General features: G+C 42.1%; 4 protein-coding genes across 4 annotated transcripts; 1 reads left to right on the top strand and 3 right to left on the bottom strand.

Moving 5' to 3' along the window:
• Nucleotides 1-6703: 6703 nt before the first annotated feature.
• Nucleotides 6704-18600, bottom strand: LOC139466987 (uncharacterized). The gene is made up of 6 exons (XM_071248697.1): nt 18282-18600; nt 16726-16780; nt 12642-12720; nt 10932-11099; nt 10070-10127; nt 6704-6804 (listed from the first exon to the last, which is right to left on the bottom strand). Exons 1-6 carry the CDS (start codon nt 18598-18600, stop codon nt 6704-6706), a joined length of 780 nt encoding a protein of 259 aa, XP_071104798.1.
• A 19517-nt stretch (nt 18601-38117) lies between these two features.
• LOC139466986 (uncharacterized) lies at nt 38118-45080 on the bottom strand. The gene is made up of 5 exons (XM_071248696.1): nt 44762-45080; nt 43210-43264; nt 40782-40860; nt 39010-39177; nt 38118-38210 (listed from the first exon to the last, which is right to left on the bottom strand). The coding sequence occupies exons 1-5, from the start codon at nt 45078-45080 to the stop codon at nt 38118-38120; spliced, it is 714 nt and encodes a 237-aa protein (XP_071104797.1).
• LOC139466984 (myosin, essential light chain, adductor muscle-like) lies at nt 45079-54396 on the top strand. Its single transcript, XM_071248695.1, has 3 exons — nt 45079-45084; nt 45425-45628; nt 53878-54396. The coding sequence occupies exons 1-3, from the start codon at nt 45079-45081 to the stop codon at nt 54394-54396; spliced, it is 729 nt and encodes a 242-aa protein (XP_071104796.1).
• A 7591-nt stretch (nt 54397-61987) lies between these two features.
• LOC139467151 (myosin, essential light chain, adductor muscle-like) lies at nt 61988-64326 on the bottom strand. Its single transcript, XM_071248874.1, has 2 exons — nt 64292-64326; nt 61988-62506 (listed from the first exon to the last, which is right to left on the bottom strand). The coding sequence occupies exons 1-2, from the start codon at nt 64292-64294 to the stop codon at nt 61988-61990; spliced, it is 522 nt and encodes a 173-aa protein (XP_071104975.1). The 5' UTR covers nt 64295-64326.
• Between the last annotated feature and the right edge of the window lie 3090 nt (nt 64327-67416).

The raw sequence follows: 67416 nt of genomic DNA, 5'->3' as shown, positions 1-67416 counted from the left end.
TTACTGTACATGGATATACCAAGGGCAGATTTACTGTACATGGATATACTATATGCAGATTTACTGTACACGGATATACTTTAGGCAGATTTACTGTACAGGGATATACCATAGGCAGATTTACTGTACATGGATTTACCATGGGCAGATTTACTGTACAGGGAATTATTGTCCGTGGATTTACTGTACGCGGATTTACGCGACGTTTGCACATCGGATTGCATGTGTATTCCTTCAACGTATCCATGAAAACTAAATGGAGGTGTTGTGTGAAAATGTGTTGCATCGTGATGGGGCTGTAATGTATAAAATTCTGATCTTGCTCTTTGACTCGCGTATTTGTCCACATTCACCTTATAGATGCATACGAATAACAAGGAATCTTTGTTCGCGACATGTATAGTAGGAATTCCACCAATCAACCTTTCAAAGTATATTGTATGTAATAAAGAACGACAAAGTTCCTCTAGGCGGTCTCACACTACCTGAAGGAAACGAAGAATATATTAAAAATGCTTATTGGTGAAGTACTACATCAAACACAGCACAGCGTTGATATGCACAAGAAACCATGACAAGTTTGTTTCAGAGGAGAACGCCAAATTTACAGAGAGAGGAACGCCACTTTTACTGTGAGAGGAACGCTGCATTGTCACAGAAAGAGGAACGCCACAATTAGAGATAGGAAAGCCACTTTGTCACCGAGAGGAACGCCCAATTGTCACAGAGAGGAACGCCACATTGTCACTGAGAGGAACGCCACATTGACACTGAGAGGAACGCCACAGTTGCAGAGAGGAACGCCACATTGTCACAGAGAGGAACGCCACATTGTCACTGAGAGAAGCGCCACATTGTCACAGAGAGGAATGCGACAATGTCACTGAGAGGAACGCCACATTTACACAGAGATGAACGCCACATTGTCACAGAGAGGAACGCCACATATACAGAGAGATGAACGCCACATTGTCACAGAGAGGAACAACACATTGACAGATTGAGAAACGACACATTTACAGAGAGAGGAACGACACATTGTCACAGAGAGGAACGCCACATTGTCACAGAGAGGAACGCCACATTTACACAGAGAGGAACGCCACATTTACACAGAGAGGAACGCCACATTTACACAGAGAGGAACGCCACATTGTCACAGATGAACGACTCATTTTTAATATAATATGGTACGGATCCGGCCTGAACTTGTTCAGGTGCGATGTAACGGAAATGTGGAAAAGCCGTCCAAGGCGACTGAAGGAGGGACACCAAAGTACGCTAGTAACCTAGAATAACACCAATAATTTCATTCCATACATCCTGTAAAATTATCGCATAAATACAACTCCATCCTATGAAATAAAACAATTATGGAAAAGAATGCATAATAATATTAAAGCTGCACATAATAATAACCATGATCAACAATACATTAACTGTCAGATTTGGCAAGGTAGTGGCACGTGAGTGTGAACTGATCAGTTGCAGCCAGTGATCAGACAACCGTGACCAGAGCGGTTGTGGAAACATTTCTGGACCCATCAATATTTCAGTCTAATGTCAACCAGTGTACCAAGGAAAGTGGTCGTCAATGAGAACAGTCGTGAATCAAACACTTTTGAATATTGAAAGACTCCTTCGTGAACCAACAAAAGGAGCGTGATGTCTGGTTTTGTTAAATCTACTTAACGGGTGTAGTTTAGATTGATTTTATGGTCTTTACATTAGATCTCAGAGATGAAACATTCAAAGATGCGTTACAGATTCACTGGATATGTTTACAAGCGAGCACAATGTTGCACTCCGGGACAAGGGCGTGTGAGGAGGTTCAGGTACAGGTTCCCAGCGTGGAGCTCTTGGTTGGTGTGACGTATGTGAGTGAGTATTACTTGGTTGATGTGACGTGTGTGAGTGAGTATTACTTGGTTGATGTGACGTGTGTGAGTGAGTATTACTTGGTTGATGTGACGTGTGTGAGTGAGTATTACTTGGTTGATGTGACGTATGTCAGTGAGTATTACTTGGTTGATGTGACGTGTGTGAGTGAGTATTACTTGGTTGATGTGACGTGTGTGAGTGAGTATTACTTGGTTGATGTGACGTATGTGAGTGAGTATTACTTGGTTGATGTGACGTGTGTGAGTGAGTATTACTTGGTTGATGTGACGTGTGTGAGTGAGTATTACTTGGTTGCTGTGACGTGTGTGAGTGAGTATTACTTGGTTGATGTGACGTGTGTGAGTGCGTATTACTTGGTTGATGTGACGTATGTGAGTGAGTATTACTTGGTTGCTGTGACGTGTGTGAGTGAGTATTACTTGGTTGATGTGACGTGTGTGAGTGAGTATTACTTGGTTGATGTGACGTATGTGAGTGAGTATTACTTGGTTGATGTGACGTGTGTGAGTGCGTATTACTTGGTTGATGTGACGTGTGTGAGTGAGTATTACTTGGTTGATGTGACGTATGTGAGTGAGTATTACTTGGTTGATGTGACGTATGTGAGTGAGTATTACTTGGTTGATGTGACGTGTGTGAGTGAGTATTACTTGGTTGATGTGACGTATGTGAGTGAGTATTACTTGGTTGATGTGACGTATGTGAGTGAGTATTACTTGGCTGATGTGACGTATGTGTGTGAGTATTACTTGGTTGATGTGACGTGTGTGAGTGAGTATTACTTGGTTGATTTGACGTGTGTGAGTGAGTATTACGCTCAGTTTTAGTCAGCAGTATTCTCGAAATATTATCCCCAATATTATGATTGACGTAACATCTGTCTATAACAGTCAGCTCTGTGACTGATTTCTACAAATCACGAAACAGTTCAGGACACACAGAGCTAGTGTCAGTTTTGTTTTGTGACACACAGTGATTGTATTCAGAAGAGGCAGCTATCATATAGCCGGTATATTGTTGAGTGAAGAGTTACACAGCAAACACACTCCTACAGGTCTCTCTCATATACCCGGTATATTGCTGAGTGATGATATAAACAATAAACACACTCCTACAGGCTGCTATCATATAGCCTGTATATTGCTGAGTGAGGATATAAACAACAAACACACTCCTACAGGCCGCTATCATATAGCCTGTATATTGCTGAGTGAGGATATAAACAACAGACACACGCCTACAGGCCGCTATCATATAGCCGGTATTTTGCTGAGTGATGATATAAACAATAAACACACTCCTACAGGCTGCTATCATATAGCCTGTATATTGCTAAATGAGGAGATTAACAATAAACACACTCCTACAGGCTGCTATCATATAGCCTGTATATTGCTGAGTGAGGAGATAAACAATAAACACACTCTTACAGGCTGCTATCATATAGCCTGTATATTGCTGAGTTAGGAGATAAACAATAAACACACTCCTACAGGCTGCTATCATATAGCCGGTATATTGCTGAGTGAGGAGATAAACAACAAACACACTCCTACAGGCCGCCATCATATAGCCTGTATATTGCTGAGTGAGGAGATAAACAACAAACACACTCCTATAGGCCGCTATTATAATGCCGAGTGAGGAGTTAAAACACAAACACACTCCTACAGGCCGCTATCATATTGCTGAGTGAGGAGTTAAAACACAAACACACTCCTACAGGCCGCTATCATATTGCTGAGTGAGGAGTTAAAACACAAACACACTCCTACAGGCCGCTATCATATAGCCGGTATATTGTCTGAGTTGGGAGGTACACAACAAACACACTCCTACAGGCAGCTATCATATAGCCTGTATATTGTTGAGTGAGGAGATAAACAACAAACACACTCCTACAGGCCGCTATTATAGAGCCGGTATATTGCTGAGTGAGGAGATAAACAACAAACACATTCCTACAGGCCGCTATCATATTGCTGAGTGAGGAGTTAAAACACAAACACACTCCTACAGGCCACTGTCATATAGCCGGTATGTTGCTGAATGAGGTAATAAACAACAAACACATCCCTACAGGCCGCTATCACATAGCCTGTATATTGCTGAGTGAGGAGATAAACAACAAATACACTCCTACAGGCCGCTATCATATAGCCAGTGTATTGCTGAGTGAGGAGATAAACAACAAACACATTCCTACAGGCCGCCATCATATTGCTGAGTGAGGAGTTAAAACACAAACACACTCCTACAGGCTACTGTGATATAGCCGGTATATTGCTGAGTGAGGAGATATAAACAACAAACACACTCCTACAGGCCGCTATCATATAGCCGATATATTGCTGAGTGAGGAGATAAACAACAAACACACTCCTACAGGCCGCTATCATATAGCCGATATATTGCTGAGTGAGGAGATAAACAACAAACACACTCCTACAGGCCGCTATCATATAGCCAGTATATTGCTGAGTGAGGAGATAAACAACAAATACACTCCTACAGGCCGCTATCATATAGCCAGTATATTGTTGAGTGAGGAGATAAACAACAAACACACTCCTACAGGCCGCTATCATATAGCCGGTATATTGCTGAGTGAGGAGATATAAACAACAAACACACTCCTACAGGCCGCTATCATATAGCCGGTATATAGCCGAGTGAGGAGTTAGTCAGTAAACACACTCCTACAGGCCGCTATCATATAGCCGATATATTGCTGAGTGAGGAGATAAACAACAAACACACTCCTACAGGCCGCTATCATATAGCCAGTATATTGCTGAGTGAGGAGATAAACAACAAATACACTCCTACAGGCCGCCATCATATAGCTGGTATATTGTTGAGTGAGGAGATAAACAACAAACACACTCTTACAGGCCGCTATCATATTGCTGAGTGAGGAGTTAAAACAGAAACACACTCCAACAGGCCGCTATCATATTGCCGGTATATTGCTGAGTAAGGAGATAAACAACAAACACACTCCTACAGGCCGCTATCATATAGCCGGTATATTGCTGAGTGAGGAGATAAACAACAAACACACTCCTACAGGCCGCCATCACATAGCCGGTATATTGCAGAGTGAGGAGATAAACAACAAACACACTCCTACAGGCCGCTATCATATAGCCGGTATATTGCAGAGTGAGGAGATAAACAACAAACACGCTCCTAGTTATATCCTACAGGCCGCTCTCATATAGCCGGTATATTGCTGAGTGAGGAGATAAACAACAAACACACACGCAAAAAAGGAACAAACAACCGTGATGCTGCTGGACATTTTGTATTTAATACAACAAACAACATAAAGGCAGAAAACAACATCTAAACAGAAACTATTTCCTGCTGCAATACCGAATATACATTAAAAGAAAACTGTTTTAACTGATACAAGGTCCACCTGTCGTTCTGAAGTCTGATGAGAATTGCTTCGCAATTAACTAAAAGAGATTCCCTAAAACGTGTGTCTGACGTGGAATGGAAACGAATCATAAACTGCTGTGTAACGACGTTTCGATCGATCCTCGAGCGTTTGGTCAAAACTGAATGTTTCACAAAAACAACACTATCAATGTAAGGGTAGCATGCACTCAACAACACATCACTACCAAGACTACATTCATAATACAGACATTAAGAAGGCATGTTTAAAATAATATGAAGACTATCGGTTTCAATTCATACCCTGTTTGACATGCATACACTGTTTTTGGCTTCCATGTGATTACACCCCTTGCATACTGAATAAACAGTACATAAGTGTAGCAGCCAATTCCGACCACTTGATCGCCGGGTCAACTGGTGTGATTGCCTGTATGTGGACACTGTCTCCGTCCCATCATGGCAGTAAACATTCTAGACATTCAGGGTTTGAATAAAACTGAAACTGAACAACTGACAGCATGTTCGGATCTGTAAGGCAAACTACACCAAATATATATCTCATGCTATGAACAATTGTTTAATACGCAGAAATACAGGTACTTTATTCTATTCAACTTAACATGGACTTTTTAGAAAACCATTACCAACAGAGTAAAGCTTAAATGTCAAGTGCATTCATTTGATTTAATTAAAGTTAACACGTATGTTAAATACACCGCGTGAAGACGGTGAAGCTTCATATTGATGTCACTCCAAAGCCTGCAGATCCTGATACTTGTGACAAGACCTAACTCTGAGAGGTTTAAGACAAAATATAATCAAACCTGATTAATCCGGAATAAGCGTCCATAAACTGGGGTTTCCCGACTAAAGAGGGTTTAGTGATAAGTTACCTAGCCCAAGCTAAAAATAGAATAAAGCAAGAGCTATTCCAATATAATTATTACAGAAAGAAATATTGGATAAAACGCATTGAGACATTAATAATAACTCGTTATGTGCATAAACACCACAACAGATATGCTATTATGCTATTTTGTCCAAAAAAAACCATATATTACGTACTACACTAACGCACTATATATATAGTAGAAATATATATAACTGGCAAGCACCCTTCTCTATCATGTCTCGAATTCCTAAGAAATTAATTGTCACAACAATCACCTTTGGTTGAGTGAAATCACGCCAGACAGAGTTTACTCGATGTTCAAGGCCTCTTGTATACAGGATACATTTCATGCTAGATCTTATCCGAGAACATCTAGATTACCTGTACAGTAAACGTTATTTGACCGAAGGATTTTTGAAACTTTTGATAGAAAGAGGTCTGTACATTTAAAAAGTTCTTGTGCAATCAGTGGACATAAGATATAAAAAACTGTGGGAGTGTTTACGTTCTCAGCATGGCAGTACGGACATAGTCTTTCTTCACGTGAAGTGTTCCAGTGTCCTCCACATTCAGAGGCTGGTCTGCTGTTGTTACAGCTGAATCTTGACAAAATTCGTTTATTATACAGGGAATAGTTCACCTGATAAGCAGCTCTCAACATTAAGAAAAGACCTGAACTGTGAGAAGTATTGACATTTAAATGGATTCAAAGGGATATATGTCAATTTTGGTAGACACGGTCAATCAATCTTTGTTTACCTAAACGAGTTTGCTTTCATCGTTCCCTTCAATTAACCATGCAAAACCAGGGGAAGAGTAACGTCCTAATGTTGGTGGCCCAATCATCCAGCAACTTGAACACATCATGTGCTTGTAGTGGTAGCCTGTAACTCCCCATATGCATGTGGTGGTAGCCTGTAACTCCCCATATGAACGTGAAGGTAGCCTGTGACTCCCCATATGCATGTTGTGGTAGCCTTTGTCTCCCCATATCCATGTGGTGGTAGCCTGTGACTCCCCATGTGTATGTGATGGTAGCCTGTGACTACCAACGTGCATGTGGTGATAGCCTGTGACTCCCATGTGCATGTGGGGGCACGGGTGGCCCAGTCGTCTAAGGCGCCGCGATTCGCTGTGCAGAGTTGCGTCCCTTGGGCACGCCAGAAACCTATGATTGTGGGTTCGAATCCCGGTTCGCCCCAATTATGTTTCTAGGTTTGTCAGCACCATACCCGTGCTCGTGGGTTTCACCGAAGTGGTAAACGTCTAAGACCTGCATCACTTCGGGCTTTCCTCCCACATTAAGCTGACACGCCGTGATATAACTGGAATAATGTTAAAAGCGGCGTTAAAACCCAACTCACTCACTCACCATGTGCATGTGGCGGTAGCCTGTGACTCCCATATGTATGCTGTGGTAGCCTGTGACCCCCATGTGTATGTTGTGGTAGCCTGTGACCCCCATGTGTATGTTGTGGTAGCCTGTGACTCCCCATGTGCATGTGAAGGTAGCCTGTGACTCCCCATATGTATGTAATGGTAGCCTGTGTCTCCCCATGTGCATGTTGTGGTAGCCTCTGACTCCCCATATGCATGTAAAGGTAGCCTGTGTCTCCCCAAATGCATGTTGTGGTAGCCAGTGACTCCCCATATGCATGGTGTGGTAGCCTGTGATTCCAGATGTGTATGGGGTGGTAGCCTGTGATTCCAGATGTGTATGGGGTGGTAGTCTGGGATTCACCATGTGTATGTTGTGGTAGCCTGTGACACCCCATTTGATTGTGGAGGCAGCCAGTGTCTCCGTATGTATATGTAGTGGTAGCCAGTGTCTCCCATTGTGTGTGTGTGTGTGGTAGCCTGCGACTCCCCATATGTATGTGATGGTAGCCTGTAATTCCCTATATGTATGTGTGGTAGCCTGTGACTCCCCATGTGCATGTGATGGTAGCCTGCGACTCATTATATGTATGTGTGGTAGCTTGTGACTCGCCATGTGCATGTGGTGGTAGCCTGTGACTTTCCATATGCATGTGGTGGTAGCCTGTGGCTCCCATTGTGCATGTGATGGTAGCCTGTGACTCCCAAGTGTATGTTGAGGTAGCCGTTGACTCCCCATGTGTATGTGGTGGTAGCCTGTGACTCCCATGTGTATGCTGTGGTGGCCTGTGACTCCCATGTGGATGTAGTGATAGCCAGTGTATCCCAATGTGTATGTGTGGTAGCCTGTGACTCCCCATGTGTATGTTGTGGTAGCCTGTGACTCCCCATGTGTTTGTTGTGGTAGCCTTTAATTCCCCATGTGCATGTGATGGTAGCCTGTGACTCTCATTTGTATGCCGTGGTAGCCTGTGACTACCCATGTGTATGTGGTGGTAGCCTGTGACTCCCCATGTGCATGTGGAGGTAGCGTGTGATGATTATAAAGCAACAACATGAGTAGCCAACAGTGTATCCCTGCATTATTATTACTAAATGGGAGACGCATGTGTATATTTCTATAGTTTGTTTCGGACTTCCCTCATTTGGACTTGAAAATAAATCTGAGCTGAATTGAACTTAACAGATTACAGTCGCAGTTTTCTCCAGTAAAATTGCCGATCGGACTCCTTGGAACTGAAATACTTCAATACTTTTTCTATTATGTCCGATGGTACTTAGAATATATCAAATCGCGATTGAAAGATATCACTTCCGTTTAGTACAAATATATGTCATATGCAAAGACCTCGACAGTTCAGTTTCCGACTTTAACGATTCTGCTACGACTGTACCAGAATGCATCTTACTACAGCAGACACTGAGTGATCCATCACTGGATGACTTGTACCAGATTGCATCGTACTACCATAACCCACATCTCCGAACTGCCCCTAAGGTCTTCCACCCTCCCCACAGGGCGACACATCCCTCCTCTTCCCACTTCCTCCTTCTCACTCTGCTTCCTCTTCCGCTCCCATCTTCCCATCACTCTTAGTCTTGTCCTCAACACAAATCCACCCTTACTCATGTCCCACCGTGCATCCACCCAAACTCCCACCCCCATACCAGCAATGTCCCTGACACGTCTCCATAACCTACCTCCCCAACCCCTCCACCCCTCACCAACCAACCACGTCCCTGACACGTCAGCGTTACCTACCCCCCCCCCTCCAACCCCTCCCCAACCATCCATGTCCCTGACACGTCGCCATTACCTACCCCCCCCCCCCGCCCCCCAACACCTCCACCCTTCCCAAAACAACCATGACATGTCTCCAATACCTACCCCGCATTCCATCCCACCCCTCCATCCCTCCCTAACCAACCATGTCCCTGAAACGTCTCCATTACCTACCCTGCCCCCAGCCCCCCACCCACCCCTCCCAATACCAACCATGTCCCTGACATGTGTCCATTACCTACCCCCCCCCCCCCCCCAACCCCTCCATCCCTTCCCATACCAACCATATCCCTGACACGTCTCCATTAGCTGCCCCCACGACCCCTCCATCCCTCCCCATACCAACCATATCCCTGACACGTCTCCATTACCTAACAACACACCCCCAACCCCTCCACCCCTCCCCATACCAACCATATCCCTGACACGTCTCCATTATCTACCCCCTCCATCCCTCCACCCCTCCCCAATCAACCATGTCCCTGACACGTATCCATTACTTACCCCATCAACCTATCATGTCCCCGACACGTATCCATAACCTACCACCATCACCCCCCTCCACCCCTCACCAACCAACCATGTCCTTGACACGTCTCCCCCCTCACTCATCCCAAACCCCAACCTTAGCACAAGCGACCTGATTCCCCCTATCTTCTCATTTACCTATATGACCCACCCTATTGTTATCATAGGAATTTACTTACGACCAGCCACACGTATTTCCATAGTTATTCTGAGTGCGTCTGTGGGAACGCTCAGCACCTGTAAAGAAGACACGTCAGCATGCTTAAGAGGGTCCGTACATTGTTGTATTAAAGGTCGATGTACAGTGATATAAACGCCCGCAGCTTGGACCCTAGGGATCACACGTGATTAAGTTACAGGTCGATATACAGTGATGTAAACGCCAGCAGCTTGGACCCTAGGGATCACACGTGATTAAGTTACAGGTCGATGTACAGTGATGTAAACCTCCGCAGCTTGGACCCTAGGGATCACACGTGATTAAGTTACAGGTCCATGTACAGTGATGTAAACCTCCGCAGCTTGGACCATAGGGATCACACGTGATTAAGTTACAGGTCGATGTACAGTGATGTAAACCTCCGCAGCTTGGACCCTAGGGATCACACGTGATTGAGTTACAAGGACATGTAAGTAATGTAAACCTCCGCAGTTTGGACCCTAGGGATCAGACGTGAATAAGTTACAGGTCGATGTACAGTGATGTAAACGCCAGCAGCTTGGACCATAGGGATCACACGTGATTAAGTTACAGGTCGATGTACAGTGATGTTAACGCCCGCAGCTTAGACCCTAGGGATCACACGTGATTAAGTTACAGGTCGATGTACAGTGATGTAAACCTCCGCAGCTTGGACCCTAGACTTGGACTCCACCACAGGCAGATACAAAGTGATGACATAGATATAGACAAGATATTATTTCTTTCTATTATACCGTACTTATGATTATCCCAAAAGTGCATTGTCTACTCACTCACACCAATCAAAGAAACAGATTAAAACTGTGAACATTTCAACATATAAAACATATGAAACTAACTTGACAATGTGGAATGAACCAACTGGACGTAGGAGATGCCGCGTCGTTCTTCGTCCATGTTTTTATCCACTTCAGGTTGGAATCCCGGAACCAGATGCCATTCGTGAGAGTAGGAAAGGAGGGGTTTATTCGAATCTCTTCAAAGTAAAGAAACTGACGTATCCCTGCCTGTTGACAAGAAAACAGTTTGATACGTTAAATGTGTCTTGGTTGCAGGCTAACCTATATTGCAGGCACACTCTGTAAGTAACTATTTCTCTTGTATAAGTGTCTGAATTTAATCTTATCTGTAGTAAAAGTGTTTGAATGTAACCATCTCTGTTGTAAAAGTGTCTGAATGTAATCATCTCTGTTGTAAAAGTGTCTGAATGTAACCATCTCTGTAGTAAAAGCGTCTGAATGTAATCATCTCTGTTGTAAAAGTGTCTGACTGTAACCATCTCTGCTGCAAAAGTGTCTGGATGTAATCTGAATGTAATCATCTCTGTTGTAATCATCTCTGTTGTAAAAGTGTTTGAATGTAACCATCTCTGTTTTAAAAGTGACTGGATGTAATCATCTCTGTTGTAAAAGTGTCTCAATTTAATCATATCTGTAGTTAAAGTGTTTGAATGTAACCATCTCTGTTGTAATCATATCTGTAGTTAAAGTGTTTGAATGTAACCATCTCTGTTGTAATCACATCTGTAGTTAAAGTGTTTGCATGTAACCATCTCTGTTGTAAAAGTGTCACAGTGAAATCATCTCTGTTGTAAAAGTGTTTGCATGTAACCATCCCTGTTGTAAAAGTGTCTGAATGTAACCATCTCTGTAGTAAAAGTGTCTGAATGTAACCATCTCTGTTGTGAAAGTGTCTCAATGAAATCATCTCTGTTGTAAAAGTATCTGAATGTAATCATCTCTGTTGTAAAAGTGTTTGAATGTAATCAAATCTGTAGTAAAAGTGTCTGAATGTAATCATCACTGTTGTAAAAGTGTCTGAATGTAATCATCTCTGTAGTAAAAGTGTCTGAATGTAATCATCACTGTTGTAAAAGTGTCTGAATGTAATCATCACTGTTGTAAAAGTGTCTGAATGTAATCATCACTGTTGTAAAAGTGTCTGAATGTAATCATCTCTGTTGTAAAAGTGTCTGAATGTAATCATCTCTGTAGTAAAAGTGTCTGAATGTAATTATTTGAACTATGATTACTGTGAATAATATTAAAAATCCCAACGTAGAATACAGGTATCGAATCACAGGTGGATGCCACATACATAACAGTATACCCATGCTGGCCGACAGGTGGGTGCCACATATATAACAGTATATTCCTGCTGGCCGACAGGTGGATGCCACATACATAACAGCATACCCATGCTGGCCAACAGGTTGGTGCCACATATATAACAGTATATCCCTGCTGGCTGACAGGTGGGTGCCACATATATAACAGTATAACCCTGGCTGTTACTCAGTGCGTGTGTCAGGCTTGCTTCAGAACCTTAACTGTTCTTCGGCGGTCCGCACAGTTTCCGTTTCAGTTTATATGTTTTACTGGTGTGAAATGTCCCAGGACTGAGCAACAAGCATATGAAGGTGACATGTAGATTTGTAATAAAATAGATTTGTGCTGCATATTTTGTTGTAGGCACTGTACTGCACATGTTCTGGTTAGATTTCCAATGAAGTTGTCGAGTGACAATACAGTGTCAGCGATAATAATCACCTCAATCCACGGGGCTGCATCATCCGACCTTGGCTTCCAGGGAGAAGCATGCCCGCCAACAACATTCTGTGCGGGATACCTGAAGCATTGCATACACCTGTCATACAGTGACCCTTACCATATACTAAAGGAGATTTTGTTTATTTATGAATGCTTTCTTTTTGATGTGTAAGGGATTTCCGGTTATGTAATTGGTCTTTTTACTGCTCATATGACCCGTTAATTTTTCACCGAACTTCAACAAGTAATGTTAACAACGTATAAACCACACAATTTGGGACCGGAACTACCTTTTTGGAAAATCCCCCTAGCGTTTATCGTCTGCTGTTCTTGATCGCAAACCAACATGGATCTCTACGCACATTTTGAAATAGAAAGGCCTGCTCGGGGACGTACTGATGAACAACATCCGGAACTGAGCAAAGTTTTGAATCTCCTTTTTAATCAAAGTTTACCCGCTCACGGTACGTCTTCCACTTCAACTTCAATGTCGCGACAACCTTCTGAGACTGTGTCAAGGCCCTCGCGATGAAGGAATTACATAGCTCGGCCAACCTGACAATGCACTCCCCATACCTACACCCCCCTTCAATAGCTCCGCGACATTGGGCATCAGGTGATCAGGTTCACCAATATAGGTCAACGTCACTGGCAAGGGTGTGGCAATAGTCGAACGTCAGTGAGAAGGATGTTTCAATAGAGCAACGTCACTTGGCTGTATGTGACAATAGCCCGACGTCACTAGGCACGATGTGCCAATAGCTCAGAGTCAATGGGAAGGGCGTGACAATAGTACAACGACAATTGGCAAGATGTGACAATAGCCCAACGTGACTGGGCATGATGTGTCAATAGCTCAACGTCAATGGGAAGGATGTGACAATAGTCCAACGACACTTGGCAGGATGTGACAATAGCCCAACGTGACTGGGCATGACGTGACAATATCCAAACATCACTGCACACGATGTGAAAATAACCCAAAATCACTGGGCAGGATTCGAAAATAACCGAACGTCAGGGGGCACCATGTGACAATAGCCAAACGACACTTGGCACGATGTGACAATAGCACAACGTCAGAAGGCAGGATGTGACAATAGCCCAAGGTCAGCGGGCAAGTTGTGACAATAGGCCAACATCACTGAGCACGTTGTGACAATAGTCCAACGTCACTGGGAAGGATGTGACTATAGTCCAAAGTCAGTGGGCAGGATGTGACAATAGCTCAACGTCACTTGACACGGTATGACAATAGCCCAACGTGACTTGAAACGGTGTGATAATAGCCCAAGTTCAGTGGGAACGATGTGACAATAGCTCAACGTCACTGGGCAGGATGTGACTATAGCCCAACGTCACTTGACACGGTGTGACAATAGCTCAACGTGACTTGGCACGGTGTGACAATAGCCCAACGTGACTTGGCACGGTGTGATAATAGCCCAAGTTCAGTGGGAACGATGTGACAATAGCTCAACGTCACTGGGCAGGATGTGAAAATAGTCTAACATCACTGGGCAGGATTCGAGAAAAGCCCAACGTCAATTGGAAGGATGTGACAATAGTCCAACGACACTTGGCAGGATGTGACAATATGTGGCACGGTGTGATAATAGCCCAACGTGACTTGGCACTATGTGACATTATCCCAACTGATTGGGCAGGATGTGGTTATTTCCCAACGTGCCTTGGCAGGATGTGATAATAGCCCAACGTCACGTGAGATGCCTTTGACAAGAGTCCTACGTAATCGTGTTGAAAAAGAAAACAGTGCAACGTTTCTGCGGACCATGACTAAAGATTCACGGCATTGTGCCGAAAGTGCCAACAGTCTCGCATGAGCATGTTTCCAGTGATGAGAAGCCCCCTCACTGTCGTTGTGCCATCGTGTCCGCTGTGACATTAACATTGTGTCGTTGATCCAGTCAAGTTTCACATCTCTCTCTTCAGGTCTCATATCATATATAATGACAGTGTGTTTATCAATACCGACAATATATACAAATCCAAGGGATCATCTACCGACCCAAAGGAAACTTTAAGATGATTACAGAATTCTTTTTCGACCTACCGACCTCCTTTTTCGCTCTCGAAATTAATGAAATAGAAACATTCCACACCCTCTGCAGATTGTTAAATTTATGCAAATGCCATTGTTAACGTAATGCAGACATCAGTGTCTATTAATGTGAATGTCGTCAAAGCGTCCCTTGAACTGCCGTATTGCGGCTTCTCTCTGACTGGGCGGCCTCTTGACACGGAGTATGGTGGACTCTCTCTACCTGGGCGCCATCCTGACACGAGGTATTTTGGACTCTCTCTAACTGGGCGCCATCTTGACACGAGGTATGGTGGACTCTCTCTGACTGGGCGGCCTCTTGACACGGAGTATGGTGGACTCTCTCTATCTGGGCGGCAGCTTGACACGATTTATGGTGGACTGTCTCTACTTGGGCGCCATCTTGACACGATTTATGGTGGACTCTCTCTACCTGGGCGCCATCTTGGCACGATTTATGGTCGACTTTCTTTACCTGTGCGCAATCTTGACACGAGGTATGGTGGACTTTCTCTACATGGGTGGTCTCTTGACACAGAGTATGGTGGACTAACTCTCTGACTGGACGGCTTCCTGACACGAGGTATGGTGGACTATCTACCTCTCTACCTGGGCGCCATATTGACACGATTTATGGTTGACTTTCTCTACCTGTGCGCAATCTTGACACGAGGTATGGTGGACTTTCTCTACATGGGTGGTCTCTTGACACAGAGTATGGTGGACTCACTCTACTTTGGTGCCATCTTGACACGATATATGGTGGACTTTCTCTACCTGTGCGCAATCTTGACACAAGGTATGGTGGACTCTCTCTAACTGGGCGGCCTCTTGACACGAGGTATGGTGGACTCTCTCTGACGGGGCGGCCTCTTGACACGAGGTTGGTGGACTCTCTCTACCTCTCTACCTGTGCGCAATCTTGACATGAGGTATGGTGGACTCTCGCTACATGGGTGGTCTCTTGACGCGGAGTATGGTGGACTCTCTCTGACTGGCTGTCCTCTTGACACGAGGTATGGTGGATTATCTCTACCTCTCTACCTGGGCGGCCTCTTGACACGGAGTATGGTGGACTCTCTCTACCTGGGCGGCCTCTTGAAAACGATTTATGATGGACTCTCGCTACATGGGCGGCCTCTTGACATGAGGTAATTGTGGACTCTCTCTACCAGGGCGGCCTCCTGACACGAGGTATAGTGGACTCCATCTATCTGGAAGCCATCTTGACATGGTGTATGGTGGACTCTCTCTCAACCAGGGCAGTCCCTTGAAACGGGGTGTGGTGGCCTCGCCCTATTTGTTCAAAGTAAAGATTTCTGCAAGCTTGGTTCCAAGACTCCTGATCAGAAACGCTCCAGGTTCATTTTCGCTTCTGTCGTTTTGAAGCCGCCCCAGTTGGTCTTCATAAGCTTGATGGGTTATATGCATTAATACGTTTGGGAGACACAGGTCTTCTGTCACCAATGCAATTCATGCATTGAACCTTTTCACTAGTATTAGCACGCCTGATTGCCACTTGTTCCCAAACGTGAAGAAAGACTGTCTGGCGACATCAGTGGGATCCAGGCAACCCCGAGCTTCGTTGTCAGAAGTCTGTGGACCTCGGGGGGATTATGTTGAACAATAATTAACCAGACATCCCTAGTTTTTGGTATGACATCAGATATTATCTGGGTTTGTAAACGGTCTATGTGCGTTAGTGTCTGAGTGCATGTGTGTATGCAAGGAGTATGTGTGTGTGTGTGTGTGTGTGTGTGTGTGTGTGTGTGCGTGCGTACGCGTGTCTGTGCGGATATTCGTATGTATGTCTCTGACTGAGCACGTGCGTGGGTGCGTTATACCACCTCTTTTCATTGGAAACTCGAAACTTGAGATTACGCATTTAGATTCGAGTAAATACTCCAAAACTATGGATGAATCCATGTGATCGGAGTATTTTCAAATGTTGATATTAAGTTATTTACACTAGAAATTTACGATATACGATATTCTAATCTAGCAGGGCTAACAAACACGTACCCAGCCGCTTCTGATGAAGCGTTGATCGCCTCTTGTAACTGCACGTCAATCAGGCCTATGGAAGAAACAGGAACAGATTCAAGACATTACAAACATTTCAAAGTGGAGCATCTTCACCAAACAAGGGAGCCAATTGACTACAAACGTCCAGTTTCAATCGTTGCCCGCCAAAGTGGAATCTGTACGTTTGTAGTCAATGACTATTAACCCCCTTGTCTCATTAAGCATGCTCAGAACATATATCAAAATGTATCATTCAAAAGGTTCAATAAAAGCGAGTTGGTTAAAATGCATACACAACTACCCCGCGTGCAGCTGCGTTGTTACGAGTTGTATACATATTTGTTTGTTACGTCACACCTACGTGTTTGTTTGGGACATGACAAAAAGTATGTGTTGCTACGTGATTCATACATACTTGTTTGTTACGTGACACCTACGCGAAGAAGGGGCGCGCAATTGGTGCCCATGGGGATGTCTCCTTCTTCCCTTCATGTTTCACCCTAACATTTTACTCAAATGTAAAAAAGTAACATCTGTCCATGTACAATAATTAAATTTAGTTTAGAACAATCTGTCCAGTTACAATAATTATATATGGTGAATAATAACTTGTTCATTCACAATAATTGTAATTCGTGCATATAACAATCTTTATTGTTCGTCCTTCGACCTGGAATCGTGTCCACCATAACTGTTGTTAATTCCAATGCAGCTGTCACCTTTGTCAGTGAAGAACCATGTGTTTACTCACAAGAGTCATAACTGTTTTGTTTAAATAAATTATATTGCAAAAATTGAAATTAGGTACAAGTGAATATGGTACGAGGCCTCCTCTGATAGATGTACTCAATACTAGTACTGTAAGTTATGCAATGAAATTGTGAATGTCATTGGCTTTGTCACCGTTCAATATCAAAATGTATCTCGGAGATATTCTCGCCGTCTTCCAGCAATAACTCGGATACAGATACAAGTGTCTGCAACCCGTCTTAAACAGATCAATACTTTGGTCATGTATTGGCGTTAAATATAATAAAATAGGTTTCACTCCTACCTACTTATCAGTTATCAGGATATGTATTGTATTGTTTCAGCCTCTGTGTAAAGTCTGCTTGAGTCAACTTCAAACAGCAATAAATCTACCTTCAGTTGTTGGTGATCTATAGCCTGTTTTTTAAATGTAATGTATATGTATAGTGCTATTGATTTTATTATTACATACTAGTTTTAAATTTTATTGCTGTGATACGTCTAGTTGTTTTACTGTCCCTCGTTGGCAGGTTTTTACATACGTTTCATTATAAGTATTATATTTAACTTTTGATAGTCACGATATGGCTGAAATATTGCCGATGTGACTTAAAATTTTAACTCACTCACTCACTCAAACAGCAATAAGTTTTCAGTTCAAATTGACAATGCAGCTTTTAGGTTCACGGAATAAACGAACCGACACCACGTATGTCACGAATATTGAACACCTGAACGCTACATGCCTGTCGTGGTATCCCATCAATTTGAATCTATGAGGTGCAGTAATCGAGAATTCTCACCTGGGGTGTTGTAAAACACATATCCCGGTCCAGAGACCAGCAGCCAGTCTCTGGGGCGAGTCAGGGGACAGATACAGTCTTGGGTGTCCTGGTTGTAGAATGACGTGCTCACAATGTCCTTGTTACAGAACGACAAACACTTCAGCAGACTCGTCGCAGTGCCACGTCGTCTTATTGTTTTGTCGATCTTCTGCCCTTGATAGTCGACATCTAAAGGTTGGAATTCATGCACATTACATCTTGCCTCAGTTATGCCCCCGTCAATGGCCATACAGATGTATACAGCAGTTGTTAACACTGTCCAGTATCGGGCCAACATGTCGGTGGGAAGTTCAAACTGGTTTCTCGACTGAAAGGCACTTTGGCTACATGCAATGTTCTGTCCAAGTTGTGTGAATCACGGGCGTCAAGACTCGTCTCCAAGATACACTTGGATGTGCTGAATGGCCAGTTGTTATCTTGGACACACCCAGGTTCCTTGCCAGCACGGCTGATGATGGATACATATTTAATGTGTTTCAGAGATTGGCTGCTCACAACTCTTACACTGATGATTGACGTCAGCCTATATTGATCAAACGTTGTTCAGTCACTGCCATGTGGAATTCATTTGCGACAATACAATTTATTATAATTTGTTTATCAAGTGGTAATGATTTTTTTTTATTCACAGATTAAAATAAAATATGCAGCAAAGAGGTTTCGAGTCATCCTGGCACAGTCAGGCTGGTTAGGCTCGTCATCAGCTCAGGGCCCTTGTCCCCTCTGCACGCATCCCAATGGGACTTCTCTCGGGGAGCGCTGCCTCGTCACACACACCCAGAATGAAAAGACTCCGTATCACTGCAGCCTTCTGCATTACCAAGAAAGTCGGAAGGTCTGTATTCCTGACAGCAAACCCGGGTACTCACCCATTCAGAGATGATGTTGTGAATACTCGAATTTGGACAATCAATAAAAGTAGATGTAATCAATTCGGATCGTAAAATGCGTCCGATTTTATGACCGCTTCTCTGCACACTTATAAAGCAGCACAGTCGCACTACTTCCGTTTGACCACCAATATGGCTGAAATCATCTCAACAGACGTGATGGATTTTTTATCTTAAAATCGGTAATTTGTCCGATGTCAATAGTCCGGACTTGGCAGAATTCAGTGATGATGAGTTTAACTCTATCCTCGCCAACCAAAACATTTCAGGAGAAGTAAAACGAGCAAATTCAGCATAATTTAACTTCGTGAATATATATAAATCGAACAAAAATATTGTCTGCTTAAATGTGTAAGCCTATTTTATGAATACATCACATTTTCAAATATCTTTGTAAATATTTCATAATCAGGTAATAAAAGTACATAATCATTTTTCACCTCACTTATTATCAGAATTCACAGAAAGTTCCATCCCAGAAAATGAACAACCAACATCTGCACCAACAATGCCGATGAAGGAAGAAACAACAATAATCAGTGTTGACAAACTGAACTTGGGTAGGGCGACTAGAACTGATAAAACAGATAAACGTCTAGACTGATTGAAAAAGCGAAAAACAACAGATTACAATGATTTCCCGAGTTTCGTTTACAATTTGCTTAGGAGGCCTGGCATGAACCAAGTGAATTAAATAGCCTCCAGTCTAGATCTATATTCATATTTTATAAAATTATCTCCTGAAACAATATTTTCTCCAAAACAAATTAATAAATTAATCCCACAGACACAATACAATATTTGCCTATCTGACACAACATAAGATATCCAATAAGTTTGAAACACTTCCTAAAGAAGAATTGGCGTCGCACCTAAAACACATTTAAGCGGAACTTCATACTGCTGCCGGACAATTCCACGCCAAGTCTTCTTTTGTCAGCAACTTGGTACTAGAGATGCAATCGTGACATTTCGGGACAGCCTCATTATAATTATTATGTAAAGATTAAAATAAAAAATGCAGCAAAGAATGTTTGGATGATCCTGGCAGTCTGGCAGGTGAGGCTCGTCATCAGCTCAGGGCCCTTGCCCCCTCTACACGCAGCCCAGACAGCGAATTGGACTTCTCCCAGGAAGCGCTGCCTAGTCAAACCTACTCAGAACTTTGCAGAGAATGTGAAGACTCCCCAACACTGCAGCCTTCTGCATTACCCAGATTGTCAGAAGGGCTGTATTCCTGGTAGAAAACCCGACTACTCTCCCAATGTCAGTCAACAGATTGAGAGGTACCAAACCTAAGGCACCGAGGACAAAAGGGGAGTCGTACAACTTTGTACTTGGGATACAGGCGTGACATTTAGAAAGCCAGGTCCGCATTATAAATAGAAGTAGTAGTAGTAGCAGCAGCAGCAGCAGCAGCAGCAGCAGCAGCAGGAGTAGTAGTAGAAGAAGAAGAATTAGTAGTAGCAGTACAATTAACATTGGCTCTTTGTTGGAGGAGTTACATAATTATGTACAGGTAGCATGTTGTTTCATTGTTGGAGGAGAGGTTATGTGTAGGCATCATATTGTCTCATTGTTGGAGAAGAGGTGATATACACAGGTGGCATGGAGACTCATTGCTGGAGAAGAGGTGATATACACAGGTGGCATGGAGACTCATTGCTGGAGAAGAGGTGATATACAAAGGTGGCATGGAGACTCATTGCTGGAGAAGAGGTGATATACACAGGTGGCATGGAGACTCATTGCTGGAGAAAAGGTGATATACACAGGTGGCATGGAGACTCATTGCTGGAGAAAAGGTGATATACACAGGTGGCATGGAGACTCATTGCTGGAGAAAAGGTGATATACACAGGTGGCATGCAGACTCACTGCTGGAGAAAAGGTGATATACACGGGTGGCATGGAGACTCACTGCTGGAGGAGAGGTTAAGTACAGGCATCATATTGTCTCATTGCTGGAGAAGAGGTGATATACACAGGTGGCATGGAGACTCATTGCTAGAGGAGAGATATAATTATATTCAGGTAACATCTCCTGATCGCCTCGGAGTCTGGGTCTTCGACTGGGTGAGATATTCGTGGTTGAACCGTGAAAAGGTACCTCAGTTGGCTAGCACCATACAACCGGCATCAGTCCGAACTAGTTCAAGCAGACACCCACCCACGCACCCAATCACCCATACACAGAGGTGCATCAAAGTCGCATTTCAAGGGCAATAACCCTTAACCCTTAACCCTTTATACTCACGATTATTGCTATTCCAAACTCAAATAGTTAGAAAAACGATCTTTGGTTATAAATGTAATCACACCCTCCTGTTATTTGATACCAAATGTATGAACACTTACCTCGATGTTTTTAAATTTGATCGACTCGTGTTGATAAATTTGGTATCAAAAGACGCTCCGTGAGATTTTCTATACCGCGTATAGACTTCTGACTGACTGGTACGACATTGTCGACTCGCGTGAACGTACACTGTCAATCATTGCAAAAATCCTAAAATTCAAATGACTCACAAAATTAATATTGGCGACACAGACGGTAATGGTCAAAAGTCGTCACGTGGCTTCGTGTGTCACAACAACTTCTTACCACACCAGATTGATATTTGATTTAATAGGGTTGTTTGAGGGATATTATCATTCTAAGGACAGATTATAACCAATTTAGCTACTGTGAAGGTGACGCTTAGTACACGATCTCAGCATTTTCACTCTGTCTGTTCAACTATACAGGCATCTCGGTATTCTGCAAATCAAAATTGATTAGGTTATGAACAAATTAAGCTTGAATTTTACGCCTAAATAATATCAGGAAGTCATAACACATCCATGTCTTTAAAAGTCCGAATTGTTTTGCTCAATGACGCATGCATTGTATTGATGACAATTTATCTTGTAGGCTTTCATTTCGCACAAAATATCCTCATTCAATAAATTAGGTTCGCGTGGCATGTAACGAAGTTCATGTGAATCTAGTAAAGAAGAACACATGGACACACAATTCTAATGTGGTTTAAAACAATTTACATAAATTATAAAAATATGAACCACATGTGATTTCAGCATTTACTTTGAATTGTATAGTATAGCCTCAAGGAATAGATACACCCTTTTTTCAAAGACTTTTACATTTATATATTTTGAATGTCCATTAATGTAGTGTTACATATAAAAGGATTAGAAATTAATTTATTTTCTCACCAGTTCACATAAATGATCTACTGCCATGTACCTAATGGTAAAACACAATGATATGGTACTGGTCCTTCCTGATTTTACTAGTCACCGATTAGAAAATTTCATAATTTCAAACCCTGTATGTCAGTGGCTCGTTTCCAATCATTGGTCTGATGTTTGAATACTGCCAATTTGCAAGTTTGTATAAATAGTGGGTCGCAGTCTTTCCTATGCAAGAACATTCCCTTTGGCATATTATAGGGTCAGTTTTATGTATAAAATCTCGAAACAAATGGGTGTAAAAGTGTTATCCTGTGACATTGTCACATTTGTCACATTGAAAAATCCACTGTCGAAAATCAATAGCATTTGTATGTAAATATAACATACAAAACACATACCTTTTTGAAGATTTATAACTTGACCAACAATGAAGAAAACAACAAGACCGTCTTGTTCCCTTGTGTTTCCCTTGTGAATTTCCTCTCCAGGGCCCACTTGCACAAAGCGATCTTAGCGCTACAACTATTGTAAGCCTATGTTAAAGTATGGGAGTTAGATCATCTTAGCTCTAAGATTGCTTTGTGCAAGTCGACCTAGGAAAGAGAGATTGGAAGGTTCCTATATTCAAATATCATACAGGAAGACCTCAACACCCCCGACCTCCCCTGAATGTCAAATACTGTAAAGTAGTTTAAGAAAATCTTTTGCAAAATATGTGTGCACCAATCCAGTTCGATGGACAATAATTTCTGTCTTATTTCCAGCACTTTTGATATATCACACATAATGTTTCGTTGTTTTTTTTCTAGGTATTTCACAACCTTCACCCGAAAGTAAAAGTGAAACAGACCGTCTTTGCAGTGCAGATAAAAAATTGAGGAAACAGTGCCAGGCGGCAGTGAAACCAATAGAGACATCACATGTAAAATATCATACTCTCTTTTGCATATGGCTACACATAAGGTTATATACCATAACAATATTCCATGAGTATTTCAATGATCATGTTATGTGTTACAATTATATCGGTGTGATGCATAGTTTTGGACACATGTACACATGGAAAACTATTCCATTATTGGACATGCTAATTAGAAAACCCAAATGAAGCTAGTGTTGCAGTCAGCTTACATATTATTTTTCACATTTTCTCTAGTATTCTTTAAGACATGTAATGCATGTTAAGATGTATGCATTCGTTGATTTTGACTGAATATGTTTTGAATCTTCTATTTATGGCTTTTTTCCAGCACCGTTTTAGTGGTCGTTTCAAAGTACAGCTAGCAGGAGCTACGACGTCAGACAGATGTTATCGTCTTATCCTTGATATCATGGAATTATTCAGTCTTGGTAAACTTAAGGAGCAAAGGAATGCAAAAGTCAACACATGTCTTTTCTTAGTGACTGCTTCATTTAAAGATGAGGCTTATAGTAAGCTAACAGAATTTAGAAAGAAGAATTCAACCTATGTAAAATAAGAAGACTTTTTCTTCTATAGTATTTATAGGCAGGGCAAGTCACATTAAATTTAGAGGCAGGCATTAATTTGGTGATGCGTTACTTACAGATACAGATTTAATGACATAATTATCATGAAAAGTAAAATACAGCAATTGATAAATATATGTTCTTATAACAACATGAAAATGCATGATTGGCTGGTGGTTATCATAAGGTCATGTTTAACATGCACCTATTTGGAGTTTTACACATAATTGATTATTATCACACACATTGTTTATTTCATGCCTTCCTGGTGAATTTTTTTAATGATCTTTTTCACAATATATAACATCTCAATCAATTGTTTTAGTGGTGTTTGTTCATTATGTATATCATGACAATTCGTTTGTGTTGGATTGTGTTATTTAATGTCACACTTGGCAATATTCAAGCCATTTGAAGACTGCCTGGTCCGGTGATTGATGTTATGAGCAACAATCCATGCGACCATGCTGTGACAATGTCATCATAGGTTACTTTGGACCAATTCTAACCTGAAATTACCCAGTTCAGTAGCATAATAGCCCTGTTATATTTACCGGCTGAGGATCAAGACTGGTTATTCTCCTGCACTGACATGTTATAATTTACCAACAGATGTTCAAAATGGTTATTCTCCTGCTTTGATGTGTCATACTTACCAGAGGATGATCAAGACAGGGTATTTTCCTGCACTGACATGTTATAATTTACCAACAGATGTTCAAAATGGTTATTCTCCTGCATTGACGTGTCATATATACCAGCGGATGATCAAGACTGGTTATTCTCCTGTATTGACGTTCTATATTTACCAGCGGATGATCAAGACTGATTATTCTCCTGCTCAGACGTGTTACATTTACCAGCGGATGATCAAGACTGGTTATTCTCCTGTATTGACGTGTTATATTTACAAGCGGATAATCAAGACTGGGGTTTTCCTGTATTGACGTGTCATATTTACAAGCTGATGGTCGAGACCGGTTATTCTTCCGAACTGACGTATAATATATATCTCGGGAGGTGATCAGGACTTGGTATTTTCCTGTATTGACGTGTTATATTTACGAGAAGACTATGCTTGTTCGCAAGACCAACGGTCACTGACATGATTCTGTAGTTAGTTACAGGAGCATTGAAACTTCTAGAACATTTTCTAGACCTAAAACACCTTTTGCACATTCTGTTACTCTTGTTTGTTAACATAAAAGGTCAGTTATTGGAGCAACATTTTATCTTGTTCCAACAGACCTTCTATAAATGTTCGATGCAGCTTTGCACATTGAACGCGGATTTAATGTCCGCAGGTTTAATGTAATTGGGTTTACAGTAGGCAGATTTATTGTACGGGGACTTGCTGTACGCAGATTGCCTTTCCTAGGAGTTACTGTACATGGATATACCATAGGCAGATGTACTCTACATGGATATACTGTATGTATATTAACTGACATGGATATGCAAGGGGTATATTTACTATAGGTACATTTGCTGTTCATGGATACTAGCATACTATAGGTATATTTGCTGTACATGGATATACTGTAGGTATATTTACTGTACATGGATATATTATAGGTATATTTACTGTACAGTGATATACTATAGGCAGATGAACTGTACGTGGATATACTATAGGCCGATTTACTGTACACAGATATACTATAGGCAGATTTACTGTACGTGGGTATACCATGGGCAGATTTACTGTACATGGATATACTATGGGCAGAGTAACTGTTCATGGATATACTATAGGCAGGTATATTGTACATGGATATACCATGGGCAGATTTACTGTACATGGATATACTAAGGGGCATATTTACTGTACATGGATATACCAAGGACAGATTTACTGTACATGGATATACTATATGCAGATTTACTGTACATGGATATACTATAGGCATTTTTACTGTACATGGATATACCAAGGACAGATTTACTGTACATGGATATACTATATGCAGATTTACTGTACAGGGATATTCTATAGGCAGATTTACTGTACAGGGATATACTATAGGCAGATTTACTGTACAGGGATATACCATAGGCAGATTTACTGTACATGGATTTACCATGGGTAGATTTACTGTACAGGGAATTATTGTCCGTGGATTTACTGTACGCGGATTTACGCGACGTTTGCTCATCGGATTGCATGTGTATTCCTTCAACGTATCCATGAAAACTAAATGGAGGTGTTGTGTGAAAATGTGTTGCATCGTGATGGGGCTGGAATGTATAAAATTCTGATCTTGCTCTTTGACTCGCGTATTTGTCCACATTCACCTTATAGATGCATACGAATAACAAGGAATCTTTGTTCGCGACATATATAGTAGGAATTCCACCAATCAACCTTTCAAAGTATATTGTATGTAATAAAGAACGACAAAGTTCCTCTAGGCGGTCTCACACTACCTGAAGGAAACGAAGAATATATTAAAAATGCTTATTGGTGAAGTACTACATCAAACACAGCACAACGTTGATATGCACAAGAAACCATGACAAGTTTGTTTCAGAGGAGAACGCCACATTTACAGCTAGAGGAACGCCACCTTTACTGTGAGAGGAACGCTGCATTGTCACAGAAAGAGGAACGCCACAATTAGAGATAGGAAAGCCACTTTGTCACAGAGAGGAACGTCACGTTGACACAGAGAGGAACGCCACATTGACACTGAGAGGAACGCCACATTGACACTGAGAGGAACGCCACATTGTCACAGAGAGGAACGCCACATTGTCACAGAGAGGAACGCCACATTGTCACTGAGACGAACGCCACATTGTCACATCGAGGAATGCGACAATGTCACTGAGAGGAACGGCACATTTACACAGAGATGGGTTTAACGTCGCTTTTAACAGTATTCCAGTTGTATCGCGGCGTGTCAGCTTAATGTGGGAGGAAAGCCCGAAGTGATGCAGGTCTCAGACGTTTACCACTTCGGTGAAACCCACGAGCACGGGTATGGTGCTGACAAACCTAGAAACATTATCAGGGCCACATTTAGAGAGAGAGAGTAACGCCACAGCCTCTCATATAGGAACGCCACATTTAGAGACAGGAACGCCATATCGTCGCAGAGAGGAACGCCACATTTAGAGAGAGGAACGTCACATTGTCACAGAGAGAAACGCAGCATTTACACAGAGAGGAAGGCCACATTGTCTCAGAGAGAGGAAAGACACATTGTCACAGAGAGGAACGCCACTTACAGAGAGAGGAACGCCACATTTACAGATTGAGGAACGACACATTTACAGAGAGAGGAAGGCCACATTGTCACAGAGAGGAAGGCCACATTGTCACAGAGAGGAAGGCCACATTGTCACAGAGAGGAAGGCCACATTGTCACAGAGAGAGGAACGCCACATTTACAGAGAGAGGAAGGCCACATTTACAGATTGAGGAACGCCACATTTACAGAGAGAGGAAGGCCACATTGTCACAGAGAGGAAGGCCACATTGTCACAGAGAGGAAGGCCACATTGTCACAGAGAGGAACGCCACATTGTCACACAGAGAGGAACGCCACATTTACAGAGAGAGGAACGCCACATTGTCACAGAGAGGGACGCCACATTGCCACAGAGAGGGACGCCACATTGCCACAGAGAGGAACGCCACATTGTCACAGAGGAACGACTCATTTTTAATATAATATGGTACGGATCCGGCCTGAACTTGTTCAGGTGCGATGTAACGGAAATGTGGAAAAGCCGTCCAAGGCGACTGAGGGAGGGACACCAAAGTACGCTAGTAACCTAGAATAACACCAATAACTTCATTCCATACATCCTGTAAAATTATCGCATAAATACAACTCCATCCTATGAAATAAAACAATTATGGAAAAGAATGCATAATAATATTAAAGCTGCACATAATAATAACCATGATCAACAATACATAAAGTGTCAGATTTGGCAAGGTATTTGCACGCGAGTGTGAACTGATCAGTTGTAGCCAGAGATCAGACAACCGTGACCAGAGTGGTTTTGGAAAAATGTCTGGACCCATCAATATTTCAGTCTAATGTCAACCAGTGTACCAAGGAAAGTAGTCGTCAATGAGAACAGTGACCAAAACGATTTGTGAATCAAACACTTTTAAATATTGAAAGACTCCTTCGTGAACCAACAAAAGGAGCGTGATGTCTGGTTTTGTTAAATCTACTTAACGGGTGTAATATAGATTGATTTTATGGTTTTTAGATTAGATCTAAAACATTCAAAAGATGCGTTACAGATTCACTGGATATGTTTACAAGCGAGCACAATGTTGCACTCCGGGACAAGGGCGTGTGAGGAGGTTCAGGTACAGGTTCCCAGCGTGGAGCTCTTGGTTGATGTGACGTGTGTGAGTTTTACGCCCAGCAGCTTACACTTTCAGTGGGCATGCCTGCTTATAGCAGGAGAATCCCGCCTCGTTCTGGTTCCACAGCATCTACGGAGAATGTTATTTGATACCAGGCTGAAGCACCACTTATCAACAAGAAAGTGGTGTCATTAGAAATATCTCCATTGCTTAAAAGTTAAAATAAAAAGAGCACCGACTGTTTTACATATGAATTCAGCATAGATTCACCTGCAATTACATGTAATTATCAAGACATAATGATACGGCCTGGCTGCAGTAAACGGTCCAAAAGTAATGTGTATTCACTTCCGGTTGTGAAGTTTTGCTCTGTATTTCAAGTTCCATACCATGATCTTTCTATCTCAAGCCATATAAGGCATTATTCTACATTTTGTATTGGTTGTTGGTGTATTTGGAAAACAATCAATCACAGAAAAAGATTGAGCTTTAGTATAATGTAGCAATCTGGTTGGTTAAACCCATCACCCTTTCTGAGCCATTTCATTCAGAAATAGCTGGTTCTGGAATTTTGTTACTGTCAACAGTTTAAGTTTTATCGTTGATATCTGTGATCTTGTTGAAAGACCTGTCACCCTAGGGCACATATAATGCCTTTGTTATGTTTAAATATCATGATGTCCTCAATTCAAATGGACAGTTCTTCATTAGGGGTAAATGATGTGACTGGAGGGTCACATACTTCTTGTCCAGGATCTTTCTATCTCACAAGTGTTATAAACAAACTGTCATTGCTATACCCTTGTGGGATAATTAAATAAACAATTTATTAAATTGTACTGACACTTGTTTCCTATCGAAATGAAGAAAACCATTCAGAAGCCACCAGTTGATTCTGCCCTCAAAATGGAATGTTTAAGTCACGTGACCAAACCAAGACACCTGATTGGTTGGAAATGTAAAACTGTCGTCTGCTCCAAATTGCTGTACATTTTAAGACTTATATTGCAAAGTTATATACAGGAAGAAAGATACTTTATTTATTTCATAATTGGATTAAGAACGATGTACCAACTGTTGTCCAGTGATAGTGGAGAGGAACTTTGAAAACACAAATGGATTTTTTACACTGGTGGAGGGGCGTGCATGTGTGGAATATATACATGTTGAATATGTTGATACAACAAAAGATATAACATGTATTCTTTTGACAAATCCATTTATCAATGACATTTTTCTGCTTAATTTGAATATGGGGCTCAATAATATCCTGATCTTTTAATCATGAAATGACAAACGCTTCAACATGCTAATGATCCACTGTAAATAACCTCTCATCTATCTCCTCTTTAATCACTGAAACATGTCTGTTGAAATTAATGGGACTGTAACATAAGAGCATCTTTGTAAATGCATAAAAACAATATCTGGTATATTTACAGTTTGTAAAAGTTGTATCCATATTGTTGGTCATCCATGGTATCCTTGTGTATTTTAAAGTATATTTTAAAACATGTAACATAAACATCATTTTTTTCCTGACAAACTGTTATCCTTAACATGTAAATGATTAAGCAAACATAGCAGGATACCATGTTTGTGTGTTATTCTCTGCCTTCCTGGGGCAGTTGAGCTATATTTCACTGACGAGAGTGCTTATCTCTCTAATCGGCCAGTTTGAGACATCACATTTGCCATTCTCAAAGCGAGGCCGTGAAAACGCGGGAAAATGAAGACAATGGGGAATGCCCTGCTCAGAGTGTAGGCTGCAGTATAAGTCAGCAGTATTTTCGAAATATTATCCTCAATATTATGATTGACGTAACATCTGTCTATAACAGTCATCTCTGTGACTGATTTCTACAAATCACGAAACAGTTCAGGACACACCAGCTGGTGTCAGTTTAGTTTTCTGATACACACTTATTGAGAAACAACAAACACACTCCTAGAGGCCGCCATCATATAGCCTGGTATATTGCTGAGTAAGGAGTTAAACAACAAACACACTCCTACAGGCCGCCATCATATAGCCTGGTATATTGCTGAGTAAGGAGTTAAACAACAAACACACTCCTACAGGTCTCTCTCATATACCCGGTATATTGCTGAATGAGGAGTTAAACAACAAACACAATCCTACAGGTCTCTCTCATATACCCGGTATATTGCTGAGTGAGGAGTTAAACAACAAACATACTCCTACAGGCCGCTAAGATATAGCCGGTATATTGTTGAGTGAGGAGTTAAACAACAAACACACTCCTACAGGCCGCTAAGATATAGCCTGGTATATTGCTGAGTGAGGAGTTAAACAACAAACATACTCCTACAGGCCGCAATCATATAGTTGGTATATTGCTGAGTAAGGAGATAAACTACAAACACATTCCCACAGGCCGCTATCATATAGCCGGTATATTGCTGAGTGAGGAGTTAAACAGCAAACACACACCTACAGGCCGCTATCATATAGCCGGTATATTGCCGAGTAAGGAGATAAACAGCAAACACACTCCTACAGGCCGCTATCATATAGCCGATATATTGCTGAGTGGGGAGTTAAACAACAAACACACTCCTACAGGCCGCTATCATATAGCCGATATATTGCTGAGTGAGGAGTTAAACAACAAACACACTCCTACAGGCCGCTATCATATTGCCGAGTGAGGAGTTAAAACACAAACACACTCCTACAGGCCGCTATCGTATAGCCGGTATATTGCTGAGTAAGGAGATTAATAACAAACACACTCGCGAAAAAGAAACAAACAACCGTGATGCTGCTGGACATTATGTATTCAATACAACAAACAACATAAAGGCAGAAAACAACATTGAACAGAAACTATTTCCTGCAGCAATACCGACTATACATCAAAAGAAAACTGTTTTAACTTATACAAGGTCCAACAGTCGTTCTGATGTCTGATGAGAATTGCTTCGCAATTAACTAAAAGTGATTCTCTTAACTCGTGTGTCGAATGGAAACGAATCATAAACTGCTGTGTAACGTGTCGTGTCGATCCTCGAGCGGTTGGTCAAAACTAAATGTTTCACAAAAACAACACTATCAGGGTTACATGCACTCAACAACACATCACTACCAAGACTACATTCATAATACAGACATTAAGCAGGCATGTTTAAAATAATATGAAGACTATCGGTTTCAATTCACACCCTGTTTTACATGCATACACTGTGTTGGCTTCCATGTGATTACACCCCTTGCATACTGAATAAACAGTACATAAGTGTAGTAGCCAATTCCGACCACTTGATCGCCTGGTGAACTGGTGTGTTTGCCTGTATGTGGACACTGTCTCCGTCCCATCATAGCAGTAAACATTCTAGACAGTGTCAAGCATGTCAGGGTTTGAATAAATCTGAAACTGAACAACTAAAAGCACGTTCGGATCTATAAGGCAAAGTTCACCAAAAATATATCTCATGCTATGAACAATTGTTTAATACGCAGAAATACAGGTACTTTCTATTCAACTAAACATGGACTTTTTAGAAAACTATTACCAACAGAGTAAAGCTTAAATATCAAGTGCATTCATTTGATTTAATTAAAGTTTACAAGTACGTTAAATACACCGCGTGAAGACGGTGAAGCTTCATATTGATGTCACTCCAAAGCCTGTAGATCCTGATACTTGTGACAAGACCTAACTCTGAGAGGTTTAAGACATAATATAATGAAACCTGATTAATCCAGAATAAGCGTCCTGAAACTGGGGTTTCCCGACTATAGGGGGTTTAGTGATAGTTACTTAGCCCAAGCTAAAAATAGAATAAATCAAGAGCTATTCCAATATAATTATTACAGAAAGCAATATTCGATAAAACGCATTGATACATCAATAAAAACTCGTTATGTGCATAAACAGATATGCTATTATGCTATTTTGTCCACAAATATATATATATATATATATATACAGATTTGAATACACTTTCCTTATATCATTTTGCAACTCTGAGTTTCACGCACCCATGGTATTGCGTACGATCATCAGGCATAATGAAACATGGTTTTTAGTTTGACCCTTTCTTTTTTGCTCGGCTTGGGGGTTTACCATGGCGACAGGTGGAAATGAGCTCGCTTCTTTTGTTTAGCTTGTTAGCTGTTAGCATGAGAATCTCGAGCTTCTCTTCCATGCATAGGTTGCAAATCCCTGAGTCTCTTTTGTTGGTGTTTGATTTCTTGATTATGTCCCATTTAATTTTGTAATTGGTTTTGTTTCTTTTTAACTTCCAGATGTGTTTGGAGAGTTCTGTCTCTTTTTCATATTTTTCAATCCTGAATGATTTTGTGTGGTTGTTATACCTTGTCTTGAAGGGGCCGCTTGCTAACCCAATGTAGGTTACATCATTGGTATCTGTTGTAACCGTGGCCTTATAGACTACATCACGAGTGAGGCATTTACCGTTCATTGGGCAATTGGCTTTTTGTCTACAGTTACAGTCTTTTGATTTGGTTGATTGGTTGGCTGACTTCATCACCTTGCTGTTATGTGCCTTGATTATTTGTTGGATGTTTTTCATGCAACTGTAGCTGACTTTAACTGATGATCTGTTGAATATTTTATTGAGTTTGCTGTCCTTTGGAAAATGTTTGTTGATAAGTTTCAGGAAGTGTTTGCCTACATTTGTCTTCACATTCTTGCTGAAGGGGGGGTTGTACCAAATGATTTTCCGTTTTCTTTGCTTTTTCTGTTTTTGTGTTTGATCTTTATTTGGGTTTAGTTCGCACTTCGTGTTGTATCCTGCAGCTTCAAGGGCTTTTTCGTAGTATGGTATTGACAGATTGAAAACTTCTTGATTTGAAGACAGGTTTGATACTCTTTTTACTATAGCCTCTGGTATATTTTTAATGATTGTTGGTGGGTGGTTTGACCTTGAGTGGACATATACTGTTTCATCGTTTGGCCACGGTTACAACAGATACCAATGATGTAACCTACATTGGGTTAGCAAGCGGCCCCTTCAAGACAAGGTATAACAACCACACAAAATCATTCAGGATTGAAAAATATGAAAAAGAGACAGAACTCTCCAAACACATCTGGAAGTTAAAAAGAAACAAAACCAATTACAAAATTAAATGGGACATAATCAAGAAATCAAACACCAACAAAAGAGACTCAGGGATTTGCAACCTATGCATGGAAGAGAAGCTCGAGATTCTCATGCTAACAGCTAACAAGCTAAACAAAAAACTATTAAAACGTGCTTGCAAGTACAGCAGAAGCCCTTCACTATCATGTCTCGAATTCCTGGGGAATCAATTGTCACAACAATCACCTTTGGTTGAGTGAAATCACGCCAGACAGAGTTTACTCGATGTTCAAGGCCTCTTGTATACAGGATACATTTCATGCTAGAAAAGCCGTACTCTTATCCGAGAACATCTAGAATACCTGTACAGTAAACGTTATTAGACCGAAGGATTTTTGAAACGTTTGATAGAAAGAGGTATGTACATTACAAAAACCTCTTGTACAACCAGTGGACATAAGATATAAAAAAACGTTCACGTTCTCATCATGGCAGTACGGACATAGTCTTTCTTAACGTGAGGTGTTCCAGTGTCCTCCACATTTAGATGCTGGTCTGCTGTTGTTACAGCTGAATCTTGACAAAATTCGTTTATTATACAGGGGAATTTCACATGATAAGCAGCTCTCAACATTAAGAAAGGACGTGAACTGTGAGAAGTATTGACATTTAAAAGATTCAAAGGGATATATGTCAATTTTGGTAGACACGGTCAATCAATCTTTGTCTATCTAAACGAGTTTGCTTTCATCGTTCACTTGAATTAACCATGCAAAACCAGGGGAAGAGTAATGTCCTGATGATGTTGGCCCAGTCATCCAGGAACTTGAACACATTGTGTGCATGTAGTGGTAGCCTGTGACTCCTCATATGCATGTGGTGGTAGCCTGTAACTCCCCATATGCATGTGGTGGTAGCCTGTAACTCGCCATATTCATGTGGTGGTAGCCTGTGACTCCCCATATGCATGTGGTGGTAGCCTGTAACTCGCCATATGCATGTGGTGGTAGCCTGTGACTCCCCATATGTATGTGGTGGTAGCCTGTGACTCCTCATATGCATGTGGTGGTTGCCTGTGACTCCACATATGCATGTGGTGGTAGCGTGTGACTCTCTATATGCATGTGGCGGTAGCCCGTGACTCCCTATATGTATGTGGTGGTAGCCCGTGACTCCCAATGTGTATGTGTATGTGTGTTAGCCTGTGACTGACCATGCGCATGTGATACAAGCCTGTAACTCCCCATATCTATGTGGTGGTAGCCTGTGACTACCCATGTGTATGTGATGGTAGACTGTTACTCCCCATATGTATGTGGTGGTAGCCTGTGTCTGCCCATAGGTATGTGGTGGTAGCCTGTGTCTCCCCATATGCATGTGGTGGTAGCCTGTGACTCCCCATATGCATGTGGTAGCCTGTGACTCCACTTGTGTATGAGATTGTAGACTATGACTCCCCATAAGCATGTAGTTATAGCCTGTGACTCCACATATGAATGTGGTAGGCTGTGACTCCACATGTGTATGAGATTGTAGACTGTGACTCCCCATAAGCATGTAGTTATAGCCTGTGACTCCACATATGAATGAGGTAGCCTGTGACTCCTCATATGCATGTGGTGGTAGCCTGTGACCACCCATGCGTATGTGATGCAAGCCTGTGACTCCCCATATGCATGTGGTGGTAGCCTGTGACTCCCCATATGCATGTGGTAGCCTGTGACTCCACATGTGTATGAGGTGGTAGCCTGTGACTCCCCATAAGCATGTGGTGGTAGCCTTTGACTACCTATGTGAATGTGGTAGCCTTTGACTCCCTATGTGTATGTGGTAGCCTGTGACTCCACATGTGTATCAGGTGGTAGCCTGTGACTCCCCATATGTATGTGGTAGCCTGTGACTCCCCATATTTATGTTGTGGTAGCCCTTGACCTCCATGTGTATGTGGTGATAGCCTGTGACTCCCATGTGTATGTGGTGGTAGCCCTGACCTCCATATGCATGTGGTGGTAGCCTGTGACTCCCCATATATATGTGGTGGTAGCCCTGACTTCCATATGCATGTGGTGGTAGCCTGTGACTCCCATGTGTATGTGGTGGTAGCCTGTGACGCACCATGTGTATGTGGTGGTAGCCTGTGACGCACCATGTGTATGTGATGTTAGCCTGTGACGCACCATGTGTATGTGGTGTTAGTCTTCGACTCCCGATATGCATGTGGTGGTAGCCTGTGACTCCCGATTTGCATGTGGTGGTAGCCCTGACCTCCATGTGCATGTGGTGGTAGCCTGTGACTCCCCATATGTATATGGTACTGGCCCTTTACTTCCGATGTGCATGTGGTGGTAGCCAGTGATTCCCTATGTGTATGTGATGGTAGCGTTTGAGGATTATGAAGCAAAAACATGAGCAACCAACATCACTTCCCTCATTGGGCTGAAAAATAAATCTGAACTAAATTGAACAGATTACAGTCGAAGTTTTCTTCTGTAGAATTATAGAACGGACTCCTTGGAACTGAAATACTTCAGACTACTGGTAGGTAGATCCGTATTTCCTCTATATTGCAATAGCATCAGTCTGCGAAACATACTGTCTTGTTTTAACGGGCAGAAAGTTCTTTTTCTATCATTGCCAGTGGTACTTTAAGAAGTAATCACCAATTTTCGATTGAAAGATATCCCTTCCGTTTAGTACAAATATATGTCATATGCAGAGCGACTTTCACAATTCACTGGCAACATTGACAGAAGAGCACGTCAGATCTAATGACATCACTTTCGACTTGGACAACAAACACCTAACCCATTTTTATCACATGCTTGATTATTTATCGTTGAAAACGTGGTTTCTAGATCTCACAAACAATGTCATACAAACAGAACTGCTTCCTTGAAGATCGCTCAAGGCCTTGCCAGTTCTAACGATTAAGTGTACCAGATTGCATCGTACTACCATATCCCATATCTCCGAACTGCCCCTACGGACTTCCACCATCCACACAGGGCCGACACATCCCTCCTCTCCCCACTTCCTCCTTCTCACTCTGCTTCCTCATCCGCTCCACCTTCTTCCCATCACTCTTCGTCTTGTCCTCAACACATCTCCTTCCTTGCTCATTTCCCACCGTCCATCCACCCTAATCCCACCCTCTCCCCCATACCAACCGAGTCCCTGACACGTCTCCATAACCTACCTCCCCAACCCCTCCACCCCTCACCAACCAACCATGTCCCTGACACGTCTCCGTTACCTACCCCCCAACCCCTCCACCCCTCACCAACCAACCATGTCCCTGACACGTCTCCATAACCTACCCCCCAACCCCTCCACCCCTCACCAACCAACCATGTCCCTGACACGTCTCCGTTACCTACCCCCCAACCCCTCCACCCTCCCAAACCAACCATGTCCCTGACACGTCTCCATAACCTACCTCCCCAACCCCTCCACCCCTCACCAACCAACCAATTTCCCTGACACGTCTCCATAACCTACCTCCCCAACCCCTCCACCCCTCACCAACCAACCATGTCCCTGACACGTCTCCGTTACCTACCCCCCAACCCCTCCACCCTCCCAAACCAACCATGTCCCTGACACGTCTCCATAACCTACCTCCCCAACCCCTCCACCCCTCACCAACCAACCATGTCCCTGACACGTCTCCATAACCTACCCCCCAACCCCTCCACCCTCCCAAACCAACCATGTCCCTGACACGTCTCCATAACCTACCTCCCCAACCCCTCCACCCCTCCCCAACCAACCAATTTCCCTGACACGCCTCCATAACCTACCTCCCCAACCCCTCCACCCCTCCCAAACCAACCATGACCCTGACACGTCTTCATAACCTACCCCCAACCCCTCCACCCCTCCCAAACCAACAATGTCCCTGACACTTTTCCATAACCTACCCCCAACCCCTCCATCCATCCCCAAACCAACCATGTCCCTGACACGTCTCCATAACCTACCTCCCCAACCCCTCCACCCCTCACCAACCAACCATGTCCCTGACACGTCTCAATAACCTACACCCCCCCCCCCCCAACCCCTCCTCCCCTCCCCAACCAACCATGTCCCTGACACGCCTTCATAACCTACCCCCCCCCCCCCCCCCCCCCGCCCAACCCCTCTACCCCTCCCCAACCAACCCTGTCCCTGGCACGTTTCCATATACTACACACACCCCCACCCAACCTCTCCACCCCTCCCCATCCAACAATGTCCCTGACACGTCTCCATAACCTACCTCCCCAACCCCTCCTCCCCTCCCCATCCAACAATGTCCCTTAATAAACTACCCCCTCCCCCTACCCCTCCACCTCTCCCCAACCAATAATGTCCCTGACACGTCTCCATAACCTACACCCCCCTAAACCCCTCCACCCCTCCCCAACCACAAATGTCCCTGACACGTCTCCATATACTACCCCCCAACCCACAACCCCTCCAACCCTCCCCAACCAACCATGTCCCTGACACGTCTCCATTACTTACACCACCACCCCGCTCCATCCATTTTCGAAACAAACCATGTCCCTGACACGTCTTCATATACTAACCCCCAACCCCCAACCCCTCCAGCCCTCCCCAACAAACCATGTCCCTGACACGTCTTCATTACTTACCCCACCAACCTATCATGTCCCCGACACGTATCAATAACCTACCACCATCACCCCTCTCCACCCTTCCCCAACCAACTATGTCCTGACAAGTCTCCCCCCTCCCCCCACCCCCCACCTTAGCACAAGCGACCTGATCCCCCTGATTTTCCTACATAACCCACCCTATTGTTATAGGAATTTACATACGACCAGCCACAAGTATGAACCTCACTTCAACACTGCTGCTTTGGTCCATGGTTATTCTGAGTGCGTCTGTGGGAACGCTCAGCGCCTGTAAAGAAGACACGTCAGCATGCTTAGAGGGTGCGTACATTGCTGGGGAAAAGGTCGATGTACAGTGATGTGAACGCCCGCAGCTTGGACCCAAGGGATCTCACGTGATTAAGTTACGGGTCGATGTACAGTGATGTAAACGCCCGCATCTTGGACCCTAGGGATCACACGTGATTAAGTTACAGGTCGATGTACAGTGATGTAAACGTCCGCAGCTTGGACCCAAGGGATCAAACGTGATTAAGTTACAGGTCGATGTACAGTGATGTAAACGCCCGCATCTTGGACCCTAGGGATCACACGTGATTAAGTTACAGGTCGATATACAGTGATGTAAACGTCCGCAGCTTGGACCCAAGGGATCAAACATGATTAAGTTACAGGTCGATGTACAGCAATGTAAACGTCTCCACCACAGGCAGATACAAAGGGATAACATGGAATGACGCGAGAATGAGTTGTAGCGTCTATGTCATTGCCCCTCGTGTCGTATTTATCAAAGCAGACGTCACCAGCACCGTCACTAGGGAAGACAGAGATCTCACCCCGACAATAACGTTTCAAACCTGAAAAGTATAATTATTTTTCCAAACTTCCATTCGCACTTCACTTTAAAAAAATGGTTAAACCTCAAGGGCATTGAGAAGCGGTGGCATTCTGATTACTTCACAAAAGATTTTTTTTTCTATTATACCGTACTTATGATTATCCCCAAAGTGCATTGTCTACTCACTCACACCAATCAAAGAAACAGGTTAAAACTGTGAACATTTTAACAAAAACGCTATGAAACTAACTTGACAATGTGGAATGAACCAATTGAACGCATCAGATGCCTCGTCGTTCTTCGTCCATGCTGCAATCCACGTCCGGTTAGAGTCCCGGAACCAGATGCCATTCGTGGCAGTAGGAAAGGAGGGGTGTATTCGAATCTCTTCAAAGTAAAGAAACTGACCTATCCCTGCCTGTTGAAAATAAAACAGTTTGATACGTTAAATGTGTCTTGGTTGTATATTATAGGCACACTCGGTAAGTAACCATTTCTGTTGTTAAAGTGTCTGGATGTAATCATTTATGTTGTAAAAGTGTTAAAAAGTAATCATCATCGTTGTAAAAGTGTCTGTATGTAATTACCTCTGTTGTAAAAGTCTTAAAAAGTAATCATATCTGTTGTAAATGGGTTTGAATGCAATCATCTCCATTGTAAAAGTGTTTGAATGTAATCATCTCTGTTGCAATCATCTCTTGTAAAAGTGTCTGTATATAATCACCTCTGTTGTAAAAGTCTTAAAAAGTAATCATATCTGTTGTAAATGGGTTTGAATGCAATCATCAGTATTGTAAAAGTGTTTGAATACAATCATCTCTGTTGTGAAAGTGTCTGAATGTAATCATCTCTGTTGTGACAGTGTCTGAATGTAATCATCTCTGTTGTGAAAGTGTCTGAATGTAATCATATCTGTTGTGAAAGTGTTTGAATGTAATCATCTCTGTTGTGAAAGTGTTTGAATACAATCATCTCTGTTGTGAAAGTGTCTGAATGTAATCATCTCTGTTGTGACAGTGTCTGAATGTAATCATCTCTGTTGTGAAAGTGTCTGAATGTAATCATATCTGTTGTGAAAGTGTTTGAATGTAATCATCTCTGTTGTGAAAGTGTTTGAATACAATCATCTCTGTTGTGAAAGTGTCTGAATGTAATCATCTCTGTTGTGACAGTGTCTGAATGTAATCATATCTGTTGTGAAAGTGTTTGAATGTAATCATCTCTGTTGTGAAAGTGTTTAAATGAAATCATCTCTGTTGTGAAAGTATCTCAATGTAATCATCTCTGTTGTAAAAGTGTCGGGATGTAATCACCTCTGTTGTGAGAGTGTCTGAATGCAATCATCTCTGTTGTAAAAGTGTCTGTATATAATCACCAATGTTGTTAAAGTATTAAAAAGTAATCATATCTGTTGTAAATGGGTTTGAATGCAATCATCACTGTTGTAAAAGTGTTTGAATGCAATCATCTCTGTTGTGAAAGTGTTTGAATGTAATCACCTCTGTTGTAAAAGTGTTTGAATGCAACCATCTCTGTTGTCAAAGTGTCTGAATGTAATCATCTCTGTTGTCAATGTGTCTGAATGTAATCATCTCTGTTGTGAAAGTGTTTGAATGTAATCACCTCTGTTGTAAAAGTGTTTGAATGCAACCATCTCTGTTGTGAAAGTGTTTGAATGTTAACATCTCTGTTGTCAAAGTGTCTGAATGTAATCATCTCTGTTGTCAAAGTGTCTGAATGTAATCATCTCTGTTGTCAAAGTGTCTGGATGTAATCATCTCTGTTGTGAAAGTGTCTGAATGTAATCACCTCTGTTGGGAAAGTGTTTGAATGCAATCATCTCTGTTGTGAAAGTGTTTGAATGTAATCATATCAGGTGTTTAAGTGTTTGTTTACATGGTAATAAAATAGATTTGTGCTACATATTTTGTTGTAGACACTGTACTAACTGAGACATGTTCTGATTATATTTCCAATGAGTTGTCGAGTGACAGACAACACAGTCCTGGCGATAATAATCACCTCAATCCACGGGGCTGCATCATCCGACCTTGGCTTCCAGGGAGAAGCACTCCCACCAACGACATTGCGTGCTGGATACCTGAAACATTGCACACACCTGTCATACAGTGACCCTTCTCATATACTATGGAAGATTGTGTTTATTCATGAATACTTTCTTATTTAAAGTGTAGGGGATTTTAGGTGATGTGATTGGTCTTTTTACTGCTCACGTGACCCGTTCATTTTTCGCCAAACTTCAACAAGTAATGTTTACACGATTTCTGACCGGAACTCCTTTTTTTCAGAAAATCCCTCGGTTGAACAGTTTTCGACTGTCTGCCCTGCTTACCACCAAGGAACAATAAAGTAGCATTTTATTCACAGACTGTTTTTAGAAGACACTTATTTAACATATGTGGGTTTAATAAAATGCACATACAAACCAGAATTTACTTAGTATGTAGCCCAACGTCAATGGAAAGGATGTGACAATAGTCCAACGTCAATGGAAAGGATGGGGCAATATCCCAACGTCTCTGGGCACGATGTGACAATAGTCCAACGTTTACTGGGCAGGTCGTGACAATAGACCAACGTCAATGGAAAGGTGTGATAATAGCCCAACGTCAAGGGGAAGGGTGTGACAATAGTCCAACATCACGAGGAAGGGTGTGACAATAGCCCAGCGTCAGTGGGAAGGATGTTACAATAGTCCAACGTCACTGGGAAGGGTGTGGCAATAGCATAACGTCAATGGGATAGATGTGACAATAGTCCAACGTCAATGGGAAGGAGGTGATAATAGTCCAACGTCACTGGACACGATGTAACAATAGCCTAACGTCACTTGGCAGGATGTGACAATGGCCCAACTTTACTCGACACGATTTCACAATAGCTCTATGGCAATGGGTTCAATATGAGAATAGCCCTACGTCAATTGAAAGTATTTGACAAAAGTCCAACATCAATGGGTAGGGTGTGACAATAGCCCTACGTCAATCGGAACGATGTGACAATAGTCTAACGTCACTCGGAAGGGTGTGAGAAGAGCCCAACGTCTGTGGGGAGGAGGTTAAAATAGCCCCAAATCAGGACGTGGCTATAGCCCAACATCACTCGGAAGGATGTGACAATAGTCCAACGCCAATGGGAAGGGTGTGACAATAGCATAACGTCAGTGGGATAGATGTGACAATAGTCCAACGTCAATGGGAAGGAGGTGACAATAGTCCGACGTCACTGGGCACGATGTGACAATAACCCAACATCACAGGGCACGTTGTGACAATAGCCCAACGTCAGTTCTGGCAGGATGTGACAACAATCGAACCTAACTGGGCATGATGTGACAATACCCCAACGTCAGAGGACAGGATGTGACAATAGTCCAACGTCACTTGGCAGGATGTGACAATAGAGGGCGGCCTCTTGACATGAGGTATGGTGGACTCTCTCTACCTGGACGGCCTTTTGACATGAGGTAAGGTGAACTTTCTCTATCTGGGCGGCCTCTTGACAAGGAGTATGGTGGACTCTCTCTACCTGAGCGACCTCTTGACATGATGTTATGGTGGACTCTCTCTATCTGGGCGGCCTCTTGACACGGAGTATGGTGGACTCTCTCTACCTGAGCGACCTCTTGACATGATGTTATGGTGGACTCTCTCTAACTGGGCGGCCTCTTGACATGGTGTATGGTTGACTCTCTCTACCTGGGCGGCCTTTTGAAACGGTGTATGGTGGACTCACTATACCTGAGTTCCAAGATTCCTGATCAGAAACGCTTCAGGTTCATTTTCGCTCCTGTCATTTTGCAACCGGTCTTGATGGGTTATATCCATTGATGAGTTTTGGCGTCACATGTTTTTGGTCACCAATGCAGTTCATGCATTGAACAGTTTCTTTATTCATCAGTATTAGCACCGTCTGATTGAAGTCAGAAGTCTGTGGACCTCGGAGGGGAGTATGTTGAACAATAATTATCAAGACATCCCTAGTTTTTGGTATGACATCAGATAGTATCTGGGTTTGTAAACGGCGTATGTGCGAGCCTGCATAGATGCATGCGTGTGTCTGTGTGGGCGTTCGAGTATTATATGAGCATTGGCGTGGTACGTGCGTGAGTGTGTGTGCCTGCGCGGAATTTCGTATGTATGTATGTGCATATGTGAGTACGTGCGTTAGTGTCTGTGTGCGTGTGTGTATGCAAGTGGTATGTGTGTGTATGTATGTCTCTAAGTGGGCACGTGCGTGCGTTATACCACCGCTTTACATTAGAAACTCGAAACTTCAGATCACTCATTTAGATTCGAGTAAATCCTCCAAAACTATGGCTGTATCCATGTGATCGGAGTATTTTCCAATGTTGATATTAAGTTATTTACACTAGAAATTTACCATATACGATACTGATTCTAATCTAGCAGGGCTAACAAACACGTACCCAGCCGCTTCTGATGAAGCGCCAATCGCCTCTTGTAACTGCACGTCAATCAGGCCTATGGAAGAAATAGGAACAGATACAAGACATTACACACATTTCAAAGTGGAGCATCTTCCCCAGGCAAGGGAGCCAACTGACTACAAACGTACAGTTTCAATCGTTGCCGGCCAGGGTGGAATCTGTACGTTTGTAGTCAGGGACCATTAACCCCCTTGCCTCAATAAGCATGCTCAGAACATGTATCAAAATGTATCATTCAATAGGTTCAATAAAAGCGAGTTGGTTAAAATGCATACACAACTACACCGCGTGCAGCTGCGTTGTTACGAGTTGTATACATATTTGTTTGTTACGTCACACCTACGTGTTTTTTTGGGACGTGACAAAAATGTGTTTGCCACGTGATTCATACATACTTGTTTGTTACGTGACACCTACGCGAAGAAGGGGCGCGCAATTGGTGCCCATGGGGATGCCTACTTCTTCCCTTCATGTTTCACCCTAACATTTTACACAAATGTAAAAAAGTAACATCTGTCCAGTTACAATAATTAAATTTAGTTTAGAACAATCTGTCCAGTTACAATAATTATATATGGTGAATAATAACTTGTTCATTCACAATAATTATAATTCGTGAAGAACAATCTTTATTGTTCGTCCTTCGACCTGGAATCGTGTCCACCATAACTGTTGTTAATACCAATGCAACTGTCACCTTTGTCAGTGAAGAACCATGTGTTTACTCACAAGAGTCATAACTGTTTTGTTTAAATAAATTATATTGCAAAAATTGAAATTAGGTACAAGTGAATATGGTACGAGGCCTCCTCTGATAGATGTACACAATACTAGTACTGTAAGTTATGCAATGAAATTGTGAATGTCATTGGCTTTGTCACCGTTCAATATCAAAATGTATCTCGGAGATATTCTCGCCGTCTTCCAGCAATAACACGGATACAGATACAAGTGTCTGCAACCCGTCTTAAACAGATCAATACTTTGGTCATGTATTGGCGTTAAATATAATAAAATAGGTTTCACTCCTACCTACTTATCAGTTATCAGGATATGTATTGTATTGTTTCAGCCTCGGTGTAAAGTCTGCTTGAGTCAACTTCAAACAGCAATAGATCTACCTTCAGTTGTTGGTGATCTATAGCCTGTTTTTAAAATGTAATGTATATGTATAGTGCTATTGATTTTATTATTACATACTAGTTTTAAATTTCATTGCTGTGATACGTCTAGTTGTTTTACTGTCCCTCGTTGGCAGGTTTTTACATACGTTTCATTATAAGTATTATATTTAACTTTTGATAGTCACGATATGGCTGAAATATTGCCGATGTGACTTAAAATTTTAACTCACTCACTCACTCAAACAGCAATAAGTTTTCTGTTCAAATTGACAATGCAGCTTTAAGGTTCACGGAATAAACGAACCGACACCACGTATGTCACGAATATTGAACACCTGAACGCTACATGCCTGTCGTGGTATCCCATCAATTTGAATCTATGAGGTGCAGTAATCGAGAATTCTCACCTGGGGTGTTGTAAAACACATATCCCGGTCCAGAGACCAGCAGCCAGTCTCTGGGGCGAGTCAGGGGACAGATACAGTCTTGGGTGTCCTGGTTGTAGAATGACGTGCTCACAATGTCCTTGTTACAGAACGACAAACACTTCAGCAGACTCGTCGCAGTGCCACGTCGTCTTATTGTTTTGTCGATCTTCTGCCCTTGATAGTCGGCATCTAAAGGTTGGAATTCATGCACATTACATCTTGCCTCAGTTATGCCCCTGTCAGTGGACATACAGATGTAAACAGCAGTTGTCCACACTGTCCAGTATCGTGCCAACATGTCCGTGGGAAGTTCAAACTGGTTTCTCGACTGAAAGTCACATCGGCTACATGCAATGTTCTGTCCAAGTAGTGTGAATCACGGGCGTCAAGACTCGTCTCCAAGGTACTCTTGGATGTGCTGAATGGCCAGTTGTTATATTGGACACACCCATGCTCCTTGCCAGCACGGCTGATGATGGTTACATAATTAATGTGTTTCAGGGATTGGCTGCTCACTGATGATTGACGTCAGCCTATATTGATCAAACGTTGTTCAGTCACTGCCATGTTGTATTCATTTGCGACAATACTATTTATTATAATTTGTTTATCAAGTGGTAATGATTTTTTTTTTATTCACAGATTAAAATAAAATATGCAGGAAAGAGGTTTCGAGTCATCCTGGCACAGTCAGGCTGGTTAGGCTCGTCATCAGCTCATGGCCCTTGCCCCCTCTGCACGCAGCCCAATGGGACTTCTCTCGGGGAGCGCTGCCTCGTCACACCCACCCAGAATGAAAAGACTCCCTATCACTGCAGCCTTCTGCATTACCAAGAAAGTCGGAAGGTCTGTATTCCTGACAGCAAACCCGGGTACTCACCCATTCAGACATGATGTTGTGAATACTCGAATTTGGACAATCAATAAAATTAGACGTAATCAATTCGGATTGTAAAATGCGTCCGATTTTATGACCGCTTCTCTGCACACTTATAAAGCAGCACGGTCGCACTACTTCCGTTTGACCACCACTATAGCTGAAATCATCTCAACAGACGTGATGGATTTTTTTATTTTTTTAAATCAGTAATTTGTCCGATGTACATAGTCCGGACTTGGCAGAATTCAGTGATGATGAGTTTAACTCTATCCTCGCCAACCAAAACATTTCAGGAGAAGTAAGACGAACAAATTCAGCATAATTTAACTTCGTGAATATATATAAATCGAACAAAAATATTGTCTGCTTAAATGTGTAAGCCTATTTTATGAATACATCACATTTTCAAATATCTTTGTAAATATTTCATAATCAGGTAATAAAAGTACATAATCATTTTTCACCTCACTTATTATCAGAATTCACAGAAAGTTCCATCCAAGAAAACGAACAGCGAACATCTGCACCAACAATGCCGATGAAGGAAGAAACAACAATAATCAATGTTGACAAACTGAACTTGGGTAGGGCGACTACAACTGATAAAACAGATAAACGTCTAGACTGATTGAAAAAGCGAAAACAACAGATTACAATGATTACCCGAGTTTCGTTTACAATTTCCTTATGAGGCCTGGCATGAACCAAGTGAATTAAATAGCCTACAGTCAAGATCTATATTTATATTTTATACAATTTTCTCCTGAAAGAATTTTTAAATTAATAAATTATTCCCACAGACACAATACAATATTTGCCTATCTGGTAAAGGGTACATGTATGTTTGTTTCCTTTTAGAATGGCTGACACAACATAAGATATCCAATAAGTTTGAAACACTTCCTAAAGAAGAATTGGCGTCACACCTAAAACACATTTAAGCGGAACTTCGTACTGCTGCCGGACAATTCCACGCCAAGTCTTCTTTTGTCAGCAACTTGGTACTAGAGATGCAATCGTGACATTTCGGGACAGCTTCATTACAATTATTATGTAAAGATTAAAATAAAAAATGCCGCAAAGAATATTTGGGTGATCCTGGCACAGTCAGGCTGGTTAGGCTCATCAGCTCAGGGCCCTTGCCCCCTCTACACGCAGCCCAGACAGCAAATGGGACTTCTCCCAGGAATCGCTGCCTAGTCAAACCCACTCAGAACTTTGCAGAGAATGTGAAGACTCCCCATCACTGCAGCCTTCTGCATTACCCAGATTGTCAGAAGGGCTGTATTCCTGGTAGAAAACCCGACTACTTTCCCAGATTGGGAGGTACCAAACCTAAGGCACCGAGGACAAAAGGGGAGTCGGACAACTTTGTACTTGGGATGCAGGCGTGACATTTAGAAAGCCAGGTCCGAATTATAATTAGTAGTAGTAGTAGTAGTAGTAGCAGTAGCAGCAGCAGCAGAAGTAGTAGTAGTAGAAGAAGAAGAAGTAGTAGTAGCAGTACCATTAACAGTGGCTCTTTGTTGGAGGAGCTACATAATTATGTACAGGTAGCATGTTGTCTCATTGCTGGAGGAGAGATAATGTACAGGCATCATATTGTCTCATTGCTGGAGAAGAGGTGATATACACAGGTGGCATGGAGACTCACTGCTGAAGGAGAGGTTATGTACAGGTATCATATTGTCTCATTGCTGGAGAAGAGGTGATATACACAGGTGGCATGGAGACTCATTGCTGGAGAAGAGGTTATGAACAGGCATCATATTGTCACATTGCTGGAGAAGAGGTGATGTACACAGGTGGCATGGAGACTCATTGCTGGAGAAGAGGTTATGAACAGGCATCATATTGTCACATTGCTGGAGAAGAGGTGATGTACACAGGTGGCATGGAGACTCATTGCTGGAGAAGAGATGATATACACAGGTGGCATGGAGACTCACTGCTGAAGGAGAGGTTATGTAAAGGCATCATATTGTCTCATTGCTGGAGGAGAGGTGATATACACAGGTGGCATGGAGACTCACTGCTGGAGGAGAGATAATGTACAGGTAGCATGGTGACTCCTGTTTAGAGGAGAGATATAATTATATACAGGTAGCATCGTAATACCCCCATTCCACTAGAAGACGCTCTACGCACGCTGAGGGAGCGCCATAGGACTCCTCATTTTTCGGTGATATAGTGGGCACTTACGATCTGATTACGATCAGATAGCGCTCCTGTTGCGATCCAATAGCGATCTCTGCGATCCGATAGCGACTTGAAGACCCTTGATCGTAACCAAACAACCCAATTGTGGCGATCTAGCACAATCAGTTTCCGCTCCTTTTGCGATCCAAGGCGATCAGGATGAGATCCAATGGCGCTCTATTTATAATATAATTGCGCTTTGGTGGTGATCATTGCCATCTGATGCGCTCCACTCCGATCCGATAGCGACCTTTGGAGATACAATTAGCACTTAATTAGCGCTCTATGGGATCCTATTGCGACCCGATCGCCGAATTGTGGGTCCGAGCGTTCTGAGGCGCTCATCAGTTCTATGCTTTGTCGCAGTGGGGTAGGTCCTAGTCTTTTTTGGCGATCGGCGGCGCTCTAAGTAGATACGATAGCGCTCTGATTACGACCTTGGCGATCTAATGCGCTCTGATAACGGCCTTGGCGATCAGGTAGCGCTCGGATTACGACCTTGGCGATCAAGTAACGCTCCGATGGCGATCTCGGCGATCAAGTAGCGATCTGACGGCATTCTGGGCGGAGCGTCACGGATCACTGTGCAGGGGAGGCAACAGGCGGCGACCTTGACGATCACGGAGATCAGTTAGAGATCAGATAGCGATCCATTAACGCTTTTGGAGATCTTAGTACTCACGTACACACGAACACTTACCCAGGCACCCAATCACCCACGCGCGCACGCATACACAGAGGTGCATCAAAGTCGCATTTCAAGGGCAATAACCCTTAACCCTTAATCCTTTACACTCACGACAATGGCTATTCCAAACTGAAATAGTTAGAAAGTGATGTTTGGTGATAAATGTAATAACACACTCCTGTTATTTGATATCAAATGTATGAACACTTACCTCGACGTTTTTAAATTTTATCGACTCGTATTGATATATTTGGCATCAAAAGACGCTCCGTGAGATTTTCTATATCGCGTAAACAAACATGACTTCTGACTGATTGGTACGACATTGTCGACTCGCGTGAACGTACACTGTCAATCATTGCAAAATCCTAAAATTCAAATGACTCACAAAATTAATATTGGCGACACAGACGGTCATAGTCAAATGTCGTCACGTGACTTCGTGTGTCACAACAACTCCTTACCATACCAGGTTGAAGTTTGATTTAATAGGGTTGTTTGAGGGATCTAAGGACAGATTATAACCAATTTAGCTACTGTGAAGGTGACGCTTAGTACACGATCATCAGCATTTTAACTGTCTGTTCAATTGTACGGGCATCTCGGTAGTTTGCAAATCAAAATGTCATAAAGAATAACATTAACTCTTGATTAGTTTATGAACAAATTAAGCTTGAATTTTATTCCTAAATAATATCAGGAAGTCATAACACATCCATGTCTTTAAATGTCAGAATTGTTTTGCTTAATGACACATGCATTGTATTGATGACATTTTATCTTGTAGGCTTTCATTTTACCCAAAATATCCCCATTCAATAAATTAGGTTCGTGTGGCATGTAACGAGGCTCCTGTGATTCTAGTTAAGAAGAACACACGGACACACATCTGCACACGTCCACTTTACACAAGCATAACAGGGGCGGTCGGGTAGCCTAGTGGTTAAAGCGTTCGCTCGTCACGCCGAAGACCCGGGTTCGATTCCCGACATGGGTACAATGTGTGAAGCCCATTTCTGGTGTCCCCCGCCGTGATATTGCTGGAATATTGCTAAAAGCGGCGTAAAACCATACTCACTCACTCACTCACAAGCATAACATATATGGAGATGATACTCAGAACGGGCACTGGATCCGCCCGTCTTCTCAATCTATTTGTTCTTCACCACTTGATTGACGACAAATAATGAATGAATCAGACCATTGCAATTCCATTGACCATTCAGTTCGATTGGAGTCATTCGTTTATAACGCCATTGTAAACGAACAACATTCCAGAATTCCAGCGGCTGGAATATTACTAAATTTTCGTCGTTAAACAACAAACATCCAAACAAACTATGAATTGTGTGCAAATCTTTAAACTATCTTTTTTTCCATGTTGTGCATGTTGTTCGTTTACAATGGCGTTATAAACGAATGACTCAAATCGAACTGAATGGTCAATGGAATTGCAATGTTTACGAAAACCACATTGATTACATTACTGGATTTGTGATTACATTACTGGTTTCGGTTGGGGAAAAACAATGGCATCACGCCAGTTTATATCACCTCCTCTCATGATCACCCCTCCCCCCACACACCCACACCTACATACATACACCAACCCCACCTCCTCTCATGATCACCCCTCCCCCCGATCTATATATCCAGACCACAGAGACCCCGACCGTGCACCCCCCTGCACATGCATAATGATATAATGTGTGTAATTACTGTATCCTCAATTAATGAACGGATTAGGTAAGAACAGCTGAGTTACTTGCTACCATCTTGGCACCCCTCGTGCGCGCTACGGTCAAGGTAGGTATATATACAGACGCGTGCAGGAACAGTCACTACACCTACTTTCTCCAGTCAGACAGAAGCAGCTCACAGACAAGCAGCATGGTAAGTCTTGCATATTTTCACATATACTTTTATTATTCTTTAATGTTACAAATTAAACTGATAATTATTGTGATGATCAACACACGCTTATTGTTCTGACAGTCAATCTGATAATGTTGATATTTAGAGACAGGCAATGGTAAGTCTCTACATGAAATATATATGTTAACATTGTGCCTACACAATCGAGAGTATCGATAAACATCATGAAAACAATACTGTTAAGCATTTTTTTCCCATTCTCTTCAATCAAAAGTACATCTTGCTTGAAGAGACATATGGGACTTGGGTATCCAGGAAACGTTCACAAATCTACAGTAAATTATATTTATAACGAACACGCTTATAACGATCGATATAACTTATTTTTAGTCCTTTTTTTACGCTTATAACGAACTAAGGTTACTACGAACTGAAATTAGTGGTCCCTTTGAGTTCGTTATAACCGTAGTTTACTGTATTTCAAACATTAATTGGGGTACCTCCCTTGTGGAACAGGTACAGGTAACGTCTTCAGTGCTGATTAAAGGTGAGGTGAAATGGGGTTTAACATCTCGTCCAAGATTATTGCACTTATATAGCCACGTGCATGCACGTGTGTGAGTGTGAGTGTGTGAGTGTGAGTGTGTGTGTGTGTGTGTGTGTGTGTGTGTGTGTGTGTGTGTGTGTGTGTGTGTGTGTGTGTGTCTGTGTGTGTGTGTCTGTGTGTGTGTGTGTGTGTGTGTGTGTGTGTGTGTGTGTGTGTGTGTGGCTGCTTGCACTGGTCAGGACTGATGCCGATTTATAGTGCTAGCCCAATGAGATATCATGCCGCAGTTTAACATGAATATCCCACTTAGACACAGTATACTGACTCCGAGCCGACCAGTCCTTGTTTTAGCCCCTTAATGCCGAGCGCCAGACAGGGTAACAACAAGTACCATCTTTTAACGTCTTTTGGTATGAGGGGCGGTCGGGTAGCCTAATGGTCAAAGCGTTCGCTCGTCACGCCAAAGACCTGGGTTCGATTCCCGACATGGGTACAATGTGTGAAGCCCATTTCTGGTAACCCCGCCGTGATATTGCTGGAATATTGCTAAAAGCGGCGTAAAACCATACTCGCTCACTCACTCACTCTTTTGGTATGACGCGGCTGGGGATCGAACCCCGGACCTTCCGCTCTCCGGGCGGACGCTCTACCATCAATTAGACCACGGAGGCGGTCAGTGCTGGTTAAAGATACACGATGATGTCATCATATTACACTTGGGATCGTCATAGTTGTCTGTGGTCCAAACAAGCTGATAAACAGGTCCACACAGGGCATCGGCTATTTTATGGTTCAATGGGATCATAAGATAAACGTTTATCAACTAGCCATGACCCGCCAGAGATGTCTGTGCTAATTGAGTTAGCAATATAATTTTCATGATAGTATATGTACTAAACTTGACACGTCCTTAAATGGATGTTTAATAGGCACCCAGAAATGTGCAGAGAAACCAAAACTATTTTTTTGTTAGCATTGGAACACATGGATTTCCAGTTTATGTCAGCATGGTAACAAATATTTTGCGATTCTATCCATGAATACACAATGCCATTTAGAAAGTGGCCAAATTAACAAATGTTATATTAAGGATACCATTCCCTCAGTAAAGTACAGATTCATATACTTTTGGGGTTGCTTTTACAGAGAAAGTGTAATCCCAATTATATCATTTGTTACAGTTGACCACTTTCTGGCATTGTGTGTTCATAACTTTCCAATATAATATACACTTGTCAGACGGTACACAAGGCAGGTGATCTAGGCAACCAGTTGTCGGACTTCCATTTTGTGGAACCCTGGGTTGCTGAGTGGGTCAGATCGCTGACTTTGTTTGCTGGCGATTAGGTGCCTCACTCTGGCAATGTGGGTTCGAATCCCGGACGGGACTCAACCCCAAAAGTGCTTGAAGCTGTACTTAACTGAGAAGGTGTTATCCCAAACATAACATTTTTAGATTCTAGTCATGTACACAAATTGATAAGACTTAGAATGTAACTTGTTTGATAGGCATTACTTAGAAGTTGACGGATGACAAGATAGACACAATTTTTATGGATAACAACTTCTTTAATACTGTAAACAGGCGACGTTTCGGTATAGATCCTTATACCGTTGTCAAGCAAGACTGAATGAGGGACATAGTGCAGAATATATATAGCAAGTGGATGGTTAACAATAGAGGATTAACAGTAACAACAAGGGCATACAAGAGTAGGGATAACATAGGTAGGTGTGACAACAAAGGGATTATGCTGTCACAACACGATGGACAGAAAACACATAGCTAGAAGCCAATGGGGGCATGAAGCCAATAAACAGGTGATTATTGGTTGATGAGCTCATAGTAGGCGGATGGGATGAAATAGCCTTGATCTCTGTTGATTGATGGCTTGTGGCGGCGAATATGGACTGCTTCTGTTAGTTTTCTTTTGGTGAAGTCATGGAGGTTGTTGGCGAGGATTTGGACGTTGTCCCAGTTGATGATGTGATTGGGACAGTTGATGATATGGTCCGAGATGGCTGATTTGCTGTCGGATTTGATGGTGGAGGTTTTATGCTCTTTGATTCAAGGCTATTTCATCCCATCCGCCTACTATGAGCTCATCAACCAATAATCACCTGTTTATTGGCTTCATGCCCCCATTGGCTTCTAGCTATGTGTTTTCTGTCCATCGTGTTGTGACAGCATAATCCCTTTGTTGTCACACCTACCTATGTTATCCCACTCTTGTATGCCCTTGTTGTTACTGTTAATCCTCTATTGTTAATCATCCACTTGCTATATATATTCTTCACTATGTCCCTCATTCAGTCTTGCTTGACAACGGTATAAGGATCTATACCGAAACGTCGCCTGTTTACAGTATTAAAGAAGTTGTTATCCATAAAAATTGTGTCTAACTTAGAATGTAGAATGTGGGAACTTTCCAGAAAAAAACGTATAATTTCCAGTGTTTAATTTGACAAAGTCGGTGTATGTAATACAATACACAAACTGCGCGTACTGCACTGTCCACTTTTTCTGTTATTTTTTATATTATTACAACATTTCAGACATGAACCAAGCTCACATATATTCTTACTATTTTCAAAATAATGACCGCTCTACTGAAGTTAACGCCGATGTGAAGAAATCCGTTTAAGTACTATTGTGACTTAATTTGGTGTCATAGCACACATGTGAAATTCGAAATCACCTAAGATGCTGTGGGTTTTCATTGTTATTTGAGACACTTGGGAATATGCACTTAGACTTGACACGGAGATTGTTTTCTAAGAATGAAGAAAACCCTGGATGCTGGCACATCGCATATTTTGATTTCAAAAGAAAACACATTCTATTTTTCATATACAAATGTATGATATACAAATTTTGCAAAACATTTTGAATTAATTTCTTTTAGGCCTCCAAAACAGCGAAACCAACAAAGCCCACAAAGGCTGCAACTCCTCAAATAAAACTGTCCAAGGACGAGATTGAAGAAGCCACCGAGGTGTTCGACCTTTTCGATTTCTGGGATGGTCGTGATGGCGCCGTCGACGCTGCCAAGACCGGCGACATGTTGTACTGTCTGGGCCTCAACCCTACCATGACCACCATCATGAAGAACGGAGGTGTGGAGAAGTTTGGAGAGAAGAACTACAAACTGGAGGAGTTCCTGCCCATCTACCAGACCGTCATGCAGATCAAGGACACAGGCACCTACGCCGACTTCATGGAGGCTTTCAAGACATTCGACAGGGAGGGCCAGGGCTTCATCTCATCTGCTGAGCTGAGGCACGTTCTGACATCTCTGGGAGACAGATTGACCGACACCCAGATGGACGACATCATCAAGTGCACAGACTTGAGAGAGGATCTGGAGGGCAACGTCAAGTACGAGGACTTCATCTCCAAGGTCATGGCCGGACCTCCAGCATAATCCTCATGTCAACGCCATATAATTTATTGTTAGTTAATTGGTCATAGGATTTGATATTTTTATCATTGAAATTGACATTGAGTACCCAAAGATAAATTTCTAACACGTCGTGCATTGTCATTATATGAAATTAGTTGTCATGCGCTTTGTAGATTTAATATGAAGCTATTACGTTTGTGAGTTAATTAGTCATATGTCTTGGCAGTTTATCACACACAATTGCTCTGATTGCACTCAAATATGTCGTAATGCGTTTAAGTTCAGTATCAAAGATAAATCTCTATCACATCGAACATTGTCATTATATGAAATTTGTTGTCACGCAAGCCCTTTGTAGATTTAATATGAAGCAATTAGTCTTCATTTCCCCGTTATTGACAGCTGGTATTACTTCTACTCAACCGTTATAAATATCATAGCTTTGTATCGTCTAAACGAGTTACTTTTAGTGCGTTGAAATCATGCCCGATTAATCCTGAACACTTATTATGCATCTCAGACGCTGGATATTAAATTGCTTCAGTAATATTTGTTTTCGAACTTAAATTCTTGTCGTTGATAATTTTCCATCGTTATTAACTCATTCCAATTCAAATACAAGTCTGTTTATCCTTATCCAACAAGGCACTTACATCGAGGAACACATATATACACGTTTATTTCCGTTTTGTGTATATCATCTGCATTTTTAGATTATGTTGAGATTACACCAAGACCGTTTCCCTGCTTTGAATAGTATTCCATTTATATCTTGGTGTGTCAGCTTGATGTGAGAGGAAAGCCTGAAGTGAGGGATTGTCTCTAAGTCGGGCCGGGCCGGGCCAAGACGGGCTAAAGTTGTTTTGGCCAATTACTCCATTATCGGCGACCATACTACCATTATTGATGCAACATACATACATGACATAAATGAACAACCACCAACCACAAACGTGCCACATAATTAAGTAATTCGGAGTAAATCGTTAAAAAAACAGAATGTGGAGCTGTGTGTAAGCGCTAGCGTCGCTGATCTTGGTAACATGTAAAAGAGCAATCCTTAAACGAAATAGGATTTGAAACGTATCAAATACTTCTAGCTATCGTGACACAAATTTCGATCTATCGGCAGATGGTTTACATCTATAGGATAGTACTAAGTAGATACCACTTAATTATGTGACTGATCATCGTATTTACAGTAGACACGTTGGTTAAAGTAGACCTCTGCTCCCCATACTCTCAACAGTCTCACAAGTGTTCGGACCGACTTGTCCCGGGCTGTCAAAATAAACTTTAAACACACATATGTATTATCAAATGTGTTTACATCTATAGGCGAGGATAATATCTATCTATATACCACTTTATAATGTCACAGATCGCTGTATTTAAAGAAAACAAGGTGCTCAAAGTGAAGCCCTTTTCCCTCTACATTCCCAACATAGCCTCTATCAGAAGTGTTTGTCTTGTGTTGGGTCCGACTTGGCCCGGGCTGTCAAAATCAACTTTAAACACACATATGTATCATCAAATGTGTTTACATCTATTGACTACCGGTAGTATTATATTTACTTATATAACACTTTATAAAGTCACAGTACATCACATTGAAAGAAAACTGACCCGTTAAAGACAAACTCTTTTACTGTATTTTCTTTGGAAAATCTCTGTCAGAAGTGTTCGTTCCGACTTGGCCAAAATCAACTTTAAACACATTAGATTAGTATTATATCTACCTATATACCACTTTATAGCGTCCCAGATCGCGATATCTAAAGTAAACAAAGTGCTCAAAGTGAAGCCCTTTTCCCTCTACATTCTCAACATAGTCTCTATCAGAAGTGTTTGTCTTGTGTTGGGTCCAACTCAGCCTGGGCTGTCAAAATCAACTTTAAACACACAGATGTATCATCAAATGTGTTTACATCTATAGACTAGTATAATATCTACCTATATACCACTTCATAGTGTCTCGGGTCGCGGTATTTAAAGTAGACAAGGTGCTCAAAGTGAAGCCTTTTTCCCTCTCCATTCCCTATCAGAAGTGTTTGGCTTGTATTGAGTCTATGTAGAATGCAGAGGGAAAAGGGCTTCACTTTGAGCCCCTCGTTTTCTTTAAATACCGCGACCTGTGACATTAAGTTGGGCAACACATGCTACAGATATTCTCTTGAGAACATACAGATAAAAGTGCTTTAGTGAATGAGTTTCCGTTAAACGCGGTGTACTGTGACATTATAAAGTTATATATCGGTAGATATGATACTAGTCTATAGATGGAAACACATTTGATCATACATCTGTGAGTTTAAAGTAAATTTGACAGCCCGGGCCAAGTCGGATCAAACACAGACCAATCACTTCTGATAGAGAGAATGTTCAGGGGAAAGGGCTTCACTTTGAGCAACGTGTTTTCTACCGCAATATGAGACACTAAAGTGGTATATAGGTAGATATAATACTAGGCTATAGATGTAAAGTATGTGTTGTAATTTAAGAAGTGCTTTGACGGTTATTAACACGTGTCGTCTCAGCCCTATGACATTCGCGAATATCCACTTGCAGAAATCATCTTGTGTTGGTTTAACATGAATTAGTAAAGGTTAATGAGGGATGCCAAACACGTTAATTAATGAAAGAAGAGTAGTCAAAACACTGTCATTTCCTGACAAGGACATCACACCCCTACACGCTAAGGTCGGTGAGAAACCTTCTCATCAAAGAAAGGAGACAGTCACTTCACTTCACTTCTCAGCATCCATCTCAGCATCCACTCGCCCCGTGCAGACGTGTCCTTCCTAGCTCGCAACCCACGCTCTACCATGAGAGATATCGCTCTATCGCTACCGTTGCCATCCTGGAGCCCTTGCTGGCTTACAGAGTTGGGGACTACTCCCTCCGGACTTCGTACAAGTCCAACTCTTCCACCCTCTCCATCTCCTTTGACCTAGGTCAAAAGAAAAGGCCTCTGGGTCAAAGCTCCGGCCAAGACCAAGCCAAAGGAGAAGAAGACCCCGGCCCCTACCCCTGCTGCACCACGCCCGGTACAGAAGGCCAGGCCGCCTACGGTGATGAAGGCTCCACCAGTCGCCCCCATGGAGATCCAGGAGAGCCTTCCCATCACCCCTTCGCCCCCGACAGCTGCACTGGAACTCGCTCCCCTCGAATCCAGAGGGGAGGAGCCCTTTCGCACGCCTGTAGGGACTGGCCACGGAAGGAAAAAGAGAAAGAAGAGAAGTATCTTCTCCCCGGACTCTCCCCCCTCCCTCAACACCAGCCAAGACCAGACCGACCCGGTCCCGGAACAAGATGTTGAGGTAGACGTCCGTGTCCACCTTGCACAGCAGGCAGACCTCATTCTGGAGCAGCACAAGGACCACCCTAACCCCTGCTACCAGAATGAGAGCGGCAAGATATATCCCAGCAACCGCCCACGCCCACCCTTGGTGCTGGTGCAGAACTGGGGTGAAGAAAGATTCGAACACGAGATTCACAGCAACCAGGATCTCTCGGAATTCCTGGTTGACTGTGATCTCCCAGTCAGTCCACTCTTCATCATCAACGCCGCCGCCCGCCTCACCACTGCACTGTTCCGAGCTCTTCCTCCCGGAGAGCTCGACCTAGCCAGGAGGCTCCTGGCTGGGAAGAAGCAGTAACTTCCTTCGCCACACCAGCTCGCCAGCCGACGCCGTGCCTTCCCACGCTTGAACTCCACTCAAAGAAAGGAGACAGTCAAGACACTGACTTTTCTACGAGGACTCTCGGTATGTAGTCATAATTATCAGTTTATTACATTGCTGCAGATGCATTTTGATTCAAACTCAATTAAATGAGCAAAACTATACGTTTCTGGACACTTGAGATCTGCCTAGATATTCACGTTTCGTTTTATTATTCTTTAATCCCTTTTAGTATTACCCGCTGGCCCGGCCCGGCCCGGCCCGACTTTTCTTGGCCTGACTTTTAGGCAATGCCACGCCGGTGCCCAGGCGACTCAGGGCTCAAGGAACTCGTGGGCAGGAGATAACACATTGTTTCGATTTCTGTTGAGATTCGGTCGACGCCCATTGCATTGTATATGTACAGTCATTATTTGTCAGGAATGTAGTATATCTAAGCAGTTTTGAGGAAGTTACGATATTTGAATACTGGTGTGGGGTGTAAACTTCCGGTATGAAATATTTTGTGATGTTCTAGTGCCCCGAGCCTGATGAGGGCACTGTGAGGGCAAGAAAATTCCAGTAGCTACTTCAGCTGTATTTAAGGAGACCGTAACATGCCTGTCGCATCTCTATCACACATTTCTTTACAACCAGACCAGCTTTCGTGTGAGGCTCACCCATCACCCCTGAATTTCTGCCTAGGCCCGTCTCGGAAGTTTGAACGCTGTCGCGACTGGGTAAATAAACAGATTTACCACTGACTTGTATTCTAATTGTATTTGATACTGACCACTGCCCTCATATTGTTTTCCTGTTTAATATTGTACTACTACTCTATTGTGTACCGCCATTGTAATTGCCGTGCAGTAATGCCTATTGATGTGTCAACCTAGTTAATGTTGTAATACATTTGTTGATTGATTACCACTTGTTGCTTGTTTATTAGTTTCACACTAAATTCTTTATTGTACGGATTTTTTTTTCAATTTTGGAATCGACACATAAGAGTATATATATTGTTATCAGGACAAGATATGTTAAATTCCTCCAGAAAAAGAGTTCCATGAATGGAAGCGTTTTTAATCCTAGTGGGGCTATTTATTTTAATACTAGGTCGTCTCCGTGGTCTAGTGGTAGAGCGTCCGTCCGGAGAGCGGAAGCTCCGGGGGTTCGATCCCCAGCCGCGTCATACCAAAAGACGTTAAAAGATGGTATTTGTTGTTACGACTGACGGGATTAGGTGCTCAGACTCCCTAACGTGGTTGATGCATGTCGCTGTATCCAAATTGCCTGGATCGATGCTCATGTTGCCAAATTATTGGATTGTCTGTACCAGACACGATTAACTACAGACCGCCGTCATATTCTGACAGGTGTTCTCGGGCGTCGTATGCAGGCTACATGATGCGGGCGTAAAATATCTGCATTCGCCCACTCAGCATCGCGCGACTCCCTTGCCCTTGCGTAACAGTATGTTTATTTGTTTGTTGTTTTACGCCACACTCAGCAATATCATTGTTCGAAATACCTGCTTGCCCGACTGTCCGAGACGGGTTGATTTCAACTCGGGCTGCCAGATTTTCAAATTCCCACTGCCCGACGGTCGGGTTATATTTCATATTTGAAAATATTCAAAATATTTCCCGATGATCAGCATTAATTCACATGTAAAGATGAATGATAAAATGTAACCAAAAAGAAACCCCGTTAGCTTATCCTGAGAAACATATGATTATAGTGGGCAGGCAGGTTTTGGTCAGGGCTGGCAAGTATTTCAGCTACCCTGAGTTTCATACCCTGGCAATATGGGAACGTGCATATCTAGGCAGATCTTAAATGTCCAGAAACGTATAGTTTTGCTCATTTAATTGAGTTTGAATCAAAATGCAATGTAATAAACTGATAATTATGACTACATACCGGGAGTCCTCGTAGAAAAGGCAGTGTCTTAACAGTGTCCTTTCTTTGATGTGAAGGTTTCTCACCGACCTTAGCGTGTAGGGGTGTGATGTCCTTGTCAGGAAATGACAGTGTTTTGACTACTCTTCTTTCATTAATTAACGTGTTTGGCATCCCTCATTCACCTTTACTAATTCATGTTAAACCAACACAAGATGATTTCTGCAAGTGGATATTCGCGAATGTCATAGGGCTGAGACGACACGTGTTAATAACCGTCAAAGCACTTCTTAAATTACTCCACAATACGATGCTCAAAGCGAAGCCCTTTTCCCTGTATATTCTATCTATCAGAAGTGATTGGTCTGTGTTCGATCCGACTCGGCCCGGGCTGTCATAATAAACTTTAAACTCACAGATGTATGATCAAATGTGTTTCCATCTATAGACTAGTATCATATCTACCGATATATAACTTAATAATTTCACAGTACAACGCATTTAAAGGAAAATCATTCTCTAAAGCTAGTCTATGGATGTAAACACATTTGATGATACATATGTGTGTTTAAAGTTGATTTTTACAGCCCCGGCCAAGTCGGACCCAACACAAGACAAACACTTCTGATAGAGGCTATATTGAGAATGTAGAGGGAAAAGGGCTTCACTTTGAACACCTTGTTTTCTTTAAATACAGCGATCTGTGACATTATAAAGTGGTATATAGATAGATATTATCCTAATCTATAGATGTAAACACATTTGATGATACATCTGTGTGTTTAAAGTTTATTTTGACAGCCCGGGACAAGTCGGTCCGAACACTTGTGAGACTGTTGAGAGTATGGGGAGCAGAGGTCTACTGTAAATACGATGATCAGTCACATTATTAAGTGGTATTTACTTAGTACTATCCTATAAATGTAAACGTTCTGCCGACAGATCGAAATTTGTGTCACGATAGCTAGAAGTATTTGATACGTTTCTAATCTTAATTCCGTTTAAGGATTGCTCTTTTACGTGTTACCAAGATCAGCGACGCTGACAAACAGCTCCACATTCTGTTTTTCAAGCGATTTACTCCGAATTACTTAATTATGTGGCACGTTTGTGGTTGGTGGTTGTTCATTTATGTCATGTGTGTATGTTGCATCAATAATGGTATGGTCGGCTATAATGGAGTAATTAGCCAATACAACTTTAGCCCGTCTTGGCCCGGCCCGGCCCGACTTAGAGACAATCCCTCACTTCAGGCTTTCCTCTCACATCAAGCTGACACACCAAGATATAACTGGAATACTGTTCAAAGCAGGGAAACGGTCTTGGTGTAATCTCAACATAATCTAAAAATGCAGATGATATACACAAAACGGAAATAAACGTGTATATATGTGTTCCTCGATGTAAGTGCCTTGTTGGATAAGGATAAACAGACTTGTATTTGAATTGGAATGAATGTTCATGAGATAATAACGATGGAAAATTATCAACGTCAAGAATTTAAGTTCGAATAAATTTATTACTGAAGCAATTTAATATCCAGCGTCTGAGATGCATTAACATAATTAGTGTTCAGCATTAATCGGGCATGATTTCAACGCACTAACAGTAACACGTTTAGACGATACAAAGCTATGATATTTATAACGGTTGAGTAGAAGTAATACCAGCTGTCAATAACGGGGAAATGAAGACTAATTGCTTCATATTATATCTACAAAGGGCTTGCGTGATAACTAATTTCACATAATGACAATGCTCGATGTGATAGAGATATATCTTTGATTCTGAACTTCAACGTATTACGACATATTTGAGTGCAATCAGAGCAATTTTGTGTGATAAACTGCCAAGACATATGACTTATTAACTCACAAACGTAATAGCTTCATATTAAATCTACAAAGCGCATGCGTGACAACTAATTTCATATTATGACAATGCACGACGTGTTAGAAATTTATCTTTGGGTACTCAATGTCAATGATAAAATATCAAATCCTATGACCAATTAACTAACAATAAATTATATGGCGTTGGCATGAGGTTTATGCTGGAGGTCCGGCCATGACCTTGGAGATGAAGTCCTCGTACTTGACGTTGCCCTCCAGATCCTCTCTCACGTCGGTGCACTTGATGATGTCGTCCATCTGGGTGTCGGTCAGTCTGTCTCCCAGAGATGTCAGAACGTGCCTCAGCTCAGCAGATGAGATGAAGCCTTGGCCCTCCCTGTCGAATGTCTTGAAAGCCTCCATGAAGTCGGCGTAGGTGCCTGTGTCCTTGATCTGCATGACGGTCTGGTAGATGGGCAGGAACTCCTCCAGTTTGTAGTTCTTCTCTCCAAACTTCTCCACACCTCCGTTCTTCATGATGGTGGTCATGGTAGGGTTGAGGCCCAGACAGTACAACATGTCGCCGGTCTTGGCAGCGTCGACGGCGCCATCACGACCATCCCAGAAATCGAAAAGGTCGAACACCTCGGTGGCTTCTTCAATCTCGTCCTTGGACAGTTTTATTTGAGGAGTTGCAGCCTTTGTGGGCTTTGTTGGTTTCGCTGTTTTGGAGGCCTAAAAGAAATTAATTCAAAATGTTTTGCAAAATTTGTATATCATACATTTGTATATGAAAAATAGAATGTGTTTTCTTTTGAAATCAAAATATGCGATGTGCCAGCATCCAGGGTTTTCTTCATTCTTAGAAAACAATCTCCGTGTCAAGTCTAAGTGCATATTCCCAAGTGTCTCAAATAACAATGAAAACCCACAGCATCTTAGGTGATTTCGAATTTCACATGTGTGCTATGACACCAAATTAAGTCACAATAGTACTTAAACGGATTTCTTCACATCGGCGTTAACTTCAGTAGAGCGGTCATTATTTTGAAAATAGTAAGAATATATGTGAGCTTGGTTCATGTCTGAAATGTTGTAATAATATGAAAAACAGAAATAGTGGACAGTGCAGTACGCGCAGTTTGTGTGTTGTATTACATACACCGACTTTGTCAAATTAAACACTGGAAATTATACGGTTTTTTTGGAAAGTTTACACATTCTACATTCTAAGTCTTATCAATTTGTGTACATGAATAGAATCAAGCACTGTTGGGGTTGAGTCCAGTCCGGGATTCGAACCCACGCTGTCAGAGTGAGACACCTAATCGCCAGCAAACAAAGTCAGCAATCTGACCCACTCAGCAACATGCTGACATAAACTGGAAATCCATGTGTCCAATGCTACCAGAAAATAGTTTGGTTTCTCTGCACATTACTGGGTGCCCATTAAGCATCCATGTCAGGACCTGTCAAGTTTAGTACCTATACTATCATGAAAAGTATACTGCTTACTCAATTAGCACAGACATCTCTGGCGGGTCATGGCTAGTTGATAAACGTATATCTTATGATCCCATTGAACCATAAAATAGCCGATGCCCTGTGTGGACCTGTTGATTAGCTAGTTTGGACCAGAGGCAACCATGACTATCCCGAGTGACATAATATGATGACATCATCGTAATGTATCTTTAACCAGCACTGACCGCCTCCGTCGTCTAATGGCAGAGCGTCCGCCCGGAGAGCGGAAAGTCCGGGGTTCGATCCCCAGCCGCGTCATACCAAAAGACGTAAAAAGATGGTACTTGTTGTTACCCTGTCTGGCGCTCGGCATTAAGGGGCTAAACAAGGACTGGTCGGCTCGGAGTCAGTATACTGTGTCTGAGTGGGATATTCATGTTAAACTGCGGCATGGTATCTCAGTGTGCTAGCACTATAAATCGGCATCAGTCCGGACTAGTACAAGGAGCCACAGACACACACACATACACGTGCATGCACGTCACTATATCATTTCCCCACATTGGAGGTTCCCCGATTAATGTTTGAAACACAGTAAACCACTGATTTTAGTTCGTAATAACCTTAGTTCGTTATAAGCGTATATAATCATATATACAACAAATGGCCGGGATTAAAAAATAAGTTCGTTTTATCGGTCAGTTCGTTTTAAACGTGTTCGTTATAAATGTAGTTTACTGTAGATTTGTGAACGTTTCCTGGATACCCAAGTCCCATATGTCTCTTCAAGCAAGATGTACTTTGGATTGAAGAGAACAGTATTAACAATACTTAACAGTATTGTTTTCATGATGTTTACCGATACTCTCGATTGTGTAGGCACAATGTTAACATATATATTTCATGTAGAGCCTTACCATTGCCTGTCTCTAAATATCAACATTATCAGACTGACTGTCAGAACAATAAGCGTTTGTTGATCATCACAATAATTTTCTGTTCAATTTGGAACATTAAAGAATAATAAAAGTATATGTGACAATATACAAGACTTACCATGCTGCTTTGCAATTGGCTGTGAGCTGCTTCTGTCTGACTGGAGAAAGTAGGTGTAGTGACTGTTCCTGCACACGTCTGTATATATACCTACCTTGACCGTAGCGCGCACGAGGGGTGCCCAGATGGTAGCAAGTATCTCAGCTGTTCTTACCTAATCCGTTCATTAATTGAGGATACAGTAATTACACACATTATATCATTATGCATGTGCAGGGGGGTGCACGGTCGGGGTCTCTGTGGTCTGGATATATATATCGGGGGAGGGGTGATCATGAGAGGAGGTGGGGTTGGTGTATGTATGTAGGTGTGTGTGTGTGGGGGGGTGGGGGGGTGGGGGGTGGGTATGAGGGGGTGAGGAGTAATGAATGTGGAAATTTATAGGGTCAGTAAATCGATGTTGTTTGCAAGTTTGCATTGATTTAACATTTTTCTGGTTTATAAACAGTAATACGGTGGACATTTGTTAAACTCGCTCGGGCTTCTATATTGTGGAGACACAGGTTTGACGGAATAGTACCATTCATAATAATAGAGAATAAGGAAACAAAGGGGACATAGAAAAGAAACTCACAGCTGATGAATATGCCTCGTGGCTAAAACAAACATTAATGTATTGCATAACGTAATATCACCCCATACAAGATCCAATATCTTGCAATAAGTTAGAGCTCACTTTGGCTTCCTCTTACATCGTATTTATGGATTTGTTGAGTTACACAAAACAGTGAGATTAGTTTGCATGTCTATCCTAAGTAGAAGAGTTATAGAAAGTTGGTAACTATTATCGAATGCGTTGATATAATAACAAGAACGATCACATATTAGACGCTTCAAAATACATTCAATTTAATATATTGAAGTCCTAATCTAGCCTGCGATATATTATGTGTATTACAGTCCTTGATCTTACCTGTGACATATTATGTGTATTACAGTCCTTGATCTAACCTGCGACATATTATGTGTATCACAGCCCGTGTTCTAGCCTGTGACATATTATGTGTATTACAGTCCTTGATCTAGCCTGCGACATATTATGTGTATCACAGCCCGTGTTCTAGCCTGTGACATATTATGTGTATTAAAATCCTTGATCTAGCCTGCGACATATTATGTGTTTTACAGTCCTTGATCTAGCCTGCGACATATTATGTGTTTTACAGTCCTTGACCTAGCCTGCGATATAATAAGGGGTTAACAGTCCTTGATCTAGCCTGCGACATATTATGTGTTTTACAGTCCTTGACCTAGCCTGCGATATAATAAGGGGTTAACAGTCCTAGATCTAGCCTGTGACATATTATGTGTTTTACAGTCCTTGACCTAGCCTGCGATATAATAAGGGGATAACAGTCCTTGACCTAGCCTGTGACATATTATGTGTATTGCAATTCTTGACCTAGCCTCTGACATATTATGTGTATTACAGTCCTTGATCTAGCCTCTGACATATTATGTGTATTACAGTCCTTAATTTGGCCTGCGATATATTATGTGTATTACAGTCCTTGATCTAGCCTGCGATATATTATGTGTATTGCAGCCCTTAATCTATTCTGCGATATATTATGTGCATTACTGTCCTTAATCTAGCCTGCAACATATTATGTGTATTACAGTCCTTGATCTAGCCTGCGATATATTATGCGTATTACAGTCCTTGGTTGGGCCTGCGATATGTTATGTTTATTACAGTCCTTAATCTAACTTCCGACATATTATATTATTGCAGTCCTTAATCTATTATGTGTATTGCAGATTATTTGCTGAATGCGGCGTTAAACAAAACACAAACAGGTGTGAAGTCTGAGTGTTGGAGACTATAACCTCGTGTGCGACATGTTATAAGTCGTTTGTTAGCAGTAGGTGACGTGGAGCTCGGAGTCTAAAGAATTGTGTATTATCTTTTGTAACCAACCGGAGATTGGTTTTCGAACATTTTCTGTCCATTCCAAGAGTTTCTCCAATATCTGACTTTCACTTTGTGTGAGTTCATTTTAGTATGAACCGTAAAAAGGTGAGGGCCAAACTGTATGAACGTATGAGCTTACGACAATGCGACACTCAGTCACAATGACAGCGCGTCGTAATACATTTACATCAAGCACAAGATATCAAAATGGCCGACACGATAAACATTACAAGAGAGATTTCGAAATTTGTTTATGAACCTGTGGCGGTTTAATGTTTTAGTCATCAATTGGCCGATCATTAAAGGTGATTAAGATGTGTCAAATAGACACTAAGATAAATTCATAGATTGCTGTCACTGTCAGCCTAGACACGGGTCGAGTCGATACTACCATAGTTTGGATGTGCATCTCTTCGTTTTGTTCACAAGGATGGGTCGTAGCGAGGATATTCGTGAACGATCATGCAATTAAACTCTCTGACGTTCCTCAGTGTATTGTAAAACACTGGGTTCAAGATTACACAGTCTAAAGGATGAGAATGTATATAAACGTGATCGGGAATTCACAGGGCTTCCCTGGGAATGTGGAAGTAGTTCGTCAGTGTTTACGTCATTTCAAGAACACAGTCTCGTGAAAAACGCATGAACGTCAAATTGTGTCGTTCATGCACTTATGAACGTCAATTTCGCGGTCATGTGACTACGCTATTTTTGAAAGGGTAGTGAGTTGTTCCCCTTAGATGTAGCTGAGCAACGCAGATAAACGTATTAGCCAAACGTTCGCATCCAAATGTGGGAGAGATATGGCAATCAGTAATGGGAGAAAAAGTACAGCTGATGGCCGTTTGATGGTAATTGTTTTACTGTACGGTGACCTCCCATCATAACGCCAACAGTCAACAGAAAAATGTATAGTGGAGTACAAGACTATACAGAATTATAGCTAAAATGGATAGAATTATCATTAAACCGCCCGCCTGTTATCAAAAATGAGCGGGCCACTGTAACTTGATAATGCCCTTATATGACTTGACGACGGGCAATTATCACGCCCGTTGTTAGGTGACGTCATAGGATAGGGATAGGTGACGTCCCGTTCAAAAGTGACCTCATCTGGGTTCTTCAATGACGTTTCCATATTTCTAAAAGTTGGTCAGTGACATTGGTGTCGATTGCAGTAAGTGTTTCAAAACCGATATTGTTGTTTCTT

The sequence above is a fragment of the Haliotis cracherodii genome, unplaced genomic scaffold (assembly GCF_022045235.1).
Source record: "Haliotis cracherodii isolate W230 unplaced genomic scaffold, xgHalCrac1.p SCAF_19, whole genome shotgun sequence".
In the NCBI taxonomy this organism is placed as follows: Eukaryota; Metazoa; Mollusca; class Gastropoda; order Lepetellida; family Haliotidae; genus Haliotis; species Haliotis cracherodii.
The sequence above is the reverse complement of the archived record's forward strand: the minus strand, read 5'-3'. Positions and strand labels throughout refer to the sequence as shown.

Excerpts from the sequence above, each read along its gene's own strand:
- LOC139466986 (XM_071248696.1), bottom strand. The coding sequence starts at position 45,080 with ATGTTGGCACGATACTGGACAGTGTGGACAACTGCTGTTTACATCTGT. Across the intron at positions 43,265-44,761 it reads TGTGTTTTACAACACCCCAG|GCCTGATTGACGTGCAGTTA; the intron begins GTGAGAATTCTC and ends TTTCTTCCATAG. Across the intron at positions 38,211-39,009 it reads GGTTCATTCCACATTGTCAA|GCGCTGAGCGTTCCCACAGA; the intron begins GTTAGTTTCATA and ends TCTTCTTTACAG.
- LOC139466984 (XM_071248695.1), top strand. Across the intron at positions 45,629-53,877 it reads ATTACCAAGAAAGTCGGAAG|GCCTCCAAAACAGCGAAACC; the intron begins GTCTGTATTCCT and ends AATTTCTTTTAG.
- LOC139466987 (XM_071248697.1), bottom strand. The coding sequence starts at position 18,600 with ATGTTGGCCCGATACTGGACAGTGTTAACAACTGCTGTATACATCTGT. Across the intron at positions 12,721-16,725 it reads GCTTCATCAGAAGCGGCTGG|GTATCCCGCACAGAATGTTG; the intron begins GTACGTGTTTGT and ends GCAATGCTTCAG. Across the intron at positions 11,100-12,641 it reads ATGCAGCCCCGTGGATTGAG|GCAGGGATACGTCAGTTTCT; the intron begins GTGATTATTATC and ends TCTTGTCAACAG.